This window comes from Temnothorax nylanderi, unplaced genomic scaffold (assembly GCF_030848795.1).
Source record: "Temnothorax nylanderi isolate EJ_2023f unplaced genomic scaffold, tnyl_v1.0 TNYL_tig0298_pilon, whole genome shotgun sequence".
Taxonomy (NCBI): Eukaryota; Metazoa; Arthropoda; class Insecta; order Hymenoptera; family Formicidae; genus Temnothorax; species Temnothorax nylanderi.
Window position 1 is genome coordinate 1,631 of NW_027249360.1, and position 72,089 is coordinate 73,719.

Below are 72,089 nucleotides of genomic sequence, written 5' to 3' on the forward strand. Positions count from 1 at the left end.
TGGATAGAGACGGCAATGGCAAACTCCGTTAGGGCGAAGGATTATATGCGTTGCCTACCGCTCGAGTATTATCTTTACTATCAGACGGTGGACGGAGGAGAGAAGATACGTAGGATTCAGACCTACAAGTCTCGTCGTCTTTTCGAACGAGTGAAATTCAGTGTTCCCGAGGGTGGAAGACCCTTCTGGATGGGATGGGGAAGAGTGCGACGAGTTGCTCGCCGCGGATGTCCGCGACGCGGACGGGTACCGCGCGTGGGGACGACGATGCGACGAGTGTCTCCGGCTCTTGCGGGAGAGTTGTCGAGTCAGACAATCTGGGGGGCGAGGAAACACGGGAGCCGTGAACGCTCTGGTGGCTCGAATAGCGCGATTGGAAGGTTCGAGGGAGGATCTGCGCCGACGATTCGAACGCGTCGTAGGTGCCGGTTTGGACGGTGGGGGCGGTGGTAGCAGCAGCGGCGTTAGCAGAGGATTTTCGTGGGTCGAGATCGATGCGGCGTTCCGAAGTCGCGTACTCACCGGCGCTGTGACGAATTCTACGTATATCGAACCAGCGCGATTTCTCGAGGATGCGAAGGGCACCGTGCTCGAAAAAGTGCAGGATAATTTGACCAGATACTCGTGTCTGAAGGTCAATGTCATATTCAATGGAGAATTCGTAGCGGATGTTAAGACCGATGTGAAGAGTATCTCTACGCGGAACGAACAGCTCCTCCTAGGGTCCGATCTGGGCGAGTGGTACGACAGGCACGTGCGCGACGCGATTCTAGCGGCGTTGGACGAATTTCAGGAACGCGACAGCGGATGGGCGTTGTCGCGAATACTGAACTTAACGGTGAACGTTAACAAGTGCAATCCCATGCGCGTGGGATGTTGGATGGAGATACCGCGAGGTATAAAACTTAAACAAGCGGTGGTCAACGTGCGTCGAAGAACGACACGTTGTTTCCGCGCGTGCGGTGGTCGCTGCTCTGTATCCCGTCGAGCGGAACGCGGACCGATGCTGCTCGTATCCCGATTACGCGACGGTCTGAATCTCGATGGGATCAATCTTCCCATAGATCTGAAAAAGATCGGAAAGTTCGAACGTCAGAACGACGTAGCGTCAATGTATTTACAACTCGGAAGGAATTGAAAAAAAAAGCTAAGTTGACGGGGCGCCGATGACAACGCGATCGGGCCTCTCGGTTGACGACGATAGAAGCATAGACACGTAAATCTTTTGTATCTGCGCGATACGCTACGCGGCGTCAACAGGGCCATTTCGCCTGGATAAAGAATCTGTCGCGATTGGTGAATTCACATTGACCGCGAACGGTGTTGAAGCACGTTTGCGATCGTAAGTAAAAAAAAACCTGAGGAATAAGGAAACGACGAGGTATTATTTTTTATATATACTAAACACATAGTAATTACACACATTATTTCGCAGATGTCTACACTATTTCTATACGCGCGAAAAGTTGGCCGCTCACAGCGTCGACTGCGGCCGAATGAACGACTGCGCCATCGTTCTTTCCGAACGAGGACGATAAGTGGCTGTCGTTCGACAATTACGACAGAAGGAGCGACTTCCCCTTCGTGGTGTACGCGGATCTGGAGTGTCTTCTCGAACACGGGAGAGGGAGAATGTCGAAGAGGCCGCGAGAACGGAAAGATACGCTTATCAACGTCACGTACCGTTCAGCCTGGCTACTATCTGTGCTGCACCTACGACGATACCGTATCTACGTACAAATATCGTCGCGGCGAGGATTGCGTTTCATGGTTCGTGAACGAGCTTCGCGTTCTCGCACATCGCGTTAAGACTAAATTCTCCACCAATATATCGATGGTAGAACTTACGGGAGAACGAGAAACGCGAGTTTTGGCTCGCGACGCATTGTCACGTGTGGGAAAAGCGTTCCAACCGGAGGACAAGCGCGTGCGAGATCACTGTCATCTAACCGGACGCTACAGAGGTCCGGCGCATTCTCGTTGCAATCTGAATTACAGAAATGTGTACGTGATTCCCGTGTTCTTCCACAATCTGTCGGGTTACGACGCGCACTTTATCGTCGAGAAAAATCGCGAACGATTTCGAGGGTGGAGTCGAGCTCCTACCGCTTACGAAGGAAAGCTACATATCGTTCGCGAAGACCGTTAAGGAGACGCAGACGGACGGGAGATGGGATCGGTACGTGAAGCTTCGATTCGTGGACTCGTACAAATTTTTAGCCGCGAGTATCGAAACTCTGGCTTCCTATCTGGACAAGGACAAGCTGAGAATAACACGTTCGGAGTACGCGGATTTGAGCACGGAGGATCTCGATCTGCTCACTCGCAAGGGAGTGTTTCCGTACGAGTACGTCGACAGCGTGGACAAACTGCGGGAGACCGAACTTCCACCGCGCGAGGTCTTTTACAGCTCCCTGACCGACGAGACCGCGAGCGAGAGCGACTACGAGCACGCGACGAGGGTCTGGCGACGTTTTCGCGTGCGAGATCTCGGCGAGTACAGCGATCTGTATCTCAAGACCGACGTGCTTCTTCTGGCGGATATCTTTGAAAATTTTCGAGACACGTGTGTGGCGAGTTACGGGCTGGATCCCGCGCATTATTATACGTTGCCGGGGTACACGTGGGACGCCATGCTGAGATACACCGGCGTGCGTTTCGAGCTACTCACCGACATCGACATGGTGCTGTTCGTGGAACGCGGAATACCGGCGGCCTCAGTCAATGTTCGCTCAGGTACGCGCGAGCTAACAACAGGCACGTACCGACGTACGACTCGTCCCAGCCCACTACGTATCTCATGTATACGACGTGAACAATCTGTACGGTTGGGCTATGAGCGAATCGCTACCGTACGCGAATTTCCAGTGGCTCGACGACCCTGAGAATTTCGACGTGACGACCGTGCCGGCGGACAAGCGATATCGGTTACATTTTGGAGGTGGATCTCGAGTATCCGCCGACCTGCACGACGTCCACGCGGACCTGCCGCTGTGCCCGACGCGCGATAAACCGCCTGGTAAGCGGCAGGAGAAACTGCTCGCTACTCTCTACGACAAATCGCGCTATTGACGCACTATCAAAACCTGCAGCAATGTCTGCGACTCGGTTTGCGTTTGACGCGCGTTCGTCGCGTTCTGCGATTCACCCAGTCACCGTGGCTTCGCGGCTACATCGAGCTGAACACTACGCTTAGGACGCGCGCGAGCAACGAGTTCGAACGGAATATGTACAAACTGATGAACAATGCCGTCTTCGGCAAGACGATGGAGAACGTGCGCGATCACGTGGACGTGCGTCTGGTGACGCGATGGGACGGGAGATATGGCGCGGAGGCGATGATCGCTAAGCCGAACTTTCACAGTAGAAGCGTCTTCTCGGAGAATCTAGTCGCGATCGAGCTGCGAGGCTCGAGGTAAAATTCAACAAGCCGGTCTACGTGGGTATGTGTATTCTCGAGATATCCAAGACGCGTCTCTACGAGTTTCACTACGGCTACATGGTGCCGCTCTATCGCGACCGGTGTCGAATTGTTTACACGGATACCGATAGTCTGATCTATTCGTTGGAGTGCGAAGACGCGTACGATCGTAGAGACGCGACATAGACAGATTCGACACGAGCGATTACGCGGAGAATAACGCGCACGGTATGCCGCGCGTCAACAAGAAGGTGCCCGGTTTGATGAAGGACGAGAACAATGGCGCGATCATGACGGAGTCGTGGGCCTCAGAGCGAAGATGTACACTTACAAGGTACTCGGACGCGACGACACCAAGAGAATAAAGGGCGTTAAAAGAACGTAGTCGCGAAGAGGATCACGTTCGAGGATTACGTGGCGTGCCTGCGAAACGCGCGCGAGCTGAAGACGCGCCAGTCGTGCATACGCTCGACGTTGCACGAAGTTTACACCGTGTCGGAGCAAAAACTAGCTCTCAGTCCGCACGACGACAAGCGATACGTGACGTTGAACAGTGAGGAAACGCTTCCGTGGGGACATTACGGAATACCGTTGTAAAAAAAGAAACAATATTATAGGCTTCCTAAAAATTGTTTTATCGTAAAGTCAATAGCACGTAAGAAACAAACCGATGAATGTGTAAACTTTTATTAATAAAGTACACGTTGCGTGTGTCTACGAATGTCTAACTATTTTTTTGTTACAATACAGATGCCTTATCTATCCACGAATTGTGCGAACTGTCCATTCCTAGCCACTTCACGTACACTCGATTGCCCCGCTTACGCAGGACTTTTTCCACGAGATAGACGTCGGGATCGGAGACGCGTAGCAACTCGTGTTCGTAGAATCCTCCGGCTATCGCTTCTCCGCGAATGTCTTTCAACAGGTGCGTAACGGGATTGGTCCTTTGTACTTTAGCTATGCGAAAGATCTCGGTGGTCCAATTGGGAGTGTAACCCTTTTCGAAATCGTTTTGAATTTGCTCACGCGCACCGGATCGTCGACTCGAAATCTCGCCGGCGCGGCGATCTTCGCGCGACTGTACACCGTGCGCAGCAATTTTCAGCAACGGTGGGCGTCACATCCGTCGGACGCATTCCGATCGTTCTGTGTCTGCGACGATTGTAATTCGACAAGAGGCGCGGCAGCGAGTCTATCCATCTGTACGATCCCTGGAGCGTGAAGAGCTTCCACATGTCGTTTTTCAACGTGCGATTGAATCTCTCCACCACCGACGCTTTCATCACCGAATACGTGGAGTAGTGATTCACCTTGTGGGCGTCGAAGATTTTGCGCGCGTCGGCGTTGTAGAATTCCTTTCCTTTGTCCGTTTGCAGATTCCTAGGGTATCGCGCGTCCTCGCGAAAGATCTTTCGGAGAGCCGTCGCGACCTCCTTTCCGCTCTTAGTCTTGAGCGGGATCGCCCAGGCGTACTTGCTCAACACATCGATGACCGTCAGAATGTAATTGTGACCCGCGTTTTCGCGCGAATACGGACGCATCTCGACCACGTCAGCCTGCCACAGGTCGTCGTAACCGCGCACCACGACGCGGCGGCGAGGAAAGTTTTTTCGCGCCGGCGCGTGCAATTCTTCCACGAGTCTACGTTTTTCCACGCTCATTCTCCTTAAGAATTTTTAAAACAGTCTTAATTGCGATGATTTCAACCTCGTGCTTATCCAGGGTATTTTTCACAGTTTCGAAATGGTCTTTAAATTCTTTTTTCGCTTCTCTCAAAGCTGTCTTTTTGTGCTCCGCGATCGCTCCTTCGACGAAGCTCCTGTTCGTCGCGTCGGTGCCTATCTCCGGCGCGGCTACTCCTCGTATCTTGCGTTCCCTCGCCTCGTAAGAGCCCTGATTCAAACGGAGCGCGTCGTTCTTCAGAGTCGCGATTCCACCTCTCAATTCCTCGAGCGCGTTGTTATTCTTGATTTCTTCGATCACGACGCTCTTGAGCTGCCCAATCGCGCCCTCTACGTAGCTTCTGTTCGTCGCGTCGGTGCCGATCTCCGGCGCGTCTACTCCTCGTATCTTGCGTTTCCCCGCGTCGTAGGAATTCTCATTCAAACGGAGCGCGTCGTTCTTCAACGCCGCGATTCCACTTCTCAATTCTTCGATCGCGCTGTTCTTCTTGATCTCTTCGATTACGACGCTCCTGAGCCGCTCGATCGCGCCATCTACGTAGGTCTTGTTCGCCGCGTCGGTGTCGATTTCTGGCGCGGCTACGTGCCGTATCACGCGCTGATTCGCTTCATAATAGTTTAAACGAATGAGGAGCGTTGCGTTCCTCACCGCCAATATCTCATTTCTCAAATTTCTTTTCACGTTGTTCTCCACCGCCGCTATCCTGCCTTTCAATTCTTCGGTGGCGCTTTTCTTCGATCGTTCGATCGCGCGCTCGACGTAACTCCTGTTCGTCGCGTCGGTGTCGATTTCCGGCGCGGCTACTCTTCGTATCTTGCGCTCCTTCGCGTCGTAGGAATCCTCGCTCATAAAGAGCGCGTTGTTGCGCGTGTAATTACGCAGGGATTCGATCGACGAGCGTAATCTCACCGTGGACGCACCGTTGATTCCGTCACCGTTGCCCCGATTTGTCAGAGACATGCCGAATTTGTTCACGGACATCGCGCTGACGGGCGCGCGATTCGTACTGCCGTCGCGATCGACGCGACCGATCAATTTATGACGAAACCGGCCTCGCGAAGTTCCTCGATTATCGACAGGATTTCGTTGTCGTGAGCGTCGTTGCCGGCCCGACGAGAGGCGTCTAGCAGTCGAAGTCGATCGACCAGCTCGTTGGGATCGTCCCAGTGAACGTAATCGATCGCGTTGTTGGTCAGTCGCATGTCCGACGGTAGTCCGGCACCCTTCGTGGTTCCAACTTTGCTAGACGGGTGTACGAGCGGCGCTATTATTTTCGTGTACTTGTGTCCCCTGTTACCCTTGACAGGCATGCCAGCGCTGCGACCGCGTTTGTGAGCGTTGGTAACGAAAAGTATACTCCTGTACGTTCGTTTGTCCTTCTCCGTGTAGACGCGAGCGTTGGGAATTCGCATGAAAATCAACTCGTACAGACCGCGCGTGCCCTTGTACCGTACACCATCGATGATCACGGAGTCATCCGGGGCTACGTCAAATCGCTTGTTACCCAGCATCGTGCCGTGCTCGCCGAGATACACTCCGTAGACGTGGTCGATCTCCTTTTTACTGTCACCGCTCAGAAGAGCGCCCACGTACTCCCGCCCTAACGGTCCTAGTTGGCTATTCAGAGCGTCGCGACCTTCCGTCGTGCTCAAAGACTCCCTGACGGACGTCTCCAGCGCGGGGGGTGGAGTCGTAGTCTCCGAGACGATCTCGTGTTCTCTGGGTAAAAACCGGACCGAATCGGCGTGGATCGGCGTAGAGCTCGCGATAGTCGTCGCGGGAGCCGAACTCAGCCGTGCTGGACGCGACTCTCTTTTTTCCGCGGTCGTTGTTGTCCTGATTGGTGTGAATACGTCGTCATCCTCCCTGTAATCGCGCTCCAGGTCGGCGCCAGCATCGTCGTCGTCGTCGTTCTCGCTGTCCTTCTTCGCTCTTTTCGTCGCTTTCATTTTTCTCGCGAACGTAAAGTTACCACCATCGTCGTCGTCGTCGTCAATTTTGTCCGACACTTTACTCTTACGTTCCACGTCATCGGCGAGCCGTTTCAGAGGTTTGACGATAGGCTCGTACCTCTTTTCCAGAGCGATCTCGCTCTCCATTTTTCCAGCCCTGAGAGCGGCGTATTTTCTGCGAATCGATGCGCGCGTTTTGGCTATCTCTCGCACGGTCCTCTCTCCCACGACCGCGCTCATACTCGCGTCGTTCGGCGAGGTGCACTGATCGGCTCTACAGCACGGCGAAGTCGTGGAACCCCCGTCTGTACCGTCCGCCTCGCAACGCGCTGTCCTTGTCTATCACGGCAAAACCGTAGGTGCGTCGCCAACACTCGCGACAGAAGGCGCGAAACTCGTCGTACGACATATCGATGTTCACGTGATCGTCGTACACGTGTCGCAGATTGGTGCCGTCCTGCCTGAACAGGATCAACAGATTTGCGTTATCGCGCACGAGATGTTTCGGTATTTTAGCGTACGTCTGACAAAGATAGAAGCAATCGATATTCGAATGTCGACCCATAGAAAAGTACTCTCTCATTCGGTCCTGCTTGTCGCAGGCCACGTCGTCGAAGACGAAGACCGAGTCGGGAAGCGCCTCGTCGGGTGGAATGACGTCGCGATTATCGGAAAATGCGCGATAGCTGATCTCGTCCATAGGCTCGAACAATCGTTCGAGGTATCGATACTTCGGTTGTTGCAGAGATTTCGAGTACACGTATACGTTCTCGAAACGAAGACCGTGCGGTTGTTCCAACAGACTCAGTAGAACGTTCGTCTTACCGCAATTCGAGGGACCGCAAATGATGCAACGTACGACGTTCGGCAGGAGAGGACCGTGCCTGCGCGATTCTCCGTTTCCTCTCTCGCCCGCGCCTGACCTCGCCAGCGTTTTGCGATCCAGATTCGAGACTCCTATCGTCACCGACTGTCGCACGAATCGCATTTTGCCCTCTCTCGGTCTTTTCCGCGAGCGCGCGCTAGCTCGATTCGTTCGCGATGAGCTCCTCGATCGCCGGAAAGGGTGAGGGAAGCGCGGACGTTTCGTTTCGTTTCGTTGCGCGTGCGCAAACGCCTCGCGCGCGGGTATAAATAGCGCGAGCGTGACGCCGTATTCGTATAAAAATTAGTCTAAAAGCAACCATTCGTTCGCGCGCATCGGTGATCGAGATGTTTCCCATACTGACGGAGAGGCACGATATTCTCAATCTAACGGCCGAGGATCTGGAATTCGTTCCGAAGATCGTTCTGTTGCGCAATTTTGAGAAATACGTGCACCTGCTGTGGGACCGTTTGCCGGAACATATAAAAAAGGATCCCGAGACGCAGAGATATCGCCCGTGTATGGAACATTACAATCGTCCGTGGCAGCGAACACACATAGACGGTCCACCGCCGCTCATCAAGGACTGCTACGTATGCAATAGCGTGCTCGCTATGAACGGTGAGTCATCGACTTCCCGTTCGAAGTAAGAAGAAATAAATCCTCCCACAACCGCGACCGAATGCGCGGCGCCGGTCCGACCGAATGCGCGGCGCCGGTCTACTCAATCGCGCGATAAACGCTCTTCCCTTCGAGCTGCACATACCCGGCTATCAATTTTGTGGACCCGGTACGCGTCTAGCGAAAAGACTAGCGCGCGGTGAAGAAGGCATCAATCCGTTGGACGCGGCGTGTCGAGAGCACGACGTCGCGTATTCGCGAAACGGCGAGCTCGCCGAGCGACACGTCGCCGATCGACAGCTCGCCGAGAGGGCGCGCGAGCGCGTCACCGCGAAGGATTCCACGGCTGGTGAGAGACTCGCCGCGGCGGCTGTATGGGCGGCTATGAAGGCGAAGACGAAACTGGGCATGGGTATGGAACGCAAAAGGAAAACGAGGAAAGGAATGGGATTGAGGAGAAACACGAAGACAAGAAGGAAGAGCGAGAGAAAGAAGCGGAGAATACTTCCGACAGCGAAACGCGGCGGCTTCTTGCCTTTTCTACCGATGCTGGGCGCGCTTGGTTCCTTGATCGGTGGCGCGGCTGGCGTGGCCAAAGCGGTGAGCGCCGGCAAAGCGGCGCAGCGACAACTCGACGAATTGCAGCGACACAATCGCGCGATGGAGGGTCGCGGGTTGTACCTCGCGCCGTATAAGAAGCGCGGGGGTGGCGCGAGGAGAGTCGTTGAAAAAAAAAAATTTCGCGGAAGAAGCCGACGTTAGTGCATCTACCTCCGTACGGCGTCACGACGAACGAGCAGCTCGATCGATCGGCGCGTCGCCTACGCATACCGTTCTTCCGTGGGGTGTTTATGCGCGACGCTCTGCCAACGAGGGTGCGACGTGCGGAGTGCGGCATCGTGAATCTCGACGACGCGGTGGGTCCGGGCACGCATTGGGTCGCTTACGCGAAAAAAGGGAACGTTGTGATTTACTTCGACGCGTTTGGAAATCTCCGTCCGCCGAGGGAGCTCGCGCGATATCTCGGCGAGAGCGCGATCGTGACGTACAATCGTCGCGCGTTTCAGACATTCGATCAGAGAATCTGTGGACAGCTGTGCCTGCGATTTCTTCGCGAGATCGATTGGGGGAGTGGTGGACGATTCTCCCGCGATGTCGCTGACGCTCACGTTGACCGGAACCAGCAGCGTTCTCACGGTGAGTCACTTTCCCGCTTTGGATCTGAGCGATGGCGAATATGAGCTGGGTTTAGCGACTTTTGAGACGTACAATTCGATACCGAACGTTACGTCCGCGAACAATCGCTTCTACTTCGGCGAGGACGACCGGAGAATCGTCGTTCCGGAAGGATCGTACGAGCTGCGAGCCGTGAACAGATATCTGCGCGCCGCTCTTCTTTATCGCGAACGTCGCGCGCGTGAGAGAGAAAAAATTAAAGAGAAAGGAGGAAAACTGCAGACCGATGACGCTGGACGGGTAAAAGATAAAAACCGAACGGAGAAGGACGACGGTTATCACATATACGAGGACGAAGACGACGATGACGATGACGGTTATGGTATATACGAGGACGACGATGAGAACGACGACGATGACGGCGGTGATAGAACGATACTCGCTCTTCGCGCCAACGAGAATACCATGAGGAGTGAGATAAAGTGCGCCTACAGAGTGAATTTTACAAAACCAAACAACATCGGTTCTCTTTTGGGTTTCTCGCGCGATCGTATCCTAAAACCGAACAAATGGTACGTTTCCGACGGACCCGTTGACGTCATGAGCGTGAACATAATTCGCATCGAATGCAGCATCACCACGGGAGCGTACAGCAACGGACGGTCGGTGCACGCGATACACGAATTCGCGCCGAAAGTTCCACCGGGATATAAACTGTCGGAGACTCCGACGCAGATCATTTACCTCCCGATCGTCGCGCGAAACGTCACCGATATCACGGTGCGAGTCGTGGATCAGAAAGATCGCTTGATCGACTTTCGCGGTGAGGAGATAACGATTAGACTGCACATACGTCGTCGTCGCAGTTAGTGTGTGTGTGTGATACCTCCACGACCTGAAGAAAAAGAGCGAGAGGAGGGATGCTCGTTCTGAACGGATCTAGCGCGAATTGTGCGAACGAGCGAGCTAGCCCGTTCTACGACGAGATCGGAAGCGTGGGGAAGAGAAGAGGTGGAGGAGGAAGGAGAGCCGTTCTCAGCAACGCCAACGTCAGGTTCCTACGATCGTTGGGTCTCGCCGTGAGAAACGCGTCGCCGCCGCGTCGTTTCCACATCGAAAGAAAAGGTTATGGCCGACATCCTGAATATCGGCGGTGAGCCGATTTTCGATGAGCGCATCGTTGGAATCGAGACTCACACGTATAACCCATACGTCAACACGACGTTCGGGCACAACGACGAGATACGAATACCCATACAGCAGCAGGATCTTTATACGCTGCCGTGCGACAGTTTCCTGTACATTGAGGGGCGACTCTACGACGACGGCGCGACGACGGAGGAGCAATACGCGAAATTAGTTAACAACTGCGTCGCGTTTATGTTCGACGAAATTCGATACGAACTCGACGGAGTGGAGATCGACCGGTGTAGAAACGTTGGAATAACCAGCACGATAAAGAACTACGTGTCGCTAACCGTCGAACGAGCCAGAAGATTGCAGAACGCCGGATGGAGTTATCCAACAAACGAATCGAATCTGAACAGCGCATCCCATCAATTCAACTTTTGCGTACCTTTGAACAATCTGTTGGGTTTCTGCGAGGACTATAAACGCGTGGTGATAAATGCGCGACACGAGCTTATCCTGATACGCGCTCGTAACGACGTCAACTGCGTCGTAGATCCGAAAAAAACCGTGCCGAGAGATCCAACCAAGGATCCTAAAATTACGTTGCTGAAGGTGCAATGGCGTATGCCTCACGTGGCGTTAAACGACGTGACTAAGTTATCGTTGTTGCGAACGTTGGAGAGCGGACGATTTCTGAGCGCGGGTTTTCGCTCTTGGGACCTGTACGAATTTCCCCTGCTGCAGAACACAACCAAGCATTCGTGGGCCGTGAAAGCCGCGCCACAATTGGAGAAGCCGCGATACGTCATATTCGCGCTGCAGACCGGACGGCGAAACGAATTCACGGAGGACGCCTCGAGGTTCGATCATTGCGCGCTCGCCAACGTAAAATTGTATCTCAACTCGGAATTCTATCCCTACGACGACGTGAACGCGGATTTCGAAAGCGACAAGTTCGCCGTGCTGTACGAGATGTACGCGAAATTTCGAGGAGCGTACTACGGGGACAGTCGCGACGACGCGCTCTTTTCCCCGCGCGAATTCGCGCGGGTAGCTCCACTCGTGGTAATTGATTGTTCCCGTCAAAACGATTCGGTAAAGAGCGCCACCGTGGACGTGCGCATCGAATTCGAAAACAAGGAAAACGTTCCGCCGAAAACCACCGCCTTTTGTCTCATCGTTCACGATCGCGTCATCGAGTACAGTCCGCTGACCAACGTGGTGCGCAAAATTATCTAACGGAAAAATGCGGTTGTAGAATATCGCATCCCGGAAGCGAGGGATATATAAATTCGAGGATCCTTCCATTGTTCTTCAGGCTCTGTTAAGAACGAGCAGTTTAAGCACATCCTTAAACGAACATTATTACATATTTCTTTCCAACGCGCTGACTCAATGGCCACAGCAGCAAGAACGACGACGACAATCTTCGTCGACCTACAGGGATTCGTAGTGGGTGACAGATTCGTCGCGAAGGAGGTGGCCGTGCTGCGAAGCGAGACGCGCGTACTGACGCATCACGTGTTTCGCGCGCCGATGAATTGGGATCTGCTGACGAGCGCCGAGAAGGCAAGGGCCGGCTGGCTGATGGCGAACCATCACGGCCTCCGTTGGGAGGATGGGGACACAGACTATCGCCTAGCGAAGACCATTATTCGACGCGCGGTGCGCGACAACCTGGAAGAAACGTGGGAGAGAGAAGAGACGCCCGGCGCGCGAATCTATGTAAAAGGTCTCGAGAAGAAGAGGTGGCTGGAGGAGATTCTCGGCGACGTCGACGCGACGATCGGGGCCATCGACGCCGAGTACGACGACATCGATCGGTTGGAGATTCTTCGCGCCGATCGCGCGTTTCGCTGCGGACGTCATCAACGGTGCTGCGCGATGGAGAACGTGATGAAGTTGCGCGACTGGTGGATCGAGCGACGCGAATGTCTCTCCAACATCGACTCCACAGATTAAATGTAAAAAAACATATTACTCGTATGACATAATTGCATTTTTAATGTATTGCTCATTTTTAAATTGTATTAATCATTTTTTTATTCCATATGTATCCGTCTATCTATATTGTATTTACTCATTTTTTACACCATCATGTATATTCTTCTATCCATATTGTATTAAATAATAAACTGATATAAAATCAACGAACAATGCGATATTCCTTTTCTTCACATACCTATACCCCGTATTCTATGTATATATTATAAGCTGTCGGTACGTAAAAATGGTTGGGCGCGGGAGCGCGATAATGCCGAGTGCGTAAAAATGGCCGGTCGCGGAAACGCGATATTTTCAACGAGATAAACAGAGAGAAACGAGAGCGCGAAACGGGAGAGAACGATAGCGTCGAACGCGAGACGGGTGGGAGCGATAGCGCGATACGGAAACGAACGAGTAGCCGAGACGCTCCAGCGCGAGGCGTGGATACGAGCGCGAGTGAGCGATAACGCCATACGAGCGCGAGTGAGCGATAACGCCAAGCGTGTGATTGGATGGGGTAGGGAGCGGTAAAGGAAACACGATATCAATAACAGAAGCGTACACCGCAAAACATATCCTTCTTATATAAAAGAAAAGGACACTTCTATTTTATAACGGAATATACAATGTTAAAACGGATTTCTTTCGTATCCATTTTATTTAAGTGTGACTGACGCTATTCTTAACGTGACACTTTATATATAATATATATTTTAAAATCCTTTAAGACTGGTAGTGATTATTGTTAAGACAAACGTTATAACGAATAATGTAAAAGGACATGGTCATTGGTTGCAGTTTTAATGCGGACCAAAAATAACATAACTATGGTGGAGGTTATTCTTTATAATATTATTATTTTTCATATTGTACATATTTTTTCATATATTTGTAAATATTTATTAAAATTTATTGAAATTTATTTTTTTGTTTTTACACTTTTTTATTTACTTTTGGGAGGGCCAACCCTCAGGGACGTCGTCGTCGTCGATGTTGATCACTCTATTATCCTCTCGATTTTCCACACGATTCCCCTCGTCGTCATCGTCTCTCTCTCTCTCGCGACCGCACCGTCCCGCCGGTCCCGCACCTGGCTCCTCGATCGGTGAAGCCAGTCGCGCAACATCGCGATGCATCCCACGAACTTTGGTAACGAACAATCGTATTTGGTTGCGCGACTTCTTCATTAGGGAGGCGATGATGGCTCTACACAAAATATGAATATAATAAATATAAATATAAATATAAATATAAATATAAACATGAATATAAATATAAACACTGTCATGTAATTATGTTTAATAAATCTACTTACGTTCGCTCCAGCATTACGGAGTCCTCGTCAATGCGAACAGTTAATTGTATGCAGGCGGGAACTTTTTCCGTGATATTTCTTAAACGCAGCTGCAGCTGCCGCACCGAATCGGAATACTCGTCCACCGTTCTCGCCAGGGACGTGGTGTGGATTTGCAATAAATCGACGAGACTTTTTATGTCATTTAGTTTTTCCATCGTCTTTGTTTCACTACGTTTAAAAGAGATTGTTCGTGTTAAAACTGTGGATAGACTACACCCAAGTCTAGTCTCGAGTTCTTTATATACCGAGAAAATGTGACAAAAGAAGGATATTGTGGTAAAAAAATACTAAGAATAGCATTTTTACATCGAGGAAAAGAATGCATCGAGGAAAAGAATGCATCTTATCAAACCGACTCATCCGCCGGAATCGTCGACGCAGTTTTTCCATCCCGAAACCCCCACCACGATACCTATCCACGTCGAGGAAATGCGACAAATGTAGGATATTGCGGTAAAAAATGTAATAAGAATAGCATTTTCGCATCGTGGAAAAAATGCATCTTATCAAACCGACTCATTCGTTGAAATCTTCGACGCGCAATTTTTTCCACCCGAAACCCCCACCACCACACCTATCCGCGCCGAGGAAATGCGACAAAAGCGCAATTTTTTCCACCCGAGACCCCGCCGCCACCTATCCGCGCTATCGCTAACGAGCGTCCTCGCGTAAACATTCACATCCGGAACGCTCATCGCGATCGCGCTCAAACCGCAACGCACCGTCATCGCAGTTCTACCGTCTCTCTCTCGCTCTCGACGATGTGGCTCACACGCGTCATCGCGTTAACCGCGTGTTTTATCGCCGTGAGGTGCATCAATCCCACGGACGAGAATTACACACTCGCATTCGATTATCTGCAGAAATACGGATATCTGACCGAAGATGTGGACGCGGTTCCGGCTCAGAGACGAAACGACGTTCTTCGCAAAGCCGTCGAAGATTTTCAGAAATACTACGATTTACCCGGCGACGGAACGCCTAACAACGAAACGCTGCAAATGATGAGTAAACCGCGATGCGGTTTTCGAGATATCCTGAAGCACGGAACGAGAGCGAGTTTATCCAAATGGCCAAAGACGCACCTGACGTGGGATTTTTTCGTAGCCACCGAGAACGAGTTAAACACGGCGCGGGCCGCGTTCGACCTGTGGTCGCAGCATTCAGCATTGACGTTCGAACGCTCCGAAACGAATCCTGACATTATAATATCTTGGCGACGCCTACGTCACAGTAACACGAATATCAAGGCAAACGGACCACATTGCTCGGCCAAATTCGACGGTCCCGGTAACGTGCTCGCCCACGCGTCTCTCCCGACGGACGAAGCGGGATTCGTCTCCGAGGTGCACGTCGACGGGGACGAGCCGTGGCACATTCACGTCAGTAAAAATCCCTCTGATAAGTTCTCCCTACAATTCACGCTGACGCACGAGATCGGTCACTCTCTCGGATTGTTGCACAATAAGCGCCCGACTTCGGTGATGTTCGCGTACTCGCCCGTCAAGCAGTATCCGGTCAAGCTCGACAATTTCGACATTATGGACATTCAACGTTTGTACGGTGAAAAACTGGCGAACGAGCCCTCGCAGACGCCGGCGCCACCACCGCCGCAGCCGCCGCAGCCATCGCCGGACCTGTGCAGCATTGATCGCGTAAACGTGATATTGATTTTGGAAAATCGAATGTACATCTCGTACAAGCGTTACGTTTGGTCGATCGATCTGGACGGTAGGACGTACAACGGACCGTTAGCCCTTTCAAATCACATGAGCTTTCTTCAGAACAATTACACACGCATAGCCGCCGCCTATCAATCCCCGTCCGGTGATCTCATGGTGTTCGTAAATAATTTGGTATACAGGGTTCAATATCCTGAATTTAGTCTGAGACCAGATTGGCCGAAGACCTTGCAACAACTCGGCTTTCCCGAAAAAACGATAATCAACGGAGCGGTAAACACCTACAGAGGACGTTCCTTCGTGGTGTTTAACGGTAACTCGGTAGCCGAAGTAGACGAATGTGCGAAGAGAGTTGTCAGATTTACACCTCTCGAAACGACGTTTCCCGGAATACCGACCGGTGTGACGTCGATCATCCGATACGTCGACGGCAATCTGTACTTCACCACTCGGACGCAGTTCTACAAATTCAACGAATTTACGAAGGCCGTCACAGCGGCTGGTAAATTCGATCTACGGATGCTGAATATCGTCTGCCCTAAGGCCGAACTGTTGCAACAGTTGCGCGATCTCCTCGATCGAATCGTACGCCTCAACGATTTAACGTCACCGGCGAGCGATTCGTACGATGACGACGACGACGGCGGCGTTCGGCTTTCCGATCGCCGTATCCGCCGAAGGAAGTAGAGAACTGCGCAAATTCCCACACCACACCGCACATCGCGCGATATATAGTAAGAACTTTTCTACTTATACCGATGTGTCCCCCCAAAGCATCAGTATCGCATCGTCAGCCGAATACGACGCGTCGGATAAAAAAATCAGAAACGAACGATACTACAGCGCGTGCGAAATGTTCTCGACGCTGACCGATCGACCCGCGCCGAAGGGTTTTTCCCCTCGCGAGACGGATTCGGAGATGAACGACGACTGCAAGATACGAAGAATCGATTTGACGGACGATCATCTTCATCGGGAGTCGCGTTCCAGCTCTCATCCCCCCACCGACATGCCCGTTGACGTGCCTGCGGTGCGCGTCCTAACGACGCGTTATCTGCTGACGACGACTGGCTACAAATACTTAGCCTTAGGTATCACGATTAAGTCACCGTGGTACAGTATACCCACGCCTTCGTACGTGGATATCGCCCTGGGAGACAAACAAGGCAGGGAAGTCTCTCTGACGCTCGATATGTGGAAAGGACTGGTCGAGCGCAAACGCGACGTATTATCGTGTATGCGATCCACCCCCGTCGACGGAACCCGCCCCCCCTCACCGATAACAATCGGAGACATGACGCTGCGATTCGGAATGATCAACAACCTGCCGATCCTGCGTATTGAGCTACCCAACGCGGCTCGTGTGGCGATGTCGCTCAAAACCGTGCTCACGCTGTACGATCTCCGATTTTGCGTCAATCGCATCCTCTCGGCGCTGAACGCGGCGACCGAGGAAATCGACGCGAAGTATTCGCGCTATCGGGAGATAGCCGCCAACGCTATCAAGACTGGCACTTCGGCTAAAAATGCGATACTGAAGAGCGAATTCTTCGATCCTAACAACATCGTCGACTGTGAAATTACCGCGCTCTGTTTCCGATCATAATGTCGCGACGCGTGTCTGCAAATGTATATTCATACGCGCAAAATAATGTGAGCGCACGTCGACATACGTATAATTTTAGTTTTTCAAAATAAAAAAATTCATGTCTCATCTGTGTGTTCTCTGTCTTTCTTTTTCCTTTTTTCATCATCTCTACGCGATCCCGCGCTCCCCAGATCCCCCGACTCCGCTAGCTCCACAATCGCCGCGATCGCGTCATCCGCGATACGGGATGAAACGACCTTCGAACCGAGGAAAAACAACAACGAAGAAAGGTAATCGGGACCCGCGAAATGAACGACCTTGAACGCATTTTCGTGGAACGTCTCTCGAGGAGCGACCTTGAACAAGTTCGAACGCGTTCAAACGCGTTCAAACGCGTTCAAACGCGTTCGATCTCCTTCTCCGCGCGCGGTCGATAACGCGCGACGCTCATATTTTCCCAAGAGAATCAGTTAGCGCGCGACGACCGACGCGGGAGGACGCGCGATTTCCGCGCGCGGTCGGTAATACTTCTAGCCTCAGGCCGGTCGCGGGGGGTGAGGGGCGCGGGGGAATCGGGCGAGGGGGGAGCGCGCCTGACCAATCACCGTCTTACCTTTCCGTTATAGAAAAGTAGTACGGAAAGGCCGGTCGGTGATTGGTCAGGCGCGCCCCCCCCTCGCCCGATTCCCCCGCGCCCCTCACCCCCCGCGGCCGGCCCGAGCTCGGAGTACCTGTTACATAGCTACTAAGGTCGAGCGTAGTCAGGTATTTTGCCCCTCGTAATTTGTCGAGCGTCGCGGTGATTTGGGGGAGAGGGTAGGCGTCGGTCTCGGTTGCGTCGTTAACCCGGCGAAAATCGATGCAAAATCGGTGGCTCCCGTCTTTTTTCCGTACCACGACGACCGGGGAACTCCATGCGCTTTTTGAGCGCTCGATCACCCCTTCCCGTTCCATTTTTTCGACCTCGGCGTTAATGATGGCCTGCATGGCCGGGTTGCGCGGTCGGTACCGCTGCTTAATCGGCTCGATGTTCGTTTTGACGCGGATATGGTGGGCAGTTTTGTCGGTTGGCCCGGTTATCTGGTCGGAGGGGAAGTTCTTCTGCGAGGAACGCTCGGAGCCTCTCCTCCTCGGTCGGGGTTCGCGGGGCGATGCCCTCGGTCATCGCGGTGGCGGGTGTCTGGCTGCGGTGACTCGCGGTGTCCGGCGCGGGAATGGCGTGGCCGAGCTTGGCCCAAAAATCCACCCCGAGTAACATCGCGTTTTTCAGGTTCGGCATAATCGTGAATGAGTGCCAGACGGTCTTGCCGGCGGTCTGAATCGGCAATCGGACGCGGCCGGGCAGCGTTATTAGTTGCCCGTTGGCTAACTGGACTTGCCCTTCGTCTGGCGTTACGGGGAAACCGAGGGTTTGCGCGAGCCGGGCGGTGTGCTCGTTGACGAACGATACGTCTGAGCCAGTGTCTAGTAGGGCTTCTAACGGGCGGTCGCGGATGCGCGTTTCTAGGTGCGGCCGGGGCGTGAATCTTACGGGGAGGACCGGGGGGCGGCCGGCGTTTCCGCGGTCCCGGTTTCGTTTCCCGGCGGCGGGTGACAGTCTTTTGTCAGTACGCCGTCCTTGCCGCATTGCGAGCAAAACTTCCGGGCGGGGCGTCGGCAGTCGAAGCGCGTGTGGCCGCGTTGCTTGCAACGCCAGCAACACTCGCTTCGACTGTACACGGCGGCGGTGACCGGGGGGTCGGTGGCGGTGCTTTTCGCGACGGTGCGCTTTTTGCGATTCTGCTGCAATCGTTCGAACTCGCCTGCTCGTTGCTGCAGTTCCCGGGGGCTGCGGACGTCGCTTCGCCAGATACGGTTTTGATAATCGGGGTGCATGTTCTCGTAGAGCTGCTCGACCTGCTCTTCGGTCGAATAGCCCCCTGCCCTACGCATAAGGGTCAGCATTTGTGTCGCGTATTTCACATACGGTTCCCCGTCTTTCTGTACGCGGTCGCGGATTTCATTTACCAGTTGCAGTCGGTATCGTCGCGGCAGGAATGTCTCTTTAAAATCGGCGATGAAATCCCCCCAGGTCAACCATCCGTCGCGGTTGTTACGGTACCACAGGAGGGCGTCCCCTCTTAGGAGTTCGGGCAGCCCGCGGAGCCAGTGGTCATCGTAGAATTCGTACGCGGCGCGAAGCTCGTCGATCCGTTCTAAGAATGCCCATGGGTCCTTCCCGTCGAAGTGGAGGCCCCATTTTCGCATTTGGTTCATTATCTGGGTGGGGGGGGGGGGGGCGGGGTCCGTCGGGCGGTCGGCTGGAATTATCGTTACGGGGGATGCCGGTATTCCGGTGGGTACGGTCAGCGTTATTGGGGGGGCGTCGGACGCGTTCGTCGGTCTTCCGGCGGGCACGGTCAGAGTTAGCGGGGGGGTGTCGGACGCGTCCGTCTGGAACTGCTCGGGGTGGGCGTCGATAAATCGATTTAATCGGCGGCGTAGATCGTCGAGATTGCCCTCGGTGTCGAGTCCGAGTGAGTTTAGTTCGGTTATCAAGTCGGCCTTATTTAGTCTATAGAAGTACTCCTTCATTTTGCCGGTTTCCTGGGTCCGTTCCTTACGGTGAGGTCCCTGTTCGGGCGCCATAAAACAACCTTGCTTCGAAACGCGGATCTAGCTCGCGGCTGGGCTGGGTTCGAAGGAGGTGCGGAGGAACGGACGCGCGGTGAGGTTCGGCAAAATGAAGTGTATCGTGGTTGGCAATAACGTAACAGAATTTATTCTACAATGAACGGTCGCGGTATGTACAATGATGCGGTGAGCGCAGGACACAGAGTCAGGGCGCATGCGGTGTGCGCGGGAGTGCACGAGGGCGGCGATCGGGACGGGCGATCGGCTTGTGGCGGGTGGCGCGAGGTAAAGCGCGGTGCGCACGGGCGCGGATACGGCGACGAGATCGCGGTAACTCGGCGCGTATTCGGCGGGATGGCGGCGGGATAACGCTGGCGCGGGTCTGGCCACCGAGACGCGCTCGGGGAAGGCAGAGAGGGCCGGAGGCGCTCTACCTTGGTCCTGCCTAGCGGGCGTGGTGCGCAAGGAAGCTGGTCGTCGATCGAGAATCGCTCGGCGAAGACAGAGAGGGCCGGAGGCGCTCTACCTTGGTCCGGACTAGCGGGCGCGTTGCGCAAGGAAGCTGGTCGTCGATCGAGAATCGCTCGGCGAAGACAGAGAGTGCCGGAGGCGCTCTACCTTCGTTCTGACTAGCGGGTGCTTTGCGGAAGGAAGCTGATCGTCGATCGAGAATCGCTCGGCGAAGACAGAGAGTGCCGGAGGCGTTCTACCCTCGTTCTGACTGGCTAGAGAGATGCGGGAATTCAGGATCGGTGCGGTCGGTCGGAGCGTTGATCAGGAAATCGCCTTTAGCGTTAAAAACGCTCGTCTGTTATACCCGGCGCGGCGGTGTTACGCAGTGGCGGGGGTAGCGACGGCGATAACGAGCGCCGGGATGGTGCGGCGGAACGGTCGGAAAATACGGCGTCCCGACGCCGCGATCGCGTTCGGCGGTCTTCGGTCGCGGTCGGCATCGCTCGGCGCGTCGAGGCGGTTGCCGCGTTAAGTCTGCTCGCGGACTTCCTAACGTTACATGCTAGCTTTAAAATAAGGCGGGTACACCGTGCCCGTTCCTCGCCCGGCGGATGGTCGGCCGGTCGGCCTCGGCAGGGTGTTACGCCGGAACGATGCAGTTTTCGGGGGTGCATCGTTACAATGTGTTTAACATTTTAATAAACTACTTGCTATTACTCATTATGTGAAATAAAATAAAAAATATCAAAAATCCAACTGCCAAATTAAATTTTCGAGAGATGAAATCGAACATTTAAATTACGATCAACCTTACTTTTACAACCGCGAACTGAACACTTAATTCTGCTCGTAGATTTACAACGCGGAGAAAATTCCATACTAATAAAAATACAAAGCCAGTAACGTAAAGCCAGTACGACCGCACGTCAAGCCTGTACAATGCCACGAGACCTGTAAGAGTCCAGTGCTTTCACTTTCGACCACCAGATGTCATGGCGACGAATGTCAGATCCCAATACCATTCTGTTCGGGCGTATACGATACTGTTACAGTATGCTTTATTCCCCTTTTACTAAGAAAATCATTAACATCTTTGTCAATGTACTCATGACCACCGTCTGTAACTAATTCTTTAATATCGCGCCCAAATTGCGTTCTAATCTCATTACAATAGTGTTATATTTTTAATTTTACTTCTGATTTATTTTTCAAAAAATACACGGTTCTATAACTCGTGAAATTATCTTTGAAAACGACATAATATCGTCTTTTGCCAAGTGAATCCACATTCATAGGCCCACACACATCAGTAGTATAGCAACGTATACTCCGGTCCTCAGGCTTGCGGTTAGGGGGGTCGGGGGGCCTTGCTCACGCGGAGTGAATGCCGTAAGAGGTGGGCGAGGGGGCCGAGGGAAGGTGTTAAGGTTCATCGTTGGGGGGGGGGGGAACTGCGGGGGGAAAAGTCCCTAGGCAATTTACTAGTATTTACTGGGCGAGGGGGGAGTGCGATGCGGGGGAAAAAGTCCCTAGGCTAGTTACTAGTATTTGTTGGTACTTGTAAGACGTAAATTCCCTAGGCGGATAATTAAAAATTTCGCACCGCAGTGTTGCCACCGGAGTCGGGGCGGGGGACCCGGGTGTTCCGAGGGGGTGCTCGGATCGGCGGTTCCGCGTTATCGACCGAGCGGGGCGGAAATCGCGCGCGCGCGCTCTCCGAAAAAAGAAGAGGAGCGTCGCGTTATCGACCGCGTGCGGAAATCGCGCGTCCGACCCGAAAGAAGAGGAGCGTCGCGTCGTCGGCCGCGGCGGCGCGCGCATCCGTCGGTCGTCGCGCGCTTCTTTGTCTCCTCGCGGGCCGGAAGCGGTTCGCGGTTTTCCGCTCCGTCGATCTCGGCGCGAGAGAGAGAACGTTCGCGCGCGAGGATAAAACTTCTAAAGAGACGCGTACACTCTTCGTCCACCCGTTTTCACGATTTATTTCTTTTCGCGCGTGTCTGGACTTGTTCGAGGTTGCTCTTATCGGTTTCTCCTTTTGTTTTTTTTCGGAGGATGCGACGAGCGGCTGTTCCCTCCCCGAAAGAGTGTATCCGGTAGGTACATCCTCCGTTGAGATAACGAACGAGTATAAATTGCATTGGCGCGACAGCGCGGCAAACGGTGACGCAGACGCGAGATAGACAAAATGTATCGAGAGAGAGTGGTGCGACGTAAAGCGCATTGGAACGAGATAAGTTACTGTTATTTTTTTTTTAACGACGCGGTATGAGCGACAAGTACGCAGAACTTTGCAAACGGGTGCCCGCGAACATCAGGGAACCGCTCGTGAAAATCAGCGAACCGCTCGTGAGGAATGGGGAACCGTGGTGGGTCGACGTAACGAGATATCTGATTCGTCGCGAAATCGGAATCGCCGATCGCCGATCGCATCGGACGTTTATCGATTACCGTATATTTTGGGAAAGAATACACGTGGAGTGTGGGTGAAACGGAGGGTACGCGAGATTTGATCTTAGATTAACTCACTCTTCGTCTCTTTCTAAGAAAGAATACACGTGGAGTGTGGGTGAAACGGAGGGTAAGCGAGATTTGACGTTTTGCGCTAGCGGTATTTATTTTTTCTTGCAACATTATTGGAGGAGTGGGGTGAAAAAAATATACCTGTGTACTCGCGAATGAACGATCGCCGTTATCACTCGCTCGAGGAATCGGACGACGAACCACGCTGTTACGAGCCCATGCCCGTGTTCTCGTCCGATTCGGACGACGAATTGCCGTTAGCGTTATACTCATACGCACGAGTGTCACACGCATGTGCACGGGTGGTGAAAGAGGACGCGCGATGGAATCTGGCGACTCATTACACAAGACCACAAAAAAAATTTTGGAAAATTAACTGTGTTGCATCATATGTGTGCGGGTGTGTGTGCACATTCGCATACAGCGCACACCCGCACACACTAGTACCCGCACACGCACGCACACACACGCACACACACGCACCCGCGCACACACACGCGCACAAACACACCCGCATCCGCGCACCCGCGCACACACACGCGCACACCCGCACCCGCGTACACACACGCGCACACCCGCACCCGCACCCGCACCCGCGTACACGCGCGTACACGCGCGCGCTCGCGCACACACACACACACAAAATACTCTTTTTCCCCCTTTTCCATCTCCCCAAAAAATCTTTCACTAGTACATTTTATGATATAGCATATATTATCCGAATTTCTGTAAATACACCACGTTTATGCTCAATTTTCAAGGTGTTTCCCAAGCACCACGAACTTTTTAATAGCTTTATCGTATTTAGGAGATTAAAATCTACAAAAAACACTATTTCTTTTACTTACACCTTTTTGGGCGAAAATCGGCCCTTTTTTAACATCCTCCTTTTTTTGCACTTTATTTAACTTACCAAAATATATTTAAATCAGTTCTGCGACCGCATTTTGATGTTATACCTTTTCTCTTTCTTTGATGTTATACTTTTACTCTTTCTTCAAATGTTTATTTCAATTTTCACAGATTTTCCGCTATTTTTCTCGATTATCTAAAAACCTAGACGTGATGGAGCAAAACGGTTTACGAATTCGGATTCAGTGACCCAAAATCTATAAGAAACACCTACTCTGATCCCAGTTAATTTTCCAAAAATTTTTTTTATAGTCCTGTGTTATCTGCGGAGAGAGATCGGAGAGCGAACTGCGCGCGAGCGAGCGTGGATAGACACGATAATGGCAAACTCCGTTACGGCGAATGATTATATGCGTAACCTGCCACTCAAGTATTATCTTTATTATCAGACGGTGTTCGGAGGAGAGAAGCTACGTAGGATTCATACCTACAAGTCTCGTCGTCTTTTCGATCGAGTGAAATTCAGTTTTCCCGAGGGTGGAAGGCCCTTCTGAATGAAATGCAGGAACAGTGCGACGAATTGCTCGCCGCGGACGTTTGTCCTCCACGCGCGTGGAGACGACGATGCGACGAGTGTCTCCGGCTTTTGCGGGAGAGGTGTCGAGTCAGACGCTTTGGAGGGCGAGGAAACACGGGTGCCGTGACCGCTCTGGTGGCTCGAATAGCGCGATTGGAAGGTTCGAGGGAGGATCTGCGTCGACGATTCGAACGCGGGTTAGGTGCCGGTTTGGGCGGTGGGAGCGGTGGTAGCAGCAGCAGCAGCAGCGTCAGCAGAGGATTTTCGTGGGTCGAGATCGATACGGCGTTCCAAAGTCGCGTACTCACCGGCGTTGTGACGAACTCGACGTACATCGAACGCCATTTCTCGAGGATGCGAAGGACACCGTGCTCGAAAAAGTGCAGGATAATTTGAATAGGCACACGTGTCTGAAGGTCAATGTCATATTCAATGGGGAATTCGTAGCGGACGTTAAGACCGATGTGAAGAGTATCGCTACGCGGAACGAACAGCTCTTCCTAGGATCCGATCTGTGCGAGTGGTACAAAAGGCACGTGCGCGACGCGATTCTAGCGGCGTTGGACGAATTTCAGGAACGCGACAGCGGATGGGCGTTGTCGCGAATACTGAACCTAACGGTGAACGTGAACAAGTGTAATCCCATGCGCGTGGGATGTTGGATGGAGATACCGCGAGGTATAAGACTTAAACAGGCGGTGGTCAACGTGCGATCGGAGAACGACACGTGTTTTGCGCGTGCGGTGGTCGCGGCTCTGTATCCCGCTCAGCGGAACGCGGAACGATGCGGCTCGTATCCCGATTACGCGACAGTGCTGAATCTCGACGGGATCAATTTTCCTATAAATCTGAAAAAGATCGGAAAGTTCGAACGTCAGAATGACGTATCGATCAACGTATTTACAATTCGGGAAGGAATTGAAAAAAAAAAGATAAGTTTGGACGGGACGTCGACGACAACGCGATCGTGCCTCTGCGGTGAACCGACGATAAGAGGGATAGACACGTGTTGGCGTTTCCGGTTGCGTCGTCGCGCCAATTAGCGTAAGCGCCGGGTTCGACCCCGACAGGGATCAGGCGTGCGAAGGTGTAATAATGGACACTGTCTTTAGGTAACAGGAGTGCTAAGCATTGATTTATTAACAGTCTTAAGAGTGACGATTACGATTGAACGCGCCTTTACATGAGACGGGCGCGGTAGTCACTTTACGGTATAGACACATGTATTGTGTACATACACGCGGTGTACACGTGATGCCGGTAGGTTCGCCGATTGCGAAGCACGTGATACGGGAATGTCCGCCGATCGCGAAATGCTACGGCAATATATGAGCGCACTCGAAGTGCCTGATTGACGGCGCACTTATAGCGCTCACAATTAGCGGATACGCGTGTGCACGAGATGCACCAGGAACGCGCACTCGAATGTTCACTGCTCGCACGGAAGCGATGGTCTGAGCGAGCGCACAGTATCGTGATAAGATACGCGCACTGAGACACGAATTGTTCACCGACCGTAGACCTTGTCGATGATCTAGCGGGCGCGCGGAGGCGCAGTATGAGTAGCCGCACTAATGACGCGGTAATGAGTATATGAGTAGCGTATGCACGACGGCGAGTATGCAACCGCGTGTAACGGAGACATCTTGTAGCTGACGCACTGACTGCGCGATACTATCAGGCGTACTAAACGCGCGGTAATTAACGTGTGCACAACGGCGAATATGCAGCCGCGTGTAACGTCGACGTCTGATCTTGTACTACTGAGACCGGAACTCTCGCGGTCCCGTTTCGGGAGTCCTCGGGCACACGACACTCGCGTCAGCCAATCGGTTTTCGTCAGGATCACGCGATTCACGCGTGACAGGATCGATAATGTGTCGGGAGAGACTTTACGGTCTGGGGGTGACGGGGGTGCGGCGCGAAGTCAGCTTGTTCCGAGGGCGGCTAAGAGATAGCACTGCGTGTGCTGTCTCGATCCGTGATCGCGACGGATTGAAATTACGGAACAACACGTAAATCTCCTGTATCTGCGCGATACGCTACGTGGCGTCAACAGGGGCCATTTCGCCTGGATAAAGAATCTGTCGCGATTGGTGAATTCGTAATTGACCGCGAGACGGTGTGCGAAGCACGTTTGCGATCGGTAAGTAAAAAAAAAAATGAAAAAAAAACCTGAGGAACAAGGAAACGACGATGTATTATTTTATATATAAACACATAGTAATCGCACGCACGTTACTTCGCAGATGTCTACACTATATCTATACGCGCGACAAGTTGGCCGCTCATAGCGTCGACTGCGGCCGAATGAACGATTGCGCCATCGTTCTTCCGAGGACGAGGGTCGCGGGTTGTACCTCACGCCGTATAAGAAGCGCGGAGGTGGCGCGAGGAGAATCGTTGAAAAAAAAATTTCACGGAAGAAGGCGACGTTAGTGCATCTACTTCCGTACGGCGTCACGACGAACGAGCAGCTCGATCGATCGGCGCGTCGCCTATGCATACCGTTCTTCCGTGGGGTGTTCATGCGCGACGCTCTGCCGACGAGGGTGTGATACGCGGAGTGCGGCATCGTGTGAATCTCGACGATGCGGCGGGTCCGGGCACGCATTGGGTCGCTTACGCGAAGAAAGGGAACGCGGCGATTTACTTTGACGCGTTCGGAAATCTCCGTCCGCCGAGGGATCTCGCGCGATATCTCGGCGGTGGCGGCGAGAGCGCGATCGTGACGTACAATCGTCGCGCGTTTCAGACGTTCGATCAGAGAATCTGCGGACAGCTGTGCCTGTGATTTCTTCGCGAGGTCGATTTGGGGAGTGGTGGACGATCGACGTTCTCCCGCGATGTCGCTGACGCTCACGTTAACCAGAACCAACAGCGTTCTCACGGCGAGTCATTTTCCCGCTTTGGATCTAAGCGACGGCGAGTACGAGCCGGGTTTGGCGACTTTTGAGACGTACAACTCGAACGTTACGTCCGCGAATAATCGATTCTACTTCGGCGAGGACGACCGGAAGATTATCGTTCCGGAAGGGTCGTACGAGCTACGAGCCGTGAGCAGATATCTGCGCGCCGCTCTTCTTCATCGCAAACGTCGCGCCCGCGAGAGAGAGAAAAAGAAAGAGAAAAGAGAAAAACTGCAGGCCGATGGCGCTGGAGTGGTAAAAGAAAAAACCGAACGGAGAAGGACGACGACGACGATAACGACGACGACGGTTATCGCATATACGAGGACGACGGCAAGAACGACGACGATGACGGCGGTGATAGAACGATACTCGCTATTCGCGCTAACGAGAATATCATGAGGAGCGAGATAAAATGCGCCTACAGAGTGAATTTTACAAAACCAAACAACATCGGTTCTCTTTTGGGTTTCTCGCGCGATCGTATCCTAAAACCGAACAAATGGTACGTTTCCGACGGACCCGTTGACGTCATGAGCGTGAACATAATTCGCATCGAATGCAGCATCACCACGGGAGCGTACAGCAACGGACGCTCGGTGCACGCGATACACGAATTCGCGCCGAAAGTTCCACCGGGATATAAACTGTCGGAGACTCCGACGCAGATCATTTACCTTCCGATCGTCGCGCGAAACGTCACCGATATCACGGTGCGAATCGTGGATCAGAACGATCGATTGATCGACTTTCGCGGCGAGGAGATAACGATTAGACTGCACGTACGTCGTCGCCGCAGTTAGTGTGTGTGTGCGCGTATCTCCGCGACCTGAAGAGAAAGACAGAGCGAGAGGGATGCTCGTTCTGAACGGAGATCGACCGGTGTAGAAACGTCGGCATAACCAGCACGATAAAGAACTACGCGTCGCTGACCGCAGAACGAGCCAGGAGACTGCAGAATGCCGGATGGAGTTATCCGACGAACGAATCGAATCTGAACGACGCGTCCCGTCAATTCAACTTTTGCGTACCTTTGAATATTCTTTTGGGTTTCTGCGAGGACTACAAACGCGTGGTGATAAACGCGCGACACGAACTTATCCTGATACGCGCTCGGAACGACGTCAACTGCGTCGTAGATCCGAAAAAAACCGTGCCGAGAGATCCCGCCAAGGATCCTAAAATTACGCTACTGAAGGTGCAATGGCGTATGCCGCACGTGGCGTTAAACGACGTGACTAAATTGTCGCTTTTGCGAACGTTGGAGAGCGGACGATTTCTGAGCGTGTGCTTTCGCTCTTGGGACCTGTACGAATTTCCTCTGCTGCGGAGCACGACCAAGCATTCGTGGGCCGTGAAAGCCGCGCCGCAGTTGGAGAAGCCGCGATACGTCATATTCGCGCTGCAGACCGGACGGCGAAACGAATTCACGGAGGACTCCTCGAGGTTCGATCATTGCGCGCTCGCCAACGTGAAATTGTATCTCAACTCGGAATTCTATCTCTACGACGACGTGAACGCGAATTTCGAAAGCGACAAGTTTGCCGTGCTGTACGAGATGTACGCGAAATTTCGAGGAGCGTACTACGGGGACAGTCGCGACGACGCGCTCTTCTCCCCGCGCGAATTCGCGCGAGTAGCGCCGCTCGTGGTGATCGATTGTTCCCGCCAAAACGAAGCGGTGAAGAGCGCCACCGTGGATGTGCGCATCAAATTCGAATGCAAGGAAAACGTTCCGCCGAAGACCACCGCCTTTTGTCTCATCGTTCACGATCGCGTCATCGAGTACGGTCCGCTGACCAATGTGGTGCGCAAAATCATCTAGCGGAAGTGGCAATTGTAGGATACCACACCCCGGAAAGGGGAGATATATATAAAGACGGGGATCCTTCGATCGTTCTTCAGATCCCGTTAAGAATGAGCAGTTTGAGCGTGAATTGTTCGACGCGCATCGACTCGATGGCCGCAGCGGCAACGACGATCTTCGTCGACCTGCAGGGATTCGTGGTGAGCGACAGATTCGTCGCGAAGGAGGTGGCCGTGCTCCGAAGCGAGACGCGCGAACTCGCGCATCACGTGTTTCGCGCGCCGATGAAGTGGGACCTCCTCACGAACGCCGAAAAAGCAAGGGCCAACTGGCTGATGGCGAACCATCACGGCCTCTGTTGGAAAGACGGGGACGTGGACTATCGCCTAGCCAGGTCGATTATTCGACGCGCGGTGTGCGACGACCTGGGCGAGGGAGAAGAGACGCCCGGCGCGCGAATATACGTGAAAGGCCTCGAGAAGAAGAGGTGACTGGAGGAGATTCTCGGCGACGTCGACGCGACGATCGAGACCATCGACGCCGAGTACGACGACATCGATCGGCTGGAGTTTCTTCGCGCCGATCGCGCGTTTCGCTGCGGACGCCATCAACGGTGCTGCGCGATGGAGAACGTGATGAAGTTGCGCGACTGGTGGAACGAGCGACGCGAGTGTCTCTCCAGCATCGACTCCACGGATCAAATATAATTGTGTATCCATCCATCTATCTATATATGTATATATTTTACTCAATAACAAAAAAATATATCTATCTATATTTTAATCAATAAAAAAACTGATGCAAAATCAACGAAGAAAGTTATTCATTATTCACATACCTACACCGTATGTATAATCGTACTCGATAACGCCAAGCGCGATAGCGCCGAGCGCGCGAGCGACGAGCGTGATACGTAAGCGAACGAGAGCGTCGAACTCCGAAGAAGAACGGTAACGATAACGCCGAACGCGCGAAACTGTCAATGAGTGGAGTTGGGAGCGTCGAGCGGAAGCGCGATATCGCCGGCGGGAGCGTCTAATCTTGTTGTTGTTCAAGCGTATTTATCTTTATATAATAGTTATTTAATATTTACTATTTGATATTTAATATTTATTTAACATTATATGTCTAGCTATAAATCACAGATTTTGTATAACAGATATTTCATAATGCAAATAAAAGATGCTCCTCCTTGGTTGTTTATGGAATTATATATTTATTTAATATTTATTTAACATTACATTTATAGTTATTCAATATTTACTTACATTGCTTATATTTATTTAATATTTAACATTACATTTATAGTTATTCAATATTTACTTATATTACTTATATTACTTATATTACTTATATTACTTATATTACTTATATTACTTATTTATTGTATTTATTGTATTTATTTGCGATTGGAGAGGGGGTGGGCCAGCCTTCGACGACGTCGTCGTCGACGACGTCTATCAGGTCGGTGTCGACGTCTATCAAGTTGACGTCGGCGTTTCCGCGCCCACCCTCGTCCTCACCGTTGCCGTCTTCGCCGTCGTCGTCGTCGTCTTTTTCGTAACGCCGTCCTGATAATTCGAACCGCGCAGCGTCCCGATTCATGCCGCGCATCCTCGCGGTGTACAGACGGATGTACTTTTGGGCTTTTTTCACCACCGATGTGATGAGGACCCTGCGCAAAAAACAAATATCATTATTAATAAGAATATAAATGAGTATAAAAATGAGTATATAAATGAGTATATAAATGAGAATAAAAAAGTGAGTATGTAAATGAGTGTAAATGAATATATTACTGAATGTATAAATACTATTAATAATTTGTGATGTAGAATATATATCTATTTGCATTTTTGTAAACTTACATTCGATTGAACATTCGTGCGTCCTCGTCGACGCGAATCGTCACTTGTAAGCAGGGCGGCGCTCTCTCCGCGATGGTCGTCAGACGATGCTGCAGCCGCAGCATCGCCTCGTTCAACTCGTCCCTAGCCATATCTAGGGACGCGATGTGCGTTTTCACCTCTTCGCACACCCTTATCGGTTCCTTTACTCCATTCATTTATGCACGTTAAAAAAAATTTGCGACAAAAACTGCGAACGAACTACACCCGAGTCTAGCCTCGAGTTCTTATATATATCGAGGATGCGCAATTGAAGAAGGATGTGGAATCAAAGAAGGGATGTGCAATCATAAAGGATATTGCGTGTGTAATGAAAACTATGTAAAAAATTGACCTTTGCACACAGGAAGAAATGCATTTTTCTAATCAAACCGACTCATCCGCCGGAATCGTCGACGCATTTCTTCCACCCCGAGACCCCCGCCGCCACCTGTCCGCGCTATCGGTAGCGAGCATCCCCGCGTAAGTCGCTCGTCGCGATCGCGCTCGTATCGCGACGCATCGTCATCGTCAATAAAAGAAGCAGAATATTGTGTAATGAAAACTATTTTTAGAAAATTTGCACAGAGGAAAAAATGCATTTTTTTTTATCAAACGGACTCATCCGCCGGAATCGACGCATTTTTTCCACCGCGAGACCCCGCCGCCACCTGTCCGCGCTATCGGCAACGAGCGTCACCGCGTGGACCGCGCGTCGCGATCGCGCTCATATCGCGAAACGCCGTTATCGCAGTTCCGCCGTTTCTCTCGCTCTCTCTCGCCCTCGACGATGTGGCTCGCGCGCGTAATCGCGTTAACCGCGTGTTTTATCGCCGCGAGGTGCGTCAATCCCACGGATGAGAATTACGCACATACGATCGATTACCTGCGGAAATACGGATATCTGACCGAAGATGTGGACACGTTTCCGGCTCAGAGACGAAACGACGTTCTTCGTAACGCCATCGAGGAATTTCAACGATACTACGGTCTGCCCGGCGATGGAACGCTCGACGACGAAACGCTGCAATTGATGCGTAAACCGCGATGTGGTTTCCAAGATATCCTGAAGCACGGAACGACGGCGAGTCTATCAAAATGGCCGAGGACTCACCTGACGTGGGATTTTTACGTAGCCGCCAAAGAGGAGCTGAATACCGCGCGGGCCGCGTTCGACCTGTGGTCGCAACATTCGGCGTTGACGTTCGAACGCTCCGAAACGAATCCTGACATTATAATATCTTGGCGAACCCGACGTCACGGTAACACGAATATCAACGTAAACGGCCCAAATTGCTCGGCCAAATTCGACGGTCCCGGTAACGTGCTGGCCCACGCGTATCTCCCGACGAACGAAGCGGGATTCGTCTCCGAGGTGCACGTCGACGGGGACGAGCCGTGGCATATTCACGTCGGTAAAAATCCCTCGAATACGTTTTCCCTGCATTTCACGCTGACGCACGAGATCGGTCACTCTCTCGGATTGCGGCACAATGAGCGCAAGACTTCGGTGATGTTCGCGTACTCGCCCGACAAGCAGTATCCGGTTAAGCTCGACAGATTCGACATTATCGACATTCAACGTTTGTACGGTGAAAAACTGACGAACGCGCCCTCACAGACGCCGGCGCCGCCGCCGCCACCGCCGCCACCGCCGCCACCGCGGTCACGGCCGCCGCAACCATCGCCGGACCTGTGCGCCCTTGGTCGCGTAAACGCGATATTGATTTTGGAAAATCGAATGTACATCTCGTAAGGGCGTTACGTTTGGTCGATCGATCTGGACGGTAGGACGTACAATGGACCGTTAGCCCTGTCTAACCACATGAGCTTTCTTCACGACAATTACACGCGCATAGCTGCCGCCTATCAATCTCCGTCCGGTGATCTCATGGTGTTTGTAGATAATTTGGTATACATGGTTCAATATCCGGAATTTTCTCTGAGGCCAAATTGGCCGAAGACCTTGCGAGAACTCGGATTTCCCGCAGATGCGAAACTCAACGGAGCGGTAAACACCCATAGAGGCCGTTCCTTCGTGATGTACAACAGTAACTCGGTGGGCGAGATAGACGAATGTACGAAGAAAGTCGTCAGACGTACGCCTCTCGAGGCGACGTTTCCCGGAATACCGACCGTCGTGACGTCGATCTTCCGATACGTCGACGGCAATCTGTACTTCACCACTCGGACGCAGTTCTACAGATTCAACGAATTTACGAAAACCGTCACGGCCGCCGGTAAATTCAATCTACGGATGCTGAATATCGTCTGCCCTAAGACCGAACTGTTGCAGCAGTTGCGCGATTTTCTCGATCGAATCGTACGCGTCGGCGATTTAACGTCACCGGCGAGCGATTCGGACGACGACGACGACGACGGCGGCGGCGGCGTTCAGCTTTACGATCGCCGTATCCGCCGATGGAAGTAGAGGACTGCGCAAATCCCCACACCACACCGCACATCGCGCGATATAAGTGAGAACTTTTCTACTTATACCAATGTGTTCCCGCCAAAGCATCAGTATCGCATCGTCAGCTGAATACGACGCGTCGAAACAGAAATCAGAAACGAACGATACTGCAACGCGCGTGCGAAATGTTCTCGACGTTGGCCGATCGACCCGCGCTGAGGGATCTTTCCCCTCGCGAGACGGATTCGGAGGTGAACGACAACGGCAAAAGACGAAGGATCGAATCGATCGGACGATCATCATCAGCATCATCATCATCGGGAGTCGCGTTCCAGCTCTCACCCCCCCAACGACGTTCGCAACCCCGTCGTCGCGCCTGCGGTGCGCATCCTGACGACCCGTTATCCGCTGACGACGACTGGCTACAAATACTTGGCCATCGGTGTCACGGTTAAGTCACCGTGGTACGGTATACCCGCACCTTCGTACGTGGATATCGCCCTGGGAGATAAGCAAGGCAAGGAGATCTCTCTACGCTCGATATGTGGAAAGGACTAATCGAGCGCAAACATGTCATATTGTCGTGTCTGCGATCCAACCTCGTCGATGGAACCCGTCCCCCCTCGCCGATATCGATCGGAGACCTGACGCTGCGATTCGGATTGATCAACAACCTGTCGATCTTGCGTATGGAACTACCCAACGCGGCTCGTCTAGCAATGTCGCTCGCCACCCTGCTCTCGCTGTACGATTTCCAATTGTGCGTCGATCGCATCGTCTCGGCGCTGAGCGCGGTCACCGAGGAAGTCGACGCAAAGTATTCGCGCTATCAGGAGATAGCCGCCAACGCGATTAAGACGGGAACTTCGGCTAAGACTGCGATACTGAAAAGCGAATTTTTCGATCCTAACAAGATCGTCGACTGTGAGATTACCGCGCTTTGTTTCAAATCCTGAACGTCACGACGCACGTTTACAAATTTATATATATATATTTATACACACAGAAACACTGTAAACGAGTATCGACGTATGTAAATACATATTGTATTTTTCAAAATAAAAAACTACCGCTCGTACGCGGATATCTCATATATGTGTTCTCTCTCTTTCTTTTCCGTACCTATCTCGATACGATCCCACGCTCCCTAGGTCCCCCGACACCGCTTACTCCACGATCGCCGCGATTGCGTCATCTACGATGCGTAGGGAAGGATCGAAACAACTTTCGAACCGAGACGAACAAGAACGAAGAACGGTTATCGGGACCCGCGAAAAGAACGGCCTTGAACACGTTCGAACGTGTTTTCGCGTGCTCACCAATCCCACCGCGCGGGGACGTCGAGAAGAGCGACCTTGAACAAGTTGGAACGAGTTTGGACGCGTTCGAACGCGCGCGATGAAAAAAATTATTCGCGATGACGCGCGAATCGGGGCGGATTTCCGCTCGCGGCCGATAACGCGGTTGATAACGCCGATCCGAGCGTCCTCTCGGAGCGCCCGGGAACGACGATCCCCCCACCCCCCGGTGGCAACTCTGCGGCGCGAAATTCCCCATCACCCGCCTAGGGAATTTACGTCTTTCAGGTTATCGCAAGGTGGCAACACTGCGGCGCGAAATTCCCCATCACCCGCCTAGGCACAGGTGTTCCCACAAAATACTCGCATCTGATTGGACAGCCTCGAGTCTTCGTATCGCGATCTGATTGGACAGCGATACACCTTTGTCCAGTTACAGGGGAATGTTTGTCCGGTTACAGGGAAAATTTCCTTTCGCACCTGTCCCCCTCACCCCCCCTGTTTCCCCGCGCACCTGTCCACCCTTCACCCCCCCTCACCCATCTCCACCCCATGCCCCCCCTCGTCCCCCTCGCCCATTTCTTATGGCGTTCCCCCGCGTGCGCGCGCCCCCCCCCCGCTTCCCATCGGTTGCACCCGGCCGCCGGAGGCACCGTTCTTCATCTACTTGTGTGATTTGGTGCAAATCCAGGCAACGCACAGTGGGACGGGAGACCCGAAAAAGTGGCCAAATTAATAAAGTAAACTAATCTCTTTCAAACACGTATCCTATAGGTTTTTAGGGTCGCTGATTCCGAATCTGATGTCAAAAACTGTAAATTTAAAATGGCGGATCCAATATGGCAACCAAAACTACCTTTTTGGATCGAATATGCATGAAAGTCGGTACTAAAAAGTTTTCGGGGTCGCTGATTCCGAATATAATGTCAAGAACTGTAAATTCAAAATGGCGGATCCAATATGGCGACCGAAACTACCTTTTTGGATCGAATATGCAAGTCGTTACTAAGAGGTTTTCGGGTCGCTGATTTCGAATATAATGTCAAGAACTGTAAATTCGAAATGACGGATCCAATATCGAATTCGGCGACCAAAATTAATATTAATTATCGGTTCTTGAAACTCAGTATTTAAATAGTCAACAATATGGGGTACTTTTTTAATGTGAGTCCCTTGTTTCTCACAATTCTTGATGCTTTTTTGCTGCGAGTCTCCTCAAGCCTTTTTCTATAACGAACTACTCTTCTCCTGATAACTGTATTTCATCTAAGTTTAATATATATTCTGAAAAACCAGATAAATCTTCCTGAAGTTTATCTTCAGAAGCAATACTGCTTGTTGCATCTGTATTAGGAATTGCAAAAAGTTCTACAACATCTGGGGGGAGGGGCAGTCGTTTCTGGTTTTTAATGCGCTTCTCAAGACTTATGGATGACAAAAACGATAAACTTGATGAAATTCGATTTCACTCAATACTTAAAGCTGCATCCTTACTATGCCTATGCTGAGCGGGAATGCCGATTGGCACGGATTGGTACTTTATATATTATTAAAGGCGCTCTATATTGTTCAATATAATAGACGTCCGAACTAAGGTGCAGATAAAAGCATATTAAGGTGTGATTTTTCCAATGAGAATGGCACACCGTTACGCATTACGCGACAACTCGGGTATACCACTATTTAGAGTACTAGAATATCTAGACATCAGAAACCTTTCGCTGCGCTTTGCTCGTTTGCGCCGTGCAGTGCAAGTGTTGTCAGAATGAAAATGCGGCTCATCCGAAAGTCGGGTAGCCGGTAGTGGGGAATCCAGTGTCGCCAGATTGAGAGCCACTCAAAAGCCGGCGCGCGGTGGGGATACGCGACAAAGAGAAAGCACGTACGTGTGAGCTCCAAGCACCTATATGTGCTTTCTTTTTGTGTGCGTATCCCCACTATCCGATTTTCGGGTAAACAGCCACTTTCTGCTATTAGACGCCGCGCTATTTTAAATTTAAAAATTTGAATATCATATTTGTAATCGGCGTCCTCGAAAACCTCTGATAAAAAATGTGCTTAAAAATTGTTTTTTTTGCACTTCTCGTCCGCATGTTAAATCCGCAATTTTGAATTTATTATTCTTGACATCAGATTCGGAATTAGCGATCCCGAAAACCCTTTAGTACCAATTTTCATACATATTCGATCCAAAAAATTAGTTTCAGTTGCCATATTGGATCCGCCATTTTGAATTTACAATTTTTGACATCAGATTCGGAATCAGCGACCCCAAAAACCTATAGAGTACAGGTTTGAAAGAGATTAGGTGACTTTGGCCACTCTTTCGGATCTCCCAGCTTACTGTGGCGTGCGCGTGCTGATCGATGCCTTGCGATCCGTTCAATGACGAATTTCTTCGAAGAATATGAATTCGAGCAAAAGTGAGCCGATTTTTCTTCAAGCGCATATTTTGAGGAATCCAATGATACCTTGATTTTCCTGATCGGATGAATTGCCGCAAGTTGCCGCAATTCGGAAAAAAGCAAAAAGTTCGAAAATCCGATAATAATATACAATTCTCATGTTTCGGAATTCTACTTCCTTTTTTCTCTTAAGTACAGGCATTTTTCATGAATAGTCAATGTGCAAGTAGTGTAATAGAGCAAAGAAATTTTCAAAATTCTGGTAAATACATCATAAATAATTAATTAATTGAATGAATGATTCGTTATTCTTTCATGCAAAATATTGATTTCAAATCGTTGTCAAATAAATGGCTTTTATTTAATTGTTATGAAACTTTCAAAATAAGTACTTCATGTTGTCTACATAAAGATAAAAAATGTATCTGGTCTGATTATTGAAGTCGACTTTTGGCCACTTTTTCGGGTCTTCCGTCCCACTGTGCAACGTCCGTAGCTAGGGCTACGGACGACTTACACGAGGCGGTGCTGCAGCTGCTCAGGAATATCGTCGATAGAGCGCCGCCCTGTCTGCAAGTGACGATCCGCGTCGACGAGGACGCACGAATGTTGGACCGCATGTAAGTTTGCAAATGTAAAATTATATTGTTATATCAAAAATAAAAATAACAGTATTTTTATATATTCATTTATATATATTCATTTATATATATTCATTTAGATATTCATTTATATATATTCATTTTTATATATTTATTTTTATATATTCGTTTATATATTCATTTATATATTTATTTATATATTCATTTATATATTCATTTATATATTTATTTATTAATAATATGTATTTTTTGCGCAGAGGACTCATCGTATCGGTGTTGAAAAAATCGAGGATCCACATCCGTTTATACGCTGCGACGATTTGCAGCATGTATCGGGACGCTGCGCGACTCGATTCATCGGCGGAGCAGCGTCGCGAGACATGCTGCGACGACAATGATGACAACGACGATGACGACAATGATGACGACGACGAGGATGAGAGCGGTCGCGGCAACATCGACGTCAACCTGATAGACGTCGACGACGACGACGTCGCCGAAGGCTGGCCCTCCCTTTCTAATAAATAAAATATGTAGAATGTAAAAAATGTTAAAAATAAATATAGTAAATAAGTATAAAGTAGTATATATATACGTTTATTGTCTCCCCTCGGGGTTGCAACGCATTTTGAAGGGACGTTCCCAACCCTTTACACACTTAAAGTATAAAGTAGTAAATAAGTAGTATATAATATATATAAAGGAGTAAATATTAAATAAATATAAATATAATATTGGATAAATATAATATTAAATAAATATTATATAAAGATAAATACGCGTGAATAATAACAAGATCAGACGCTCCCGCCGCCGATATCGCGCTTCCGCTCGACGCTCCCGACTCCGCTCATTGTCAGTTTCGCGCTCGGCGTTATCGTTACCGTTCTTCTTCGAGTTCGACGCTCTCGTTCGCTTACGTATCACGCTCGTCGCTATCGCTCGCGGTCGTCTCGCGAGCTCGACGCTATCGCTCTCGCCCGTCTTGCGCTCGGCGTTATCGAGTACGATTATATATACAGTGAAGGTATGCGAAAAATGAATAATTTTGTTCGTTGATTTTGTATCAGTTTTTTTATTATTGATTAAAAAATATATATAGATAGATACACATTTATATTTGATCCGTGTAGTCGATGCTGGAGAGACACTCGCGTCGCTCGTTCCACCAGTCGCGCAACTTCATCACGTTCTCCATCGCGCAGCACCGTTGATGGCGTCCGCAGCGAAACGCGCGATCGGCGCGAAGAAACTCCAACCGATCGATGTCGTCGTACTCGGCGTCGATGGTCTCGATCGCCGCGTCGACGTCGCCGAGAATCTCCTCCAGCCACCTCTTCTTCTCGAGGCCTTTCACGTATATTCGCGCGCCAGGCGTCTCTTCTCTCTCGCCCAGGTCGTCGCACACCGCGCGTCGAATAATCGACCTGGCTAGGCGATAGTCCACGTCCCCGTCTTTCCAACGGAGGCCGTGATGGTTCGCCATCAGTCAGCTGGCCCTTGCTTTTTCGGCGCTCGTGAGGAGGTCCCACTTCAACGGCGCGCGAAACACGTAATGCGCGAGTTCGCGCGTCTCGTTTCGGAGCACGGCCACTTCCTTCGCGGCGAATCTGTCGCTCACCACGAATCCCTGCAGGTCGACGAAGATCGTCGTTGCCGCTGCGGCCATTGAGTCGGTGCGCGTCGGAAAATCACACTCACACTGGTCGGTCTTAACGGGTTCTGAGGAACGATCGAAGGATCCCCGTATTTATATATCTCTCGTTTCCGGGATGCGGTATCCTACAATTGCATTTTCCGCTAGATAATTTTTCGCACCACGTTGGTCAGCGGACCATACTCGATGACGCGGTCGTGAACGATGAGACAAAAGGCGGTGGTCTTCGGCGGAACGTTTTCCTTGCATTCGAATTCGATGCGCACGTCTACGGTGGCGCTCTTCACCGCTTCGTTTTGGCGGGAACAATCGATCACCACGAGCGGAGCTACCCGCGCGAATTCGCGTGGGGAGAAGAGCGCGTCGGCGTCGTCGCGACTGTTCCCGTAGTACGCTCCTCGAAATTTCGTGTACATTTCGTACAGCACGGCGAACTTGTCGCTTTCGAAATCCGCGTTCACGTCGTCGTAGGGATAGAATTCCGAGTTGAGATACAATTTCACGTTGGCGAGCGCGCAATGATTGAACCTCGAGGAGTCCTCCGTGAATTCGTTTCGCCGTCCGGTCTGCAGCGCGAATATGACGTATCGCGGCTTCTCTAACTGCGGCGCGGCTTTCACGGCCCACGAATGCTTGGTCGTGCTCTGCAGCAGGGGAAATGTGTACAGGTCCCAAGAGCGAAAGCCCGCGCTCAGAAATCGTCCGCTCTCCAACGTTTGCAACAGCGACAATTTAGTCACGTCGTTTAACGCCACGTGCGGCATACGCCATTGCACCTTCAGTAGCGTAATTTTAGGATCCTTGGCTGGATCTCTCGGCACGGTTACTTTTCGGATCTACGACGCAGTTGACGTCGTTACGAGCGCGTATCAGGATAAGCTCGTATCGCGCGTTTATCACCACGCGTTTGTAGTCTTCGCAGAAACCTAAAAGAATATTCAAAGTTACGCAAAAGTTGAATTGGGATGCGCTGTTCAGATTCGATTCGTTCGTCGGATAACTCCATCCGGCGTTCTGCAGTCTCCTGGCTCGTTCGGCGGTCAGCGACACGTAGTTCTTTATCGTGCTGGTTATTCCGACGTTTCTACACCGGTCGATCTCCACGCCGTCGAGTTCGTATCGAATCTCGTCGAACATAAACGCGACGCAGTTGTTGACCAATTTCGCGTATTGCCTTTGATCATCCCTCACCTCCGACGTCGTCGCGCCGTCGTCATAGAGTCGTCCCTCGACGTACAGAAAACTGGTCGAAATGCGTTCCTATTCGCGCGAAAACGCGGGTCACAATTACATTCTGACTGTCATCGATGTGCTGAGCAAGTACGCCTGGGCGATACCGCTCAAGAGTAAGAGCGGAAAAAAGGTCGCGACGGCTCTCCGAAAGATCTTTCGCGAGGACGCGCGATACCCTAGGAATCTGCAAACGGACAAAGGAAAGGAATTCTACAACGCCGACGCGCGCAAAATCTTCGACGCGCACAAGGTGAATCACTACTCCACGTATTCGGTGATGAAAGCGTCGGTGGTGGAGAGATTCAATCGCACGTTGAAAAACGACATGTGGAAGCTCTTCACGCTCCAGGGATCGTACAGATGGATAGACTCGCTGCCGCGCCTCTTGTCGAATTACAATCGTCGCAGACACAGAACAATCGGAATGCGTCCGGCGGACGTGACGCCCACCGTCGCCGAAAAACTGCTGCGCACGGTGTACAGTCACGCGAAGATCGCCGCGCCGGCGAGATTTCGTGTCGACGATCCGGTGCGCGTGAGCAAATTCAAAACAATCTTCGAAAAAGGCTACACTCCTAATTGGACCACCGAGATCTTTCGCATAGCTAAAGTACAAAGGACCAATCCCGTTACGTATCTGCTGAAAGACATTCGCGGAGAAGCGATAGCCGGAGGATTCTACGAACACGAGTTGCTACGCGTCTCCAATCCCGACGTCTATCTCGTGGAAAAAGTCCTGCGTAAGCGTGGCAATCGAGTGTACGTGAACTGGCTAGGAATGGACAGTTCGCACAATTCGTGGATAGATAAGGCGTCTGTATTGTAACAGAAATACTTACACTGAGAGAAATAATTATTTTTTTTCAAAAAAAATTTTGTTGATTTAATAAAACCGGAAGATTGTATGTTGCCAAGCAGATGATTTGATTGGCATAACAAAATATTTTGTTCTTTTTGTTCTTTTGACTATTTTGTTTGTTGACTATATTGATTTGTTCTTTTTAACTAAATATTTTATACTATCAATTATACATAATATAACATTAACTAAATATTTCTTTGAATAAATTTACTATTTTTAAAAACGTTAATGTTCTTGGTTCAACAAAATTATTTTATTGAGTTAACAAAATTTATCATTAACTTAAAAAAAATGATTTTGTATGATACCATTTTCAGAATTCAATTATTTCATTTTGTCCAAATAATAGACGTGTACTTAAATCAATAAAATAAATAATTGGATCAATAAATTGAAAAATCAACAAAATTGTTTTGTTGATTTTACAATATTTTTCCCTCAGTGTAGACATTCGTAGACACGCACAACGTGTACTTTGTTATTAATAAAAGTTTACACATTCATTGGTTTGTTTCTTACGTGTTATTGATTTTTTACGATAAAACAATTTTAGAAAGCGTATGATATTGTTTCTTTTTTTTTACAACGGTATTCCGTAATGTCCCCACGGAAGCGTTTTCTCGCTGTCCAACGTCACGTATCGCTTATCGTCGTGCGGACTGAGAGCTAGTTTTTGCTCCAACACGGTGTAAACCTTGTGCAACGTCGGGTGTATGCACGACTGGCGCGTCTTCAGCTCGTGCGCGTTCCGCAGGCACGCCACGTAATCCTCGAACATGATCTTCTTCGCGACTACGTTTCTTTTAACACCCTTTATTCTCTTGGTGTCGTCACGTCCGAGTACCTTGTAAGTGTACATCTTCGCTCTGAGGCCCACGAACTCCGTCATGATCGCGCAGTTGTTCTCGTCCTTCATCAAACTGGGCACTTTCTTGTTGACGCGCGGCATACCGTGCGCGTTATTCTCCGCGTAATCGCTCGTGTCGAACCTGTCTATGTCGCGTCTCATACGTTCGTACGCGTCTTCGCACTCCAGCGAATAGATCAGACTATCGGTATCCGTGTAAAGAATTCGACACCGGTCGCGATAGAGCGGCACCATGTAGTCGTAGTGAAACTCGTAGAGACGCGTCTTGGATATCTCGAGAATACACATACCCACGTAGACCGGCTTGTTGAATTTTACCTCGAGCTGCGAAGGCTGCGTTATTCTTTGACAGATGTACCGCCCCAGTCAAACTCCCCGCCTGGCAGTGTCCTCGAATCGGATCACGCGGGAGTATTAACGGCGATCGGCCACGATATATATACTACTTTATACTTATTTACTATATTTTATGACGACGACGACGATGTCCTCACGGTCTCGCCGGCCGTGGAGGAGCGCGCCGTCGCTTTCTCCAAATATTTCTCAGGCTTAATATAATAGTTTCTCGAAAATCAGCGGTAAGATGGTAGCTTGACCGGACACTGTTCTCCAAGACGATAATGGGCGCCAGGTGCGAATACGCGCACCACGTTACTCTAATTCCGACACTAATACTCAAACGCGAAATATCTCAGGCGTGAATTCTATAGGCGAGGTCACGGTTGGATCTCGGTTGAAGGGAGGAGAGGGAGCGCAGCGCAATCGACACACAAAGAAATAAAGCACTTAAATAACAATGGTAACGAGTATATTTGAGACAAGAGACGAAGACCGGATAATGATCTTCCGCAAGGGACCGACGACGGTCATAGCGCGTCCCGCCACGCTTCGCGAGATCGGCTACGTATCTCGTTACTACTCAGTAATGACTGAGCGCGAATTAGCTCTAGCGCGGAACAAAATTCTAACGCGGGACGATACCTTACGCGACGATACTCTAACGCGACACAATACTCTACAACGGATATTTTAACGCGACTCGGTATTTTACGCGAGACGACACATTGACACGAGAATGATACGCTCCCGTGGGCGATACATTTTACGCAAACGATACATTAACATTACGCCGGGTTTCGCGGCATCGACACACACTTACGTACAACGAACGCAACGACACAAATCTCCCAAAAATGACCGCGAATCCCCCGGATTACGCGAGTCCCAGATTGACCCCGCGATTGGCCTCGGCCTTCAGGCACGAAGCCTCGCGAGGTCCGCAAGACGACAACTTGATGCCCCGCACGCCGCGACGCGATCACGCGGCGGCCACGCTCCGGCCCCGCGATGATACGGTGCCCGGTCGTGCGAAGAGCACCCCGCCTAAAACGGCTCGATTACGCCCGGCGCATCTTCCCGTTCGCGAAACTCCACCGAATCCTCACAACTATCTCACGAAAATCTCACGACACATCAAACGCTCCCGTTCTCACCACGATATCACGAAACTAAACGCATCACAAATCACACGGAACGGAAACCGGACGACTCAACGTACGCGGAATTCTACAATTTACGAGACGCTGACTGTCGGCGGCCGCACTTCCGAATCCCCGAGACGGGCAGCACAACTCTCGTTTTCTCGGCCGGGCCCTCCCGCGGTATTTCTCTCGATTCTCTAATAGCGATAACACATTCTCGCGGCACAACGCGACTCCCGGGAGGGCCTCGGTATCGCAGCGATCTTACTTTGGATGCGTGAGCAGTGGCCTTACAATTTTTCTTCGTCCTTCGCCGGCAGCCTTCTTCCGGAATCGCTCGCAGGGGCTGGGGGGTACCGTTCTCAACCTCGGCTCGCACGACAGTAATTCTCGCCGGTCCGGCGGGACCACGCTGAGCCCGCGCGCCTGCGCGCCGGGGTTGCACCGCCGATCGTGCGATCGCCGCGCCCGACTTCCGGCGCCTTGCGCGATCGCCGCCTCGCGCGCCTGCCGCACCCGACTCCTGCTGCGCCCTATGCGCCTGCTGCGCCCGTCCGGGCGCCTCTCGCACGCGCCTCCACCTACCGGCGGGTGTTTCAAATTCACATCAAGTCCGGCTGTCCAGGCCGCGACTCGAGGACCGGTCCGTCGACGACCAGGCTGGCCGGGCCATGGCCTGTCGACCGGTGGCGGAATTCCGGTAGTGGTTTTATCGTGGGACGGGGACCTTCGTCGGGGCGTCCCCCTCCTCGGTCCCTCCGTGTCCCGGGCCGTCATCCGTCGTTGCGGGCTGCGCGTTCTTCGTGCCAGGCGCTCGGCTGCCCCGGCTATGGGCCCCAGCGTGACCCGACCGTCGGCCGTCCTTCCCCGGTAAGCTTCCGGCTGTCCACCGGCAATAATCCCGCGGTGCGACTTTACGTCGTTACACGAGTCCCTGGCCATCTGCTCCGCACCCCTCGCTCATAACCTGCAAGTCTTACAAAATTTAGCCTAACGATAGCTCTAACGCCTCGCCCGCTCAGGTGGAGGCACCACCCTTGACGCCCACCTCGGCCGAGCTACCATCCGGGCCGGGGACGTGACTAATGTCACGTCACAATTTATTTTTAATATTTTTTACATTCTACATATTTTATTTATTGGAAAGGGAGGGCCAGCCTTCGGCGACGTCGTCTATCAGGTTGACGTCGATGTTGCCGCGACCGTTCTCATCCTCGTCGTCGTCATCATTGTCGTCGCAGCATGTCTCGCGACGCTGCTCCGCCGATGAATCGAGTCGCGCAGCGTCCCGATACATGCTGCGAATCCTTGCAGCGTATAAACGGATGTGGTTCCTCGATTTTTTTAACACCGATACGATGAATCCTTTGCGCAAAAAATACATATTATTAATAAATAAATATATAAATGAATATATAAATGAATATATAAATGAATATATAAAAATAAATATATAAAAATGAATATATAAAAATGAATATATAAATTAATATATATAAATGAATATATATAAATAAATATATAAAAATACTGTTATTTTTATTTTTGATATAACAATATAATTTTACATTTGTAAACTTACATGCGGTCCAACATTCGTGCGTCCTCGTCGACGCGGATCGTCACTTGCAGACAGGGCGGCGCTCTATCGACGATATTCCTGAGGCGATGCTGCAGCTGCAGCACCGCCTCGTGTAAGCAGAGTTGCCATTTCCTGAGCCTGGTAGCATTCGGTCGCATGTAGAGGGGATGGAGTGGGGATGGCTCTCGTGAGTCACGTGACGGCCCGTGACGCACACAAGCCACGTACCGTGTACGTGTGCGCTCGTGGCTTCGGCCAACGTCGTGCGATTCGTGCGAATAGATCGAGACAGACATATGACTGTCTGTCTCTTTCTTTCCTTCGTGCCGCTCGAGCGCGGCGCTGACGATACGTTCAATAAAGAAAGAGTTAACGAAATCCACATTATAAGTAATTTGTTTTGAACAGTAAAAATATTTAGATATACATATTCTTTGTACATAATATATTTTTTATATACAGTATATAATAAAATTATAAAAATCCTAAAACAAAAAATAATGAAATGCCACTCTTGGCCAACGTGTACGTTTTGTTTAATGCCATATTAAATATATTTTAAAAACATTTTTTAAGAAAAATTTTGAAAACATTTCTTAATAAAAATGAAGTAATAATTTTTTAATAAGTAGAATAACTTTTTTTTAAATTAAGATCGATATTTATATCTCGTATTTATATTACATGTACAACGTACATGTTGTTGCTCGACGGAAACCGCGAGAAGGTGGTGGTCTCTTCCGTCATGAAGTTTAAACAATTGTTATTAATTAATAAAAAATTTAATTAGAAAATTTTATAATTGTAACGCACACAAATTATTGCACACAAATATATTCAAACATAATATTAATACAATATATACAATACAATACGACATATTACAATATAATACAATATATTAAACAAACAATTGTTTATACTTCCTATTCACTGAGCTCTCCTAATATAAGATAAAAAGTTAAATTAAAAAAAAAAAGAAAGTTATTGCAAATCGAAACTGAATAATGGATATAAGATTTTATTTACATCTGCAAATATTTTTTGTTATTTGTTTCTCTTTTGGACATTATTTTTAGTGCGTTGAAAACGAAGGACCAGCAACTTCATCTGCAGCATATAAAGTAAGACTACTTTTTCGTTTTTTATAATTTGCATATAATACATCGGACGACATTCGAGACAAATGTTCTTCAGTTACTTTCAAGTTGATAGCTGTTTCGCCCCTCGCCTTCAACGTTGATTTTATTACGCAATTAGCATTAACAGAGATGGCAGACAGTTTGTTACGTTTCTTAGATTTTAAATCAGTTAAAATGGAAAACATTCTCTCTGGATCTGCATTGGAATTAGGGAGTGATCTAACAGCGCTTACAAGATTTGTCAAAGCGGGAAATTTATAACAGTAAGTACCATTTGATAATTGTCGCTGCAATATTTTTTTCCATACATTGTCAAAGGTACCCTTTAATATATTTTCTTTTTCAGATTCACTGAACTCTCCTGGTAATTGTAACCACTCTTTCTTTAACAATTCTTCGTCGAAGTCGCCAAGAGTTTTTGAAATAAAACAAATATTTTTTAAAGATTTTTCTCTATTATCGGATTGGAGACAGATAGTTGGAGTCGGATGTAAACCAGAGTCTGGGTGGAAGCGCAGGCTTGGCCAGCGGCGGCGGTAAGCGCACGCGGCGCCGGAACGCGCGGGATCGAGCGGCTAAGATCCTTAGCAGATATCGAGATGACTCTTTATATCCTGGCGTCTCGGAATACGCGGGCGGGAGGCGGCACCGGGTGGCCAAGATCCTTGGCGAGTAAGAGAAGAGCTCTCTTACCCTGGTTCACTCCGGTGTCACAGGTTCTCGGAAGGAAGATCGAGTCAACCGCCTAGATTCGTCACTTGGCAGAGACCGAGATGCCTCTCTAACTCCTGGTTGTTCGAATTTGGGATTGCGGGATCCGTGAGCAGCGGAGAACAGGTCTGGTCGGTTTGCTGGCTCACGGCGGAATCTAATCGTTGCTAACAATTCGTCGGTTTATATACACCCGCGGTGGTGTGTCGGTGTGGCGGGAGTATACGCGACGGCAATCGCGAGCGCCGGGATGGAGCGGCGGAGCGTTCGGAAAATACGGCGTCCCGACGCCGCGATTGCGTTCGGTGGCTTTCGGCCGTTTTCGGCACCGCTCGGCGCTCCGAGTCGGTTGCCGCGGTAAGTCCGTTCGCGGGCTTATACGCGAGATAATGTAATTCAAAAAGGGCACACCGTGCCTTGTCTCGCCTCGGCGGGTGTTCGGCCGGGCGGTATCCAGCTGATGCTCGCCGGGAATGATGCGTTTCGGGGCGCATCGTTATATGTTTCATGAATTTTTACGTGCACATAATTAAATTGGAAATATGAGACTGAATCCATCTGGGTGCCGACCATCCAGTGTAGTCAAGGCGTATTAAAAAAAGAGGTGTGGCCTCGGGAGGGTTAATATTTATTTTACATTAATTATTTACTTGCAATAATGAATTGAAAAAAACATTTATTTAACATTTATTCGACATTATTTTAATATTTATTTTACATTAACTATTTATTTGCCATAATGATTTGAAAAAACATTTATTTAACATTTATTCGACATTAATTTAATATTCATTTTACATTAATTATTTATTTGCAATAATGATTTGAAACAACGTTTATTTAACATTTATTCGACAGTAATGTAATATTTATTTTACATTAATTATTTATTTGCAATAATGATTTAAAGAAACATTTACTTAACATTTATTTAATATTAATTTAATATTTACTTCAAATATTATTTTATATTAATTATTTCATTATAAGAGATGTTTTATTATTTTTCTATTGTCGTTTTGCTCTATAAATGCCGTTTCGTGGCAAATTTCCGCGTCACGTATCTATGTATATAAAGCTGATACATATATTATATATGTATGTGTGTGTTCAGATATTGCGCTCGAATTCCTTCGCGTTTTGCAAACGCCCGATCGTTTCATTCAGATGGCGCGACGCGTGAATCCCCACTTTCAAAGCGCCCCCACCTCCTTCCTCGCTCTCGTTCAGTGTCATGGCCGCTCTTTCTGCGTTTCTTCGGACGAGACGAGTACGTTTTCCTTCTTTTGGAATTGCTCTCATTCTTGTGGCTTTGGTTTATATTCTAGCCCTAGAATTGATCTCGTAGACAAATGCAGAGGCCTCCCTCTCTTTTCTTTTCTTTTCTTTTCTTTTCTTACTTTGATTTCAATCAATAATCCAGACTCCTTAATTCTGTCCTGTAAGATCTGGTTAATTCTCGTCTTGAGATCTTGGAATTGCTCTCATTCTTGTGGCTCTGGTTTATATTCTAGCCCTAATGTAATTTTAATATATGCATTACAATTTTACACTGTCAAATAATAAATAATATCGTTTGATAATAATAACAGTATAGATAATAGTAACAATTTTATTACTTGACTTATTTTATTCTATTTTTGACAACTCGTATATACATTAATTGTGGCTAAGGTCTATACTATGTCATAGTGTAGATCTTAGCTACATTTCTGGCAAGTCAGTCCAAAGTATGCGGCTTTGTTCTCTATCCTTTTTATCTGTAGCAATTTTATTTCTTTTTATTTTTTAATTATTTTTTATGTATTATTTCTTATGTATCAGGTTTCTGAAGAAGACTAAGTATATAAAGTCGAAACGTAAAACGTTAATTGTATTTAAAATTTGTTTAATTAAACGAGATTTTGTTTTTAAATTTAAGTTAATGACCTTTTTATAACTCGAAAATCAGCCAGCCTTCCTTCCTATAGTTTATTTTGTGCTGTTAGTTTTTTTAATTTAGTTATATTTTTTTCCATTAACACATTTGTTATAGTGATTGTGCAGTAGAAAATCTGAAAAAATAAATGTTTTTAAAGAGTAAAGATAGTATATATTTTAAAATCTATGTATTTTATGTAAACATAACATTTAAATTTATTTGCAGTTTATTTTAGAACATGCCAAAAAACACCGTTTCATAAGCTTTCCAAGAAAGTTAAAAGGCAGAAAGTGAATGTTGAAGTTGTAGAAGAACTCAATTCAACAGATTCTTTAATTGAATTCGATCAATCGCATATTCAGCAACCACATGTTTCCGTTAAAAGCCAAAGTTCCGTAATACCAGATTTTCTTCATAATCAAAAAGAATCTGAACTTTCTCATTATTCTTAACTTTTTCATCACTCTGAACTTCCTCACCATTCTGAATTTTCTAATAATTCTGATCATTTTGAGTACTCTGAACACTTTGATTTCGAGAATAACGATAAACATAGAGATATATTTAACATTAACAGACACACCGGCAACAATAACGAGGCTCATTCAGATGACAACGATGATAACTCTGAAAACTGCGAGAATAGTGATGAGAACAATGAGAACCAAAAGAACGATGAGGAAAAAAATCTCCCATAAAGATATTTTACATGGGATATACTGTCCAGCTCTTGTTCATTTACGTAAGGTTAACATTTTCGGGTTTATCTAGATGGGATTTCGGAGAGTAAAAAGTGACGCGTGACAAATATATAAAGATAAATATATTACATATAAAAGAAAAATATATATATATAAATATCTATATATAAATAATATATAGATATTTGTATAGAAATATATTCAAATAAAATAATGAGAAAAATAAAATTTTAACATTTATTTTTTCAATTTTAATAAAGTACTTTGTTGTTTTAAAGCCTATCAATGAGCACATAATTAAGTTTATAAATAAAAAATGTTTCTTAACGTTTATAAAACGTTTATTTTAGATTTGAAAAATAATTGTTTCACATTTGAAAGGTTGTTTAAATGTTTGAAAAACATCTTACGTTTGAAAAATGTTCTTTTAATACGAATACTAAGATTTTTATACAACTAATAATATAAATATATAAAAAAACAATTTTTAAGATGTTGTTTTTCAAATATTTAAAAAAAACTTTTTAAATGTGAAAGAAATATTTATTCAAATCTTAAATTAACGTTTTTCAAACGTTAAAAAAAAACATTTTAGAACACGTTAAAATAGATGTTTTTGTAACATAAAAAAACATTTTCTCAAACGTTAAAATAAACATTTTCAAACATTAAAAAAATGTCTTTTTAAACGTTAAAATAAACGTTTTTTTAACATTAAAAAAAACACTTTCTTAAACGTTAAAATAAACGTTTTTAAACACTAAAAAATGTCTTTTTAAACGTTAAAATAAACATTTTTTAAACACTAAAAAAACATTTTTCTTAAACGTAGTATTGAGAGTATTAGTATGTTAATACTCATAAATACTGCAGAATGGTCAGTACTGTGTCTGTCAGTGCTTACAGTACTGGCAGTACTACAAGCAATAATACTCATTAGTACTTCAAAGTATTGAAGTGGTCAGTACTTTATCAGATTAATATTCGGAGTACTATCATGATAGTACTGCCAGTACTGTAAGAAACTAATAGGCACAGTACTGACCATTCTGCAATATTCATGAGTATTAACATACTAATACTGTCAATACTACGAGTACTGATTACTCAGTACTGAGTACTGATTGCTAGTACTACTTTTTCGTAACGTATCTTGGAAATACTAAATTAATAAAATACTAAATTAACACACTAAACTATCAATATGACGTTATTTTGATATCATCTTGACTTTTTGTTCTACTTGGATAGTACTGCGCAAGTACTGCGCCTGTACCACACGTTAGTATACCACGTATTCGATAAGTACTAAAAGAGTACTGGAGGGAGTACTGGTGGGAGTACTGGAGGGAGTACTGGGGGGAGTACTGGAGGGAGTACTGGGGGGAGTACTGGGGGGAGTACTGGAGAAAGTACTGGAGGGAGTACTGGAGGGAGTACACTAGAGGAAGTACTGAAGGGAGTACTGAATGAGTATTGGATGAGTATTGGGAAGGAGTACTGACGAAGTCAGTATGGTCAAATTTAGTAGTACTTTGAGTACTTATCTCTCCAGTACTTTCACCATTACTTTTTCCAGTATTAAAACCAGTACTACTTTTTCATAAGGGTTATCATTCTTATCGACAATAAATTCTAATTCTGCAGTTAAGTTTTTGTTATACTTTAAAAAAAATTCTCGTTAATGTTTATATTGTTTTTTCGATACAAAGGCGTTTGTTGTAAGTACTCCAAAGCCTCACAAATTTTGGCTGGTTTAATAGTATCGTACATGTAATCAGACTTATGCTCCACGTGCCTTTTCAGCTTTATTTGAATAGTTGACATTTCATCAAAAGTTCTAGGTAAAACATTTACCATCTCATTAATTTCAACTGGGACATTAACTATAATACTTTCCTTCAATGATAATTGAGGATTAATAGCATATGGTTGCAATGCTTTAATTTGCATAAACGGAATATACGGAGATACCATTCGTTCTTCAAGTGCTGTCAAACTAGTTATAACTTTTGGCACATTTGGAAATTTTAAATCTGTATTTGCTGCTGTTTTTGAAACGTCACTCGAAAGAATATATTTTTTACATGTCTTGCAGACGTATTCTGATGAGTTAACAATTTTGTTAATAAAATCATTAATAGCCATCTTTGTCACTTTTTTTTATTATTTTTGTAATATTAAAAGGTTTTACCGTAAAAAAACAGATTTTTACAACAAACACATACTATATCTGGTCCTTGTTGTCTGTTTTTCAGAAAATTCATTATTAATACATTCTGATAATTAGCAAAGGTATTATATGGTCGACCTAACTGGCCAAATTTTATTGATCACAAAACGCTACGTTTCGACCGCAGATTTCAATCCTTTTCAAGCGTATAGAAACAACTCACAAATATTAATCAGTCAGACATAAAGCCCAAACTACGCCGAATCTAAAAACTAAACATCAAAAATTGAGACACGCAACAATAAATATAAATCCATAAATAATTATATAAATCAGAAGCTTACATATTTGTGCGTTAAAATTACAGAGGTAAAATACATGTTGAACGGAATTTTCGTTAGTCGTTTATGTCGAAGGACATGTCAGAGCCGTGCGGTGGTAAAATTTAAACTGACAAACCGGACAAACAATAAAAACAAACCAGTGTCGTCAATAATAAAAGCTAGGGCGTAGAGAGGGAAACAGCGAAGAAGGGGAGGAAATTATGTGTCTTTTATAATATGTTCGTAGAGAGCGTTAAGATTCTCCGTGTCTTTTTGTAAGTTAATGGTGTCGTCAAATTTCTTAATAAAAAACATCTCCGCTAATTCCCTCTTTCTAATTTGTCTCTCTTTATGTATTATTTCTGGCTTTCCCCAATCAAAATCATGCCCAAAGGATGTTCGATGCTAACTCACTACAGAATGCTTACTAGCCTGTTTCCTGATATCGCTCTGGTGTTTCACTCTAACCATCCCTTAAAATACAAGTTAAACATTATTACAAGCTTAGTGGATCGCGCTATTTTACTTTCAGACGAAAGATTCCATGACTGTAACATTAAAATAATCAAAGAAATTTTGAATAACAATAGTTTTCCAAAACCAATTATTAATAAACATATTGCTAAACGTTTAAACCTTCTCAAAATACGCAATACTACACATAACACTCCCACGGACAATAATGTATTTTTCGATTTGAAGAACTGCATACCGTTACCATATATCAAAGGTTTAGGCGATAACATTTGTGAAGAATGCTTACCTTCGTGTGACAACTTAGGAGTGAGGGAGTCGCAATTAATAATAGTCTTATTGTGTTCGAAGTATTATATAATGTAACAGAGCGAACGGTACAGCGAACTCTTACATGCGTAAGGAACAGGGCGACGACCGACAGGCGCGCGCGGGAAAAAGAAAGTAAAAGCAATCGTACCAACTCGTGATAAATAAAAAATGTGTAACTAAGGCAGAGAGTAACAAGATTACCAATGGACCTATTCTCAACACTCTCCCTTAATCGAGTTACTCCTCATTGTTAAAAGTAATAATAAAAGAAAAATTAATGCAAACCCATCCCGCTTATACAATCTATATGTTTCGGTTTGCAAAGACCTTTAGTTAAAACATCAGCCCACATATTATCAGTTGACTTATGCTCTAAATCTATAATTTTTTGTTCATATACTTCCCGAACAAAATGATGTCTAACACCTATGTGTTTTGTTCTACTTTGAAAAACCGGATTTAGTACGAGTTTTATAGCACTTTGGTTATCACTATATATCTTAACAGTCAATTGTCTATCAAACAGTTCAAAGAGAATGTTTCTTCTGTGTACCGCTTCTTTCGCCGCTTCCGCCAAAGCCATATACTCGGCCTCAGTCGTCGACAAGGCCACGGTCGGTTGCTTCTTGGACTCCCAGTTGATCGCTGCACCTCCAAGCATGAAGACATACCCTGTATAGGATCTACGATCACCTTCATCTCCGGCCCAATCCGCATCAACGTAGGCAGAGACTGCTTCCGATTTACCATATGTGAGACACATTTTGCTCGTACCTCTCAAATACCGTAATACCCTCTTTGCAGCTTGCCAGTGCTCCTCCGTGTAACACGTATTGAATTGGCTGAGCACGCTAGCAGCGTGTGCAATATCTGGCCTTGTGCATGTTGCCAGATACATTAAAGAACCAACCAGATTCTGATATGGTACCGAGGGACTCTTTATTTGTTCTTCGTCTTGTGGCTTCATTAATTTCTTTTTTGGCTCCAAAGGTGTTCCAACCGATTTACATTCGGTCATGTTGAACTTCTGTAATATTTGTTCAACAAACTCTTCCTGATCAAGCTTGATAGTTCCAGCCTTGCGATCTCTGGTGATCCTTATTCCGAGGCACTCCTTTGCCTCTCCAAGGTCCTTCATTTTGTATTTTGTGCTCAATACATCCTTCACCTTCTTCAACTCTTCTTTATTATTGAAAAAATAAAAAAAGTCATCTACATAGAGAGCAATAATAATGATCAAACCGTTTTCTATCTTGTAGTAGACACAGGGCTCCAGTGCACTCCTTTTGAAACCTAAATCTTTCATAGTTTCATCTACCTCGTTCCATGCTCTAGACGATTGTCTTAGTCCGTAGATAGTCTTCCAAAGACGACAAACCTTATCTTCTTTACCTTGCACGATATATCCTTCCGGTTGCCGCATATAGATCTCTTCATGAAGTTTTCCATTTAAAAAGGCAGTAGTGACATCCCCGTGATGGATGTCGAGACCCATTTCAGCAGCTAAAGCAATCAGCATGCGAATAGTTGAGTGTCTTACAACTGGTGCAAAAGTCTCTTTATAATCAACGCCATGAACCTGCGTATACCCTTTTGCTACCAATCGTGCTTTGTATCTCTTTCGTGTGTGATCATTACCTTTCTTGATCTTGAAGACCCATTTACACTCCACTACATTTTTACCTTCTGGAAGATCTACCAACTCCCAGGTATCGTTGATTCGAAGTGACTCGATCTCTTCATCCATGGCACGCTTTCATTCACTTGAGTCATAACCATTTAGTGCCTCTGATCTAGTCGTCGGATCTTGGGTGAAGTTTTCGTCTGCAACACATGAGTATAGATACATCTCACCTGAATACAATTTTGTGGGTCGTCTCTCCCTTTGAGGATATCTCCTTTGTTCCTGGACGACTTCCTGTGGTTCGACAGCGTCTTCTTCTTCATCAGCATCTTTAGCTTCTTCTTCTTCCACGTTGTCAAGTTCTGGCTCTTCAGGTGGAGTAAAAACTTCTTTCACCGTTATGTCATTTGTCTCTTCTTCGTTTTTAGCTTCAGCATCTATAGCCTCTTCAACGTCGTTTGTAATGGTTCTATCTATCTCTGGAATACCTTCAAAGAAGACAACATCTCGCGCCCTGACTATCTTCTTAGTTTCAGGATCGTACAACCGATAACAGGTACCATCTTCACAGTAGCCTAACATAATGTGCTCCTTCGATTTTGCATCCAACTTCGTACGCAACTCCTTTGGCACATGTACATAAGCCTTGCAGCCAAAAATCCTGAGATGCCTGATGTCAACCTTCTTGCCACTCCAAGCTTCTTGGGGCGTCATACCTTGAAGAGCTTGTGTTGGGCACCTATTTCGAAGATAAATAGCCGCGGTCACTGCTTCGCCCCAAAACCTTTTGTCCAGTTTTGAATCTTGCAATAGACACCTTGTTTTCTCTATAAGTGTTCTATTCATACGTTCCGAAATTGAATTCTGTTCAGGGGTGTACCTTACGGTTTTATATCTCTTGATCCCATTTTCTCTTAAGATATTGTCCATGCGCTGATTGCAGAACTCGGTTCCTCCATCTGACCTTAGAATCATGATATTTTCACCTGATTCTCTCTCAACAGAAATCATGAAATCCTTGAATACTTTGGGCACCTCGTCCTTGGTCTTCAGTAAATATCCAAACGTCTGTCGTGTATAGTCATCTGTAAAAGTTAACAGATAACGTGCTCCTGAGAAAGTGGCCACACTCATGGGCCCACACAAATCCGTGTGGATTAGTTCCAGCTTCCTTGTAGCTCTTTGAAACGGCCCATTCTTCTTAAAAGGTTTTCGGCATTGCTTCCCCTCCAGACAGGCTACGCAATTCCAACTCTCCTTCTGTGGATCTGAAAAATGCATACCGGATACAAGACCATTTTTTAACATCACCATGTATTTGTAGTGAAGGTGGCCAAGTCGCCTATGCCATAACTCGAAGTCACGTGATGAAGTCATCATGGCTGTCTCTTGTGTTGACGCAGTTGACTCTGAGGAAGATAACGTTGCTCCTACTCGAGCTATTGATTGCTGTTGATCCAGTTGATAGAGTCCGCCAATCTTGGTAGCAGTCACTTGGATCTTTCCTTTTATATTGCACTCTGCAGTATCATATACTTTGCAACTCTTAGAATCAAACACAACCGTTAGACCTTTTTCAGTCATCTTACTGACAGACAGTAAGTTCGCAAAAAGTTGTGGTACATGCATCACGTTAGTTATGATCCGAGTTCTTCCATTTGATAGTTTGACTTCTACTTGTCCAGTCTTCTTGCTTTCACAAATTGAATTGTCCGCAACAGAGATTTCCATCGTCTCATTTCTCGTTGAGTCTCTTAACCAATCTTCCCGATGAGTCATGTGGGCTGTCGCTCCACTATCTATGTACCAATCTTCTGTTTTGAAGTTCTTTGCCAGTAGAGCCGTCGTCGCGGTGAGCAATAACGCATTCTTTTCCTTTTCTTTTTCTTCTGGTTTCGATGGCTCTTCTTTGGTCTTCTTGTCCTTATGCCCTTTTGTCTTCTTGAGATTTGGACATTTTGGCTTAATGTGACCTTCTTTATTACAACCGTAGCATATTAACTTCCGTTCATTCTTTGAAGATCGTGCATGTCCCTTATGACCTACTGCCAATACGGATTCCTCCTTCCTTTCATCTGCTCTCCCTGCAGCATCTTGAAGCAAACGCGTCTTTACTACTTCCGAACTTAGTACATCATGAGTAGCTTGTAGTCCTGACTTCATGGATTCAAATTTAGGCGTGGATGGAAGTCCATGCAGTAAAACTATGGCTAGAAACTCGTCATCGACAGGCTTCTCTATATCGGCTAATTTTTGAGCCAAGGACATCGCTTCTGTAACATACTGTTCCGTAGACGGATAATCCTCTAACCTTAAATTAAACATAGACGTTAGCAATCCGAGACGTCTATTTAAACCTTTGTCTTCATATATCGTTTGAAGATTTTTCCACGCTTCTTTAGCAGTGGTCGCTGTACGTACATGAGCATACGAAGTAGGCTTAATGCTCAAACAGATCTTGGCAAGTGCACGCTGATCTTGATCGGGATCTACATTGCTTCCTACAATACAATTCCACAAACCTTCATGTATCAGATACATTCTCATTGCGAATTTCCAGTTATTGTAAGTAGCAACCCCATCGAGCTTGTCAATCGGTGGCAGGCTTCCTCCAACGGTCACCGATGTACGCGTGGCTGTGTGCTCTGCGGTCGTCATCATCAAGAGATGTATTCACCACGAGTTTACAATTTTCCTTTGTCAAAGATCATTCGAGAACTTAACCTCACTCAGTCACATGTTTCGACTTAACTTGTCGCGTATTTAAAGCATCCTGGGCCCATAACCTGAAGAATGCTTACCTTCGTGTGACAACTTAGGAGTGAGGGAGTCGCAATTAATAATAGTCTTATTGTGTTCGAAGTATTATATAATGTAACAGAGCGAACGGTACAGCGAACTCTTACATGCGTAAGGAACAGGGCGACGACCGACAGGCGCGCGCGGGAAAAAGAAAGTAAAAGCAATCGTACCAACTCGTGATAAATAAAAAATGTGTAACTAAGGCAGAGAGTAACAAGATTACCAATGGACCTATTCTCAACAATTTGTCGCAAGTTGAGAAAGTTCCATATCACTACACTGTTTACAGTCCCTAAAAAACTTGACTGCTTAATTAAACAAGGTAAAGATAGAATCGATGATCTAAAACAAACAGAAATAGTATACAAGATCAATTGTAAAGATTGCAATGCAGCTACGTATATTGGGCAGACAAAATGACATTTGTGCACACGTCTCAAAGAACACCAGAGCGATATCAGGAAACAGGCTAGTAAGCATTCTGTAGTGAGTGACCATCGAACATCCTTTGGGCATGATTTTGATTGGGGAAAGCCAGAAATAATACATAAAAAGAGACAGATTAAAAAGAGGGAATTAGCGGAGATGTTTTTTATTAAGAAATTTGACGACACCATTAACTTACAAAAAGACACGGAGAATCTTAACGCTCTCTACGAACATATTATAAAAGAAACATAATTTCCTCTCCTTCTTCGCTCTCTCGTTTCCCTCTCTACGCCCTAGCTTTTATTATTGACGACACTGGTTTGTTTTTATTGCTCTCTTGTCCGGTTTGTCAGTTTAAATTTTACCACCGCACGGCTCCGACATGTCCTTCGACATAAACGACTAACGAAAATGCCGTTCAACATGTATTTTACCTCTGTGATTTTAACGCACAAATATGTAAGCTTCTGATTTATATAATTATTTATGGATTTATATTTATTGTTGCGTGCTTCAATTTTTGATGTTTAGTTTTTAGATTCGGCGTAGTTTGGGCATTATGTCTGACTGATTAATATTTGTGATTTGTTTCTATACGCTTGAAAAGGACCGAAATCTGCGATCGAAACGTAGCGTTTTGTGATCAATAAAATTTGGCCAGTTGAGTCGATCATAATACCTTTGCTAATTGTTAATTATTCACTGGCGATTCAAATTCTCTTTTTTCGTTTTTAACATTTTGATAATATTCAGTACCTTTTGCTGCCATTATTTATTTTGTTCTGAACAGAATTGTTGTAGTTTTCTCGATATCTAAAAAAATCGTCGAGTCTTAATAATTTCTTACGTTCATTTTCGCTTTTTTTATCGCTGTAATTGAAATTTTCATAAACGTACGCAAAATACTAATCCTATCTCTGTTCTTGATTTGTTCATTTAATCCATAACTTGTATTTTTTCTTGTGATTTTCATTCTTTTTACATTTTTCTCTCTCCGAATCTCTGTATAACAGTTCTTCTCGAATGGTTTTTATTCTTTAAATATACTTTTTTTTCTCTGCTTCATTATACGCTCTATTCTGACGTGTTTGTATTATTCTTTGAAGATTCCTGACTTTTTCATTTTCTTTATACATAGGACGTTTCTGCATTATCTTGACTTTTTGCATTATTCGTCATCTATTATTTTGTCTTTCTAGTTCCTTATATGACGTTATTTTTCTTATTTCTATTATTCTTTGTAAATTTTTTTTATTTTCTAGTTTTCTGTTTAAATGATACTTTCGCATTCCTTATTCTTTGTAGGTTCTTTGCCTTTTCTTGTTTAGTGTACAAAGGATCCTGACGGTTTTTTTTTAATTCGTTCAACTTCTTTTTTTTTCTTCCCGAGAAAAAATGATTAGATATAATCACATATGATTATATAAAATCGACATTAGATATAATTAGATATAAAAAATGGCCCGATATAATTGTATATAATTGTATATAATTATATATAACCACATATAATTATATAACCATATATGGTTATATATAATTGTATGTGGTTATATGTAATTATATACAATTATATGGGGCCATTTTTTATATCTAATTATATCTAATGTCGATTTTATATATAATCAGATGTGATTATATCTAACATAATAAATATTTTATATATATTAAAAAAGAATTTTGTTAACTTCGATTAAGGAATAAAGCATTGATAAATTTAGTGTATATTTTTTCAAAAGCTAGAATCAAAAGTGAAATGATTTACATATAACTTGGCGCTGCTTGGCGTGAGATATTGCCGTGTCTCTTGATATCATTCTTATACCATTGTTTGTCAAATTTTAAATACGAGAAATAAATCCTATCGGATGCCATCTATCGGATAATCCGAATTTAAGTTTATATATGGTTATATATAATCATATATAATCTACATGGATAAATGCTTAATTCTTATATATATACTTTATATATAAATTATATGAACTTATATATAATCATGTCAAAATGTATGTGAAACTTTTTATATAATATATATATTCGATAGGATTCGTTTCTCGTATTTAAAATTTGACGGACAGTGGTATAAAAACGGTATCAAGAGACACGGCACTGTCTCATGTCAAGCAGTGCCAAGTTGTAATACATGGAATAAATTATTTTACTTTTAATTCTATAGCCTTTGAAAAAATATACATCTTAATTTATCAATGCTTTATTATCGAAGTTAACAGTTCTTTTCCAATATATATTGACTATATATGGTCATATATGATTATATATGATTATATATAATTGTATATAATCATATAGAGACAAAATTCATATATAATTGCATTATATATAATCATATATATTTATATATAATTATATATAATTTTTTTTTCCCGGGCAAGTTCCATACGCACACATGACCTGCAATATTATTTTATAATACTGAATTATATAATATTATGTAACGAATTTTTGAATTTAATATCTATAATATATATAAAAACGATTCAAATAAATTTTTAAATTTAGGATTAAATATCTGCAGCATATATGATGACTTGCGAATCTATATCTATACAGATATAGTGCTATATCTGGTTGTACATAGGACAAGATTAGTCACATTAATATATCTGGCTATATATGACTTCATATATAGTTGTATATAATGCTATATCTAGTTATATGTAGGGTGCACTACTCATATATCATTATATATCATTATATCTGGCTTCACATACATTTATATACGATTAGATATGGTGCTATATCTGGTTGTATATAGCGCCAAATTAGTCACATTAATATATCTGGCTATATATGACTGCATATATAGTTGTATATAATGCTATATCTAGTTATATGTAGGGTGCACTACTCATATATCATTTTATCTGGCTTCACATACATTTATATACGATTAGATATGGTGCTATATCTGGTTGTACATAGGACAAGATTAGTCATATTAATATATCCGGCTATATATGACTGCATATATAGTTGTATATAATACTATATCTAGTTATATGTCGGGTGCAGTACTCACATATCAACATATCTGGCTTCACATACATTTATATACGATTAGATATGGTGCTATATCTGGTTGTATATAGCGCCAGATTAGTCATATTAATATATCTGGCAATATATGACTGCATATATAGTTGTATATAATACTATATCTAATTATATGTAGAGTGCACTACTCACATATCATTATATCTGGCTTCACATAAAATTATATACATTTATATACAAGTAGATATGGTGCTATATCTGGTTGTATATGGGACCACTGATTGCACATGTGGCCATGTATAATTAGATATGACCCCATATAAAAACATATATAATTATATATAATTATATATATACCAGATATAATTATATATGATTATATCTAATCATTTTTTCCCGGGTTTTCTCTATGTATATCTTGTTTGGTCTTCTTTGCAATCTTAGTTATAAAATCATCTTTCTGAATATCATTAATCTCACTTTCTTTTGGTTTTTTTTTCATTAATAACATATTCTATCTCGTCTTCACCATTCGAAAAACAATCATGTTTACGTTTCATGTTTTTTTTGCGTTCTTTTTTTGTTTAGTTTCTTTATATTCATGATCAGATCGTAATTCACGCATCAAATTTCTATTTTCCTGTTTTTTCATTAGCTCACTTTTTTTCTTTAATTTTGGCATTTTAAAAATAATTAATTTATTTTTTTTAAATTAAAATTCACCGTTTATAAACTCAATCTTTAAGATATAAACACAAGAACATCAAATAAACCTAAATATGGTATATTATTTTATCAGTTCTTGCTTATTTTTTAATTCTATTCTAGTATCTTATTTTAATTAAATTTAAAGGTTTTTTTTTATAATTTGTAGGACATTTATTTTTAAATTTTAGATACGTTATCTTAATACAACAATTTAAAACAACTCCATTTTTTGGACAGACTTTTTCCTTCACAATTAAGTTTTTAAAATATGTTAAATTTTTTAAATATACTATAACCTTGTTTCAACTCAAACTCTTAAATTTTTTTGGAAACAAAAAATGTTAAGCCACACACATTTGTAACCTTTTTTTATTCCAATTAGAAGTAATTTGCCAAATGTGTTGAAGTCGTCTGAATCATATCTCAGCAATATTTTATATTATTGCTAATCATACATTGCTACATTGTTTTGGGTACTTACATAGTCTATCAGTACTGTGTTAAAGTGTTTAGATAATCTTTTTATTAAATAAAAATTTTCTAATATTTTTTAAAAAATTTGTAATATCTTAGATGCCTTTTCTTACTTTCTCTCTAACAATGATCTTTTTGTCTTCAATCTTCTCGTCGTTTGGAGTAAGCATTCGGTCGCGGCTTTATCTATCGCAGCTTTATCAGCAGGACAATGATCCAAAGCATCGCGCGTGACTGGTTCCGACGCCGTCGAATGATTCTCATGGAGTGGCCAAACCAATCGCCCGATCTAAATATTATCGAATTATTGTGGGAAGAGCTGGAGAGGTGTTTGGCCAACAAGCGAGCCACAAATACGATCGAAAAGTTTGCCCAACTCGAGGAAGAGTGGAAGAAGATCCCTTAGTCGACAATCGATGCATGCCCAGGCGCTGCCAAGCTGTAATCGATGTCAAGATTTTTTGTTAATTTATCAAATATTTTGGTTTCTCTATTGAAAAAGTCTCCATAAAATTGTTCAAATTCTTCATTCATAATTTCTGCTGCTCTTTGGAAGGGTTCAGAAGGGTACATGCAATTTCCTTTGAAAAAGAAGGAAAGCCATTCATGAGATATATTGGGAAGTGTTTCTGTGAGAATACCTAAATCGTTAAAATTATTCCAGAATCGGTGTGCAACATAACCAGCAATGTATGTATGTGCATTTTTGTCTATTATTTCACGACTTGTGGTTTTTCGAAATCTTGTAACAGCTTCAACTCTTGGAAAGTAGATTTATAACTACTTAAATTTAACGCTGAAAAGATAAATCGTCGGAAAAGATAAATCTACGTAAATAAAAAAATAATATCAAAACTCTAAAAATAAAAAGAAAAATACATAAAAATAAAAAGAAAGACATAAAAATAAAGACATTTAAAATTTTTTATTATCTTCACTGTTTCTTTCTTCTTCTATCAAATCATGATTTATTTTTGTTTCTTCTTCCTCTGTTTCATTTATGCAAATTTGTCCTGTTTTAGTAATGTTTGTACATATTTTTTCTTCGGCCATGAATTCATCTTCGTCTAGAGAAATGTGAGCATATTGGATTGGCAAATTCATCGCAACGGATATTCTCGATATCTATAATAATTGTGGAATTATTGTCTTCTGAAATATTTTCGCCTGGCGAAATCACATATCCGGAATATTTACTCAGTATATACCAATTTAATCGGTTTTGTACTTTTATAAGTGTCGGATGGTCATAGCCTCCACCCATCATTCTCAAGTATGAAAATTTTTAAGAACATCTTGATTTAATCTTTTTGTTAAAAGATATTCCACTTGGAATGTTTTAGATGAATATTTCTCTTGAATATACGAAAACATTTTGGTCAAAGACTTATTACACATCAAAATCCTTTTTTGAAATGGCAATAATGTGGATCTATGTCCAATTCGCATTTCTTCAATGAACAAGCTCATATCATGAAGAATTTTATTTTGTTGTTCTAAATTAATCTCACATGCATGTGAGCATATTATGATATTCATATTTTTGGTTGCTATTAAATATATCGAACCAATCGTTAAATAGCTTAAGCATATTGGCGGTCTCTTTCTATTGTTTGGAAACTAATAAATCATTTTCTCCACTGTACTGTTAATGCATTTCTGTTTGAAAAAATTTGTGCTGCTAATTTGGGTGTGTGAAGTTGGCACCCCTACTTTAAAATTCGATAGTTCTGATTAGAGTTCCAGCTTTTTTTCGAAGAGTATAGGAGTATATTTATGTTTATAAAAAGAGTTCCGGCGATTAACACTATGAAAAAGGCAATTAAAAAATGGAGTGCTAACTTCACACCCAACTTTAAGACCGAATAGTTCTGAAGAGATCATCTGAAGAATTTTGACGACTAGAGTTCTCGATAAAAGAAAAAAATTTTTGATTTTTTTCAAAAAACAAAAAAAAATAAAAAAGTCTGATTTTAAGCCAGAATAGTTCTAAGTAGCTCATTTGATTCCTTTCGAAAAGTTCTAGAGTTCCTGATAAGTAAAAATTTCCAAAACCTTAGAATTGTTTTAAAAAATTATCATCAAAACTTACGCAAATGACGTTCACGGCAGACCTTCGAAGTCGAATATCTTCTTAACTAGACCGGATCGTTTTCGATCATAGAAATTTCTTTCAGAATTCTTAGAATTCTACTAAAAAACGGAACTTTTATCAGAACGTCTAGAACTTTCAAAAAAATTTTTTATGCAGACTTAGTCGAATTTCACGCGTTGCATCCTCGAAGTCGAATATCTTCTTAACTAGCCTTTAAGAAGTTAATATATTATGTCTTGCTCAATTAGAAATTAAGTTAAAAGTACCAATACCCGGATATGTACCTATATCTGGACACCTTTATTATTTATAAATATAACGCGAATTAAAATCAAAGATAAAAATATTTTTTCTTGTAGTTTGAAACTTTAGTTATGGTATCCAAACGTTTATTTCCATAAATTTATATTTTTTTAAAGGTATCCAGACATAGGTACGTGCCCAGGCATTGGTACATTTATCTACTCTTAAGTGTGCGGGTATTGGTACCTTTATACCTTAATTGGATCTGAAAATTAAATAATTTCCCTCCACACGAGCCGAAATAATTAATAAGATATTTTCTTTTTTCTATTATATGCAAAATAAAGATAAACTTTATATTCTACAAATTTAGATTCTGTATTAGTCATTTAATCATTTTTAAGTAGAATTAGTTGTTCAAATTTTCATTAGAGAATTAGATAATTTGTATATGACAATTAAAATTAAATCCATATAATTAATTCGATGCTGGAGCCGCAGGCGAACTCGATCAGCGTCGATAAAGAAGTGCTCACCGACTATATCTGTCCTTATATAGACAAAGATATAGACAAGGATAGCACGCTACATTGCACGCACACATACGCACGATACACATCGAAATTATACTTTTATATTACGCTTCCAAATCTTGATTTGGGGGGTTTATCGATGTTTTTATTGTTGTACAATTTAGGGGAACTTGTTTTCGCGTTCGTACCAATGGTATATCTCTTATATGAAATACATCTTGTGACGAGCTGACAGCTCGCCGCAACTCGAGACGCCATATTGGGATAAAAGTAGATAAGGAAATCTGTACTTTCGTAATTTTTTCTCGTTTTCTATATAAAATCGGAGTTCCCCTGAATCATTAATGTATGTACTGCAATTCTGGAGAAGGATTTTTAATTCTGTCAAATATTAACGACGCTACGTTTCGACAAAAAAATGCCGGTAAAACAGACGGCTCCAGCATCACCTTAAGCTTATCGGTTAAATGAGTTTTGATCATTGATAGCATTTATCTTGTGTTTTTACTAAATCTAGAATTTATTGGTACCTACAGTATATGATGAATAGTTCACGAAAGAGTACTTTTTAATGAAAAGTAGATTACAGCGGATATACTGAATAGTTCGAGCTTGTGAACATATCGTTTTGTTAATGATACCACGTAAATGTAATTTTCAAAAAAGGTAAAAAAAAGGCGCCAAGTACACTTTTATAATATACATTAATGATACGCGAGATTCACTTACGTGTACAAGTTAAACGTCTATTGTTTTCTATTATTCTATTTTGTATACATTGAGTATAATTATGTATTTTTCTTTTGATATTTAAAGGCGCACATTATATCATCGGTTGAAGTTCGGCCGAATCTGTTTGGCCGAAACGGTCGTTTATTATAAGTTTTAATACGATATCGTAACACGCGATTTGGCGTGAAAACGTGAACTTTCATTACCGCAGAGAGAGAGAGAGAGAGAGAGAGAGAGAGAGAGAGAGAGAGAGAGAGAGAGAGAGAGAAAAAGAGACTCTAAAAATCTCGAGATCCCCCGTGTGTACATGGATTTTTACGTAAATTTAACATTGTAATGAAAATAATTTTGTTGCACCATTAAAATAATTATAGTAGGTCGCTGAAGTATGATGATAATGCTGAGAAAATTTTGATATTTTAGTAATCAGTTTGATTGTTTTACATAATTATTTTGATGATGCAACAAAATTATTTTCAGATCTGTATCTAGCTAAATTTTTAGATACTTCAGCAAAACCGTTCTTTCCGTACACCATTCTTTTGTACACCCTTTACAAATATAGAAAGAGGATATCGAAAAATAAAAATGCGTTAAGGGGTAACACCACTGTAGCGGCCCGGAAATTTTGACAATTTTTTATGGGAATATAGTGAATGGAATACAAAATCTGTTTAAAGGCCTTTATTGTACATACATACATTACATACATTACATTGTACATACTTTAAAGTGTGTTCACAATTTTTTTCAATTTTTGTTTTTACAAAATGGCGGCGCCAGAGCTCAGCAAAGGAAGCCTCTAGTGTTCTGCGGCCGGAAAGATTTCTCCTCCAATTTTTGACCTGGAACAAAAAACCAAAAATTTTTTAGTTTTATATAAGATTAGCTCGAGAAAGACGTACGGAAATTAAAAAATATCATTTTTTGTAAAAATGGTGCACGTTTGAACAAAAATGAAACGTTTTTAAAAATGAAACGTTTTGTTCAAACGTGCACCATTTTTACAAAAAATGATATTTTTTAATTTCCGTACGTTTTTCTCGAGCTAATCTTATATAAAACTAAAAAATTTTTGGTTTTTTGTTCCACGTCAAAAATTGGAGGAGAAATCTTTCCGGCCGCAGAACACTAGAGGCTTCCTTTGCTGAGCTCTGGCGCCGCCATTTTGTAAAAACAAAAATTGAAAAAAATTGTAAACACACTTTAAAGTATGTACAATAAAGGCCTTTAAACAGATTTTGTATTCCATTCACTATATTCCCATAAAAAATTGTCAAAATTTCCGGGCCGCTACAGTGGTGTTACCCCTTAACGCATTTTTATTTTTCGATATCCTCTTTCTATATTTGTAAAGGGTGTACAAAAGAATGGTGCACGGAAAGAACGGTTTTGCTGAAGTATCTAAAAATTTAGCTAGATACAGATCTGAAAATAATTTTGTTGCATCATCAAAATAATTATGTAAAACAATCAAACTGATTACTAAAATATCAAAATTTTTTACAGCATTATCATCATACTTCAGCGACCTACTATAATTATTTTAATGGTGCAACAAAATTATTTTCAGACTGTATCTAGTTAAATTTTGAGATACTTCAGCAAAACCGTTCTTTCCGTATGTGTAGATTAAGGGCGTGCATTTCCATGATGCGTGAATAAGAAACTCTGCAAGTCTTTGGCTTTCGTTTGCGCTTCACAAAACCGAATTTTGTACCCGTACAATCATTATCAATAATTTCTGCGTGGTCGACGTTACTTTGTACATGAGCGTGAATAAATTGCATGTTATCTTTTTTAACCCCAGGTATACACAGTCTTATTTTGTCTATACACTTATACACTGTAGGGTCTCGGAGACCCCATCCATATTTGTCATCGTAACTTCAGCAAAAATGAATTTCAGTTTATTTATTTATTTTTTTCCAATCGATCGAGAATCGATCAACGAATAGGCCCATAATGTATAAAAGTCGATAGAATTAAAGAGTTTCGAAATATACGAGTAAAAAGAAAAGAATGGGAATATATGGGACAAAAGTCTAGGAACGCGAAAAAAGGAAGCTGGGCTGGGGTCTTGGAGACTTCACTGTGCATACCTAGGGTTAATAAGCAGCACTGTGCTGCTGCATTCTCGATGCTGTATAGCAAGGAAGAAATCGATATAATTCATATTTTTATTTAAAAAACCGTATATATGTGGTACACGGAAAGAACGGTTTTGCTGAAGTATCTAAAAATTTAGCTAGATACAGATCTGAAAACAATTTTGTTGGTCCATCAAAATAATTATGTAGAACTTAAACTAATTGCTAAAATGTCAAAATTTTTTTACAGAATCATTATATTTCAGCGACTTACTATAATTATTTTAATGGTGTAACAAAATTATTTTCAGATCTGTATATCTAGTTAAATTTTTAGATACTTCAGCAAAACCGTTCTTTCCGTGCACATATTTTTACCAGGGTCTAAATATCGCTAATATATATCACTAATGTAAAATGTACATAAAAGAAGCCAGTTGTTGCCATTTGTACACGCATTAATCTAATAATTTCTTTATCTGAACGTTGGAATATTATCGAATCATTAGTGAATCTTAATATCTTGAGTTCGACTGATCGAGATTCAGCGGAAAGGCAAATATGTATAATATATGAAAAGCTTGAAGAAGTTCAGGATGTGTCTCTACTGAGATTACCCGGAAAAGGAACAGACAGTATCTGAACATTTTCAAAGAAAGAGAATATTACGACAAATGGATTAACAACGCGTAATGAGTTAATATTTATTTTAACTGGCTCAGTAGATTAGTGTGATTATGGCATTTAAAATTATCATATGAACGTTATTTGTTACCTTATATATTACCTTTTGTGAATCGTGGCAGAAAGGACAAGCCCATTAAAGCATGCGATTATCTTTTACTTTAGCTGGGGAGTCGAAGTTGGCCGGCCTTGCAACGTGGGAGAAGCGGACGTGATTCCCGCCACCGTTGCGAGTCGATCCCCGGCGCAGGGCATGCTTGAAACGCAGTGCCCGTGAACTGCGTTTGACACAGATGGATATCCATTCACGAAATAACTTATTACTATTTATTTCGATTTTAATTTAACACGGCTACTGGGGGCAAGTCTCGTCGAGACCGTGGACATGTTTGGACGTGTTTTGTCCTGAATAATTTTTGAAGATTGCTGATGCAATCAGCGCCGAGTTTGGATTGAATCTTTCGAGTCTGTATTTATTATTTTTGACTTGTTCTTGGCCGTTATGTGATCCTGAGGAGGATTAGGTGCCATAAAATTTTCAAAGAAGAAGAAGAAGAAGAAGAAGAAGGCTATTGGGGGCCACGGCTACTCGTGGCATGAGTCTCGTGCGTCAAGAGGCGTAATCGTTTCTATACCCGATAACTAGCGCCTACTCTCGAGGAGACAGCTACGCAGTCACTGGGTGTCTCCGCACTAACCGAGTCATCAATCTCGCATCGTGCGTGCAGTGTCCGGACCATCCGAGAACCCGGGCGTGAAGATTCATTCTTGACTTCTTCATATTTACTGCGTGTTGGGAAGCAAACGGACTGACAGCCGAGAGCTTCTCAGATAACCGTTCCTCCACAACTCACCAGCAGTACTTGGGCCCGTATCACTACAGGCTCTTAGAGGCGCAGTCAGATTGCCATTGACGCCACTTGGTTACTGCAAGGCGCGCTGGCCAGCCGACATCAGATCTTGCGACCGAGCCGTACTAAATCGGAACAGCCCCATTGCAGCGGTCCAGTGAGGCCACTGGGAGATGGGCGCATGACTTGACTGGGAGAGGCTATATATTCGGATCACCAGACCAGTAACTGACTCAGACCCTAGGCCCAAAGAGACTCGTGCAGAGAATCAAGGGCCTAAGACAGCCTGACTCCTCCGATGACCGATACAATACGACAGTGCTCGCACCAGCGTAGTTTTCAGGACACTTGAATCTTCGGATTCTAACACGGATTCGCCACTTTTTTCGCGCTCCTTTTTGCCACGATTTACAAAAAGTAGTAGTCTTGCCACTGTTCGCAACTTGGACGGGAGCGAGGCCGCCGTGGCCAGCGTGATTACCGGTAGTAGGTCCGACCGAGAGAACGAGTACGTGCATACGCGATCGCGTACTTAACGCAGATCGGCGAGCGACCGGTCGGTCGGCCGCGGGTCCGGTACACGGCCAACAGTGCCTCCGATCACGTAATCTGACTGATCGTTTCCAGTTTCGCCGGCGTGAACTCGCTTCTAGTATTATGGCCACGCGAAGTAAGACCATCTCCACCCGTTCGCCGAGCGGGCGCTGATGATACGCCTCACTCGTCATACGTAAAGGTGAATCTGCATGATTCACTTGTAACGATTATCCCGGTAAGATCGACCGGCAGGAGGGAAAAAAGAAAAAAATTTATCTGTAAACAGTATATCAGAAAGATTCACCCACATTGAATTAAAAATTACAACAGTATGAGATTTGTCCTAGAACACTATCGAAAGTAATATACAGTCATTTCGTTCGAAAACACTGTATAAGCTTTGTCGCATATACACTGTTAAATTTGTAGTGTCAAATTACATATTCAATTTAAGCTATTTTGAACCATTCTTATAAGTCGCTACTGCTACTCAATATGTCGTTAATTTAACTAAAATAATGTTAATTTAATTATTAATTTGACTAATCAATGGAGTTAAAATAACATTCTTTGTGTTAAAATAATAAATTTCGACACACATGGTAATTAAAAAGAACAAAATGTTATTTAACTCAAGGTATTGGTTTAAATTTTATCTTTTAATATTTAATAGTGTAGAGACAACTATAGTAATACTATAGTATACCATTTTTGATTTATATAGAGTATATAGACTAATGATTATATGTATAGAATACTTTGTAATTAATTGTAATTGCAAGCCGTTTTATCATCCAAGTGTGTTATTTCTACACACTTTAAAAATGACACATTTGACTGAAGCTCGTTTTACATGTTTTGTCGCGTGTTAAATCAACACGTTTAATCGTATTAATATGTTCAACCGTGTTAAATGGCATCATTCAAAACGACAAGAAATGTGTAAGAAGAGCTTTAGTTAAAATAACACACTTGGATTTGCAGTGAATTAGCCGTATAGAAAAAGAATTTCTCATTATTTCATAAAATTATACATTTTTTTTTTAAATGAAAGAAAGTTACGGACGTTGCACGTAACTTTCTTCAACTTTTTAATACGCCACCATATGAATGTCTGTACTCGATGCATTAACCAGAGATATATATTTTTTGACCAAACTGACTTTATTATCGAAGATTCTTAACTCAACGTTTCGACACTGGTTTTGTGTCCTTTTCAAGGGATTTCTATCTAATCCTGTTCACAATTATTTCTGCCATATGTAAAGTTCTTGCAGTTGTAGCAACTTTGTCAAATTCTTAAGAGTCGCAATACAGTGTCCCGTAATCATAATGCAAAATCCATACTTCCTCCAAAACACCATTCTTGAGGTCAGTGGTGTGTAATAAATTAACAAATTTTTTTCTTCGTCAGTGAAAAATTAACCAGAGATATATATTTTTTGACCAAACTGACTTTATTATCGAAGATTCTTAACTCAACGTTTCGACACTGGTTTTGTGTCCTTTTCAAGAGATTTCTATCTAATCCTGTTCACAATTATTAAATATATATCTCAAAAAACATATATCTCTGGTTAATTTTTCACTGACGAAGAAAAGAATTTGTTAATCGATGCATTAAATTATGCGTTTTACTCGTTGATATTGTTTACGATAATCTTATCGTTGCATCTTTAATCGATTATACGCGTATATATCAATACTGCGAGATTTATATCAATATTACTTGTATAACGAACTCCCTCCGTGAATATATCTCCGATTTAAGGACGTTCTCTTGTGATAGTCCCTCTCAAAAGTTCCGCGCGCCGGGCGAGAAAGACTGCTGTACGCAATGCCTCTCTGGAGAGGGGAACTTTTTGCTATGGTTGTACGCGCACACATAGCGACGCTCTATCTGTATACGCGACACTAGCTTACGTCGGAGAGAGCATGCGCAGTGTTGCCGTCGCCGCCGCCGTCGTGTTGACTCGCGTCATATGCGAGCGAGAAATTGTAGACTTTGGATTAAAATTACTCAGTAACG

General features: G+C 45.1%; 4 protein-coding genes across 4 annotated transcripts; 3 read left to right on the forward strand and 1 right to left on the reverse strand.

The window, feature by feature from the left end:
- The first annotated feature begins 10,849 nt into the window (after nucleotides 1-10,849).
- On the forward strand, nucleotides 10,850-12,091 carry LOC139780781 (uncharacterized). Its single transcript, XM_071719496.1, has one exon. The coding sequence runs from the start codon at nucleotides 10,850-10,852 to the stop codon at nucleotides 12,089-12,091; it is 1,242 nt and encodes a 413-aa protein (XP_071575597.1).
- A 2,865-nt stretch (nucleotides 12,092-14,956) lies between these two features.
- Nucleotides 14,957-16,564, forward strand: LOC139780782 (matrix metalloproteinase-18-like). The gene has a single exon (XM_071719497.1). The coding sequence runs from the start codon at nucleotides 14,957-14,959 to the stop codon at nucleotides 16,562-16,564; it is 1,608 nt and encodes a 535-aa protein (XP_071575598.1).
- Nucleotides 16,565-31,872: 15,308 nt separating this feature from the next.
- Nucleotides 31,873-32,838, forward strand: LOC139780783 (matrilysin-like). Its single transcript, XM_071719498.1, has one exon. It carries the CDS (start codon nucleotides 31,873-31,875, stop codon nucleotides 32,836-32,838), a length of 966 nt encoding a protein of 321 aa, XP_071575599.1.
- A 6,762-nt stretch (nucleotides 32,839-39,600) lies between these two features.
- Nucleotides 39,601-40,221, reverse strand: LOC139780784 (uncharacterized). Its single transcript, XM_071719499.1, has one exon. It carries the CDS (start codon nucleotides 40,219-40,221, stop codon nucleotides 39,601-39,603), a length of 621 nt encoding a protein of 206 aa, XP_071575600.1.
- Nucleotides 40,222-72,089: the final 31,868 nt, after the last annotated feature.

Coding starts and splice junctions, on each gene's coding strand:
- LOC139780781 (XM_071719496.1), top strand. CDS start 10,850: ATGGCCGACATCCTGAATATCGGCGGTGAGCCGATTTTCGATGAGCGC.
- LOC139780782 (XM_071719497.1), top strand. CDS start 14,957: ATGTGGCTCACACGCGTCATCGCGTTAACCGCGTGTTTTATCGCCGTG.
- LOC139780783 (XM_071719498.1), top strand. CDS start 31,873: ATGTGGCTCGCGCGCGTAATCGCGTTAACCGCGTGTTTTATCGCCGCG.
- LOC139780784 (XM_071719499.1), bottom strand. CDS start 40,221: ATGCCGCACGTGGCGTTAAACGACGTGACTAAATTGTCGCTGTTGCAA.